Genomic DNA, 66,942 nt, shown 5'->3' on the forward strand with positions numbered 1-66,942 from the left:
CAGCAATGCACTGGACATGTGTTAGCAGCACAAGGTTGCTGCCAGCTCACGGAGAAAAGGACGCGCCTCACCTTCAGTGGATCCGTTGGAGGGGAGGGGAGTCATCAGCGAGTTTGCCAGGGCAGTACGGCCTTGGACATCGTAAGACTCGAGGCTCACAAGCGTCCCGTCTTCGTTCTGGATGTACGAGGCACCGGGCCAGACCTTTGGGCCGTTGATGACGGCCTTGCGCAGCTCCATCACATTGTGGTGGGTGACGGCCTCGGGGTACGTCAGTTTGGTGGCAAAGACCGGAGGGACCTACGACAACGGCATCGCAGACCAAGGCGAGTCGAGGGGGATGTTAGACCAAATGGAGAGCTGGCGACACGGTGTGCAGTCGATTGTGCACTGCACCTTGCAGAACGCCGTCTTACTTACACCAATCTCGCTGGTCTCGATATACGGGTCGGGACTAATGACAGAGCGGGCAGCATAGTTGACACGCTTGCCCATCATATGCTTTCGGAACAAACCCTCCTTCTTTTCGAGGACCTGGCGGATACCCGCGGGGGGCAGCTTGCCCTTGACGAGGGGCGCTTTGGAGTTGTCGATCAGGTTATTGACGGCCTGCTGGAGCTCGATCAGACCCGAGACCGTGCGCTGAAACAGGACCGTGTCGCGCTCGATGAAGATCGGGGACTTGTGGTCTGCAATCTCGTTCATGAGACTCTGGCGCTGGCGATGCAGCTGCAGAACGAGTTGGTTTGTCTTCAGGATGTTGGTGAGATGGGTGTTCTGCGGATTGTCATAGACCATGTCGCCCATCTTGGACACCGGCCGGAATCGGGTTGGGGTGACAGCCAGGGTCTCGATGAAGAAGATATCGGGACTTGAGATGCGCTTGCCGAGCTTGGGGTCGGTCACACCAAAGAGAAGGTCGAGGATTGCCGACTCCTTCCTCCAGAGCATGCGCAGATGTTCGCGGACGACCAGGGGAGACAGGTACTTGCTGTCGTTCTTCTTGTCATCGGCATCGACACTGGACTTGTCGATGACCTTGTTGCGGGTTTGCGCGCCGAGGATGCGGTTCTCCTGGCGCTTGGACAAGGCAACGTTGCCGGCTCCATTTTCGTCGCCGCCGCTGCTGCTGTTGTCGTCGGCGCTTGAGTCTTCGTCGACATCCATCTCGTCCGAGACTCTGGCGTTGTCGTCGTTTTCCATCAGATCAGTGATGGGCTCGTTGTCGGTAGCAGACGCGGCGCCGACGGTGAACAGGTGCTCGAACTTGAGGTTGCGAGAGTTCATGAGATTGCGCTGCTTCTTGCTGAGCTGCTTCTCGAAGATCTTGTGCATGCCCTCGGTACGAAACTTGGGGCTCTGGCCGCGACATTTGGCGCAACTGAGCGACGGAATCGAGGATAGGAAGAGCTTCTCGACTCCGCGGATGGCATCGGTCGAGAGGGTGGTTTTGGTTGGACCCTGGGACGAAGCCTTCTTCATGCAGGCGGCGACGTACTCGTCGATCTTGTCGATGACATCCTGCTCGCTCTTGGGAGCATCGGAGAACTCGTCGGCCAGGACGACCTGGTTGCGGTCTTCCTCGTCGTCGTCGCCCTCGCCGTCTTCACTCTCGTCCTCGCCGTCGGTTTCCTCGGCTTCGTCGTCGACGGCCTTGGACTTTTTCGCCTTGCTCTTGACACTCAGCTGTGACTTGAGGATGGCCGACGACGCCTTGGTGCCGATGAAAGAGTCGAGATCGGTAGCCTCGATGATCAGACCGGCATGTATCAGCTTGAGCTTGGCGCCGATGTGATGCAGGACGGAGCGCGACGTTCTGAAGTTGTGGCAGTAGTAGCACAGCGATCCCAGCAACTTGTACATCAGTTGGAAAGTGATGGGGTTGTAGACAGGCACGGCCAGGTCGATGTGGCCAAAGTGGCCGGGACAGACAAAGTATCCGAGGCCACAGGTGCCGCAGCTGGACGGGGAGATGCGCATGTGCGTATGTATGATTAGCATCTGCTGCGTGGCTGGGCATCTGCTGGTCGACGGGTGCGGGTTGCTGCAGTCGCAGAAATTACACATCTACAGCCGGGGTGGGCGCGACTCAATCGGGCCGGCAGCCGTCAGCATCATGAACTCAGCTCATGCGAGAGCCCAAGGCTCGCTGACCGTTCGCCCATTCGGCTGCCGCTCAGTGCGCCGAGACCAGCGAATCACTGCCAAAGCATGACGGCCATCCACGGAACATAGGCGTGCCGGACGTACCTCTGGCCTTTGTCGAGGGGACCCAGCGCAGAGTCATAGAGACCGCCACTGGTGGGATGCCCGAGATTGTCAAAGGCGAGTGGGTTGGTGACAGGCTTCACCGAGAGCTTGCGGATCTCATCCTTGTTGTAGAAGGAAAACGACACGCGGGTGATCTCTCTCGAGATGGGGTTGGAGATGTTCATGGCGCGACAGGGCGAGCAGTCCGGCGGCAGGGAGGCTTAATGCAGGGTTTGGTGCGAGGTGGCGGTCGGGGCCCTTGGCGATGCAGCGACGGGCGATGGTCCGCTGGAGGGCGGGCGAGCAGGCCGACAGTGGCTGGATGCTGGAGGATATCGCACTCGAGGCTCGCGTTCCCGATTGCCCAGCGCCGGCTCTGAAAAGCCGTCGGGCGTTCAAAAAAAGTGCACCACTTCATTTCGCGGCCCAAAAAAAGCGCAGCACACTAATTAAGTCACGTGGACTGGCTGTGTGTGTGTGTCGCTGTGCTCGGCATCACGGGACTCGCACGGCACGTGCCCATCGGCGGCGCCACAGCGGGCGGGTCCCACAGAACCAACAGCACGCGCGGGCTTGAACTGGAGCCGGAGCTTGAGCTGGAGCACAGAGCACAGAGGAGTGTCGAAGAGGACAGCGGGCTCGCAAGCGGGTCTGGTCGCCGCCGACATGTCGCAGCCGAGGGCTCGTCTCGGCCGCCGGCTTCTGCCGCTGCATGTCTCGGCACAGAAACCTGGGATCGAGGGCTCGCCTTGGCTGCGACATGCCGGGCCATGACCGCGGCCATGGAAGGGGCTCGGGCTGCAACAGCACGCCGTCGTCCGTGGAAGGAAACAAGCAAGGCAGGTGCGGGTGTGGCCAGGTCCGCCGACGCAGCCGCACATGCGCTTCAGAGCTTTGCCTTCGAGCCGATTTGGGTGCAGCCGATGCAGCGGCAGCTCCGAAGGTCCTGTCTGCCCCGGTCTGTCTCGGAGCCATGTCCCAGATTCTGATTTCGTACACTACTTTCCATGCCGGCTGGGTGATCAGCAGCCCAGAGCCCCCGAACCCGGTGCTGCCAGCGGCTATCCTCGACCGGCTCTCCGAGAACGAGATCCGCAACCGGATCGACGTTCTCAGCCGCTCGCTCGTCGTCAAGCGCAACGCCGTCTGCACCGTCTTTGTATATATCGGGCTCCTCCTGTTCGTGGCATCGATCGCTGCCTTCTTCTTCATTCCCCTCGCACTCGTCACCGGCATCGCAGGGGTCGTCGTTGCGATCGCTGCCAGTGTCTTCAGCCACTACGACCACCATCGCAAGCTCGGGCGATTTGAGGACTCTGTGGCCCATGTTCTCAAAAGCTTCAATCAAGCCGACAAACCAAAGGGCCTCGCCTGGGCTATGAACGGCGTCAACGAATCGTGGAAGCTCACCGCCAACAACGGCTTTATCCGCTCCGACCTCACTGCCAGGCAGTGGATCGTTGCCTTGACCCTGAGCGATTGATGCAAGCCAGGTCCATGCCAAGTCCATGCCAAGTCCATTCCAGGTCCAAACTGGCAAACATGCACCACCAGTAGTATAGGGGTATATCGGTGACTATACCGTTTTTGAGAGATAATGTAGATGGGGAAAAACGGTATAGGCGTTAGGGTAGGGGTAGACGTGGGGTGGGGGCTGTGGAGGACGGTAGGGTTAGCGTAACCTAACGGAAGACGGGGTAGTCGTAGGGTACGGCGGGGTAGGGGTAGATGATGTGGCTGGCGGGGTGGTGGTAGGGGTAGTTGGGGTGGATGTGGTAGTGGTGGTAGTGGTGGTAGTGGTGGTAGTTGTGATATTTGTGGTATATGGTGTTTTATTGTGAGGGTTTAGGTTAGGTTAGGTTAGGTTTAGGTTAAGTGTGGTTGTGGTTGTCGTGGTAGTCGTGGTAGTCGTGATAGTCGTGGTGGTTGTGGTAGTCGTGATAGTTGTGGTGTTGTGATAGTAGTGGTAGTCGTGATAGTCGTGATAGTAGTGGTAGTCGTGATAGTTGTGATCGTCGTGGTCGTCGTGATAGTTGGGTTTGGACGTCCATCGGGTTTGGGGGGGAATTCGTCCTCTTTTATATTTCTGTCGTCTGCTTGCGTGTGGCTTGGGTTTGTGTGGTCCGTGTGACTTGTGTTATCGGAGGGGGGACAGTGTGGTAGATACCGTATCTGGTGGGTTCGTTGGAATTCGGTGTGGGATGTCGTCGAATGTGGAGTATTGATGTATCGTTGTTATTGTGGTTTGTTGATGGTTCCGTGGTATCCGTGCGCAGTTGTGTTTCATGTCTGTTTGTGTGGTGTCCGCTGGGGTTGTGAGAATGGTGTTATCGGTGTGTATGTTCTGGGATGGTGGGTATTGTGGTTCGTGGTGTTGTTTGGTGCTGCGCTATCATCGTGGGCACTCGTCGATGGACAGATCTTTCTGCTTGGTCGAACATGGTGGTGCGTGAGGCTTTCAGGTCGCGTCTACATGGTCGTTGTGGGTTCATGTTGACGCTTGAGGAATAGCATAATGGTGGTACTGTAAAATGATGGTCCGGGGTATCGACGTCATGTGGGGGCTGGCCCTGGCCCCATGGCGGGAAGAGCACATCCTACAGGAGTGATTGGTGGCGGGTTTTGGCGGGTTGGCTTTGGCGCCCTGGGTTTTGGCGGGCTGGGTTTTGGCGGGATTCCTGGCCCATAAATTCGGCTGGTGTTGATGTTACTGATTGCCCCCCAGGCAGTTGGGCAGCAGCAACATTCAAGACCGTAACGTAAGTGCATTTCCTTCCGTGATGATACTCCATGCATGTCCGTGTGTCATGCTGTGCGATGGCTAACATGACTCGGCACCTCCAGTCTGCACGTTCCATTCGCAGAAACCAAAAATGACAATCGCAATCATGCTCATCCTGGCCTTCGTCCTCTGGCCCATTGCCCACTGCCTACTCCATACTGCCTCTTCTACGGCCTATACTATCATTACCTACATTGCCTATATTACCTATATTACCTGCTATCTTCCGGCACAAACCATCCTATCCATCGCATTCCGCGATTACTACGCGTCGCACGTCACCATCGACGCCTCAAGACACTCCTGCCCATCCATGGCACATCCGAGACCATTCCTGTCTCTATCGATCCACTCGAGCATCGCTCGCGACACCAAGACCACCAAGCCCGATACTCTCCCGACTCAAATGGGAACCACTCCTGGAACATGACTCTGTTGATTTGATTTGATTTGATAAGCCCTCTGCCGCCGCCCATCACCAACTGGTTCGCCAGTTGAGACCTCCAGCTCTGTCTGGAACCACCGTGGCTCTGTCCACACGCGAGACTGGTTCATTGGTCTTCGCTTCAACGACCATTGTGGTCGGGTTTGAACGCAAATTTGGCGGCGGCAGAGGCGGACCTATGCCCAAATTCACACGGCATACGGACACTGTATTCGATAATTCGCATGCAATACATTCCAATTGCACTTGCGTTCTTCCCACACTACTTGCGGAACCACTTGAACAGACCCTTCGGTTTGGCTTGTTCTTCGGTGACTCAAGCTTACTCATCGACTGCTGTTCTTGCCACTTCGAAAGTGGGAGTGATGGCTGGTCGAGCTTCGATGTATCTGGCAATCTCGGCTCGGATCTCTGGGGTGTTGAGGTAGATTGGCTGTGGTGGTAGGAGTGTTAGTTGAGGGACTGGAGCAGTGATGACAAGTGGCTGGACTTACCAGGATGATGACTGGACGGGATGGGAAGATATTGCTCATCACGAAATATACTCCAGATGGGGGAGTGAACCTCTGATTGCCAAAGAGTGCGTGTGGGACCTTGGTGATGTGGCTGCCATGACGGATCCACTGAGGTGCGTTGTCTTCATCGATTTCGGTCCACTGGGACGATGCATGTGGGTTGGATGCGGCGGTAAAGTTGGAGGGATCCTCGTCGGATTGAACCCACTCGTCACCGCGACGGACCCAGAGGATATGATTGTCGTTCAAGTCGCGAGACAGAATTGAGTTGCCATCAGATGAGATCGCCACGGAGTTCACATAGTTTGTGTGTCCCTCGATGGTGTGCTTCACCTGGCCAGTCGTGGCATCCCACACCCTGATGGTCTTGTCAAAAGAGCCAGAGACGATCCACTTGCCATCGGGTGAGATCGCCACGGATTTCACCCAGTATGTGTGTCCCTCGAGGGTGTGCTTCAGCTGGCCAGTGGTGGCATCCCACACCTTGATGGTATTGTCAGCCGAGCCAGAGGCAATCCACTTGCCATCGGGTGAGATCGCCACGGAGGTCACACTATATGTGTGTCCCTCGAGGGTGTGCTTCAACTGGCCTGTGGTGGCATCCCACACCTTGATGGTCCTGTCACTGGAGCCAGAGACAATCCACTTGCCATCGGGTGAGATCGCCACGGAGGTCACATTGCTTGTATGTCCCTCGAGGGTGTGCTTCAGCTGACCTGTGGTGGCATCCCACACCTTGATGGTGTTGTCCCAAGAGCCAGAGACAATCCACTTGCCATCGGGTGAGATAGCCACGGAGGTCACAGAGCTTGTGTGTCCCTCGAGGGTGTGCTTCAGCTGGCCTGTGGTGGCATCCCACACCTTGATGGTGTTGTCCCAAGAGCCAGAGACAATCCACTTGCCATCGGGTGAGATAGCCACGGATTTCACATAGTTTGTGTGTCCCTCGAGGGTGTGCTTCAACTGGCCTGTGGTGGCATCCCACACCTTGATGGTCCTGTCACTGGAGCCAGAGACAATCCACTTGCCATCGGGTGAGATAGCCACAGAGTTCACAGAGCTTGTGTGTCCCTCGAGGGTGTGCTTCAGCTGACCTGTGGTGGCATCCCACACCTTGATGGTGTTGTCCCAAGAGCCAGAGACAATCCACTTGCCATCGGGTGAGATAGCCACGGAGGTCACAGAGCTTGTGTGTCCCTCGAGGGTGTGCTTCAGCTGACCTGTGGTGGCATCCCACACCTTGATGGTGTTGTCTGTGGAACCAAATGATCCAGAGCCAGAGACAATCCACTTGCCATCGGGTGAGATCGCCACAGAGTTCACAGAGCTTGTGTGTCCCTCGAGGGTGTGCTTCAGCTGGCCTGTGGTGGCATCCCACACCTTGATGGTGTTGTCTGTGGAACCAAATGATCCAGAGCCAGAGACAATCCACTTGCCATCGGGTGAGATCGCCACAGAGTTCACAGAGCTTGTGTGTCCCTCGAGGGTGTGCTTCAGCTGGCCTGTGGTGGCATCCCACACCTTGATGGTGTTGTCTGTGGAACCAAATGATCTAGAGCCAGAGCCAGAGACAATCCACTTGCCATCGGGTGAGATAGCCACGGAGATCACACTGTCTGTGTGTCCCTCGAGGGTGTGCTTCAACTGGCCTGTGGTGGCATCCCACACCTTGATGGTCTTGTCATTCGAGCCAGATACAATCCACTTGCCATCGGGCGAGATCGCGACGGCATGCACACTGCCGTTGTGTCCGATGAGTGTCATCACACACGGATCCCAGGTGGGTGCTGGACCGGCCGTGACCAGAAACGGGATCTTGTCCTCGAGCTGGTCGGCATATGTCTTGTAGATCGCCGTTTCCTTTGGTGTGAATGCATACCCCGAGTTGTACACCTGTGGTGCACTCGCAATGATCGGATCGGCAAACTCGCGGATGAATCGATACGTGTCCTTGACCAGTTCCTTCGTGGTGTCGTCGACGATGGTGCTGGGTGCCTTGGCGACCACTCCTCGCAGCACAGCCAGTTGCTCGATGATCGGCTTGACCACATGTGTGAGCGACCCACACTCGAGCCAGTAGAACACATGGGTCGACATGAATTGTCTGAAGAACGGGGCCAGTTCTTCGAAGGATTGTGTCTCAAAGGGACCATCCAACTCAACACCATTGACCTTGGTACCCTCAATCAGATGGGTGACCCAGTGGGCGACGCTGTATCGCAGCGACGGTGTGATCTTGTCTGCGACCCTGTCCTCGAGGTCAGCGATCTTGTCGTGGAACTCGATGATCTCGCAGATGTTGATCACTGGCTCGTGCGAGAGGATCACACCGAGACATCCCTTGGCAAACACCATGTGGAACGAGCTCGACACATGCCATGGGTGGCCAATTGATGCGTCGCCGAGGAGATAGTCCGCCACCGACTTGTGGTTGAACTTGACCTCGCCATCGTCGGTGGATCCGTTGGCACCAGGAGCGAGAACCAAGTTGAGACTCCTCAGGCATTCGTGAACTATGCGGAGTGCATATCCCTCGGCCACGTTGCGGAAGAAGACCCCGGAAATCATATTGGGCGTGAGGATGGTCTGCGATGTGGCGATAGCCGAGATCACGGTGATCAGTTCGCCCTTACGACTCGACCCGGAGTGGATCTTGGTGAATGTGATCCCGTAGAGCTGCTTGACATCAGTGGCACTGTCATTGAGCTCCCTGATCTTGGTGAGTGTGATGGCTTCGCTCTTGGCCTGCTCCTTGAGCGTGTTAAGGATCAGGTTGATCCACACGAATGTCTTGGATTTGTCATCGTCAGCCGAATCCTTGGTATCAGCTGGCTTTCCATGTTCATTCGACTGAGCCGGGTTCTGGAGGATGATCTCGATGGCATGTTCTCTGTCGGCGTCTGTGAGGCCCTTGTGCTCGTTGGTGAGTCGGTGCCTGATGAATACCCTCAAGTCGGCGATATTCTCATCGCTCGAGGGCTCGATTGTTTTGGCATTCACTCCATGGAATGCTGCCTTGATGTCCTTCTCGGGTCGGGATGTCAGCAGCAGCTTGAGCCACGGACGGGTCTTGTTCAGCTCGACGAACCGCCAGGCAAGCAGACTGAGCAGCTGGTCGCGTGGAGAGCACTCGTCGAGTGCATCCACCAGGATCATCACCGATCCCTTGGGTCTGTATTTGCCGATGGCTTCGAGTGGATCGGCAATCACGGCCTTGAACAACTCGGGGATGGACATCTTGTCGAGACTGTCCTTGGAGTGGCCAGCATCGAGCAGCTTGCGGCCGATGGGGGCATACCACTGGCACAGGCCGTATGCGATCGTGCTCAGCACGGCCCGCGGATCGCTCTTGCGGGTGTCGTTGTACTTGAGGAACAGCGCCGACACCAGCTGGTTCTTGCCCCGGAGGAAGCTGGCCAGCTTGGCTGCGGCAACAGACTTGCCCACACCAGCAACGGCATTCACCCACAGGACAGTGTCTTTGGTGTCTTCGTTGACCCAGTGAGTGACTTGGTCGAACAGCCACTGGCGGGTACCCTCGACATACAGATCCTCAAGGTCGTGCTGGTCCTGGGTCGAGTCGACGGGATCGAGGAGGGATCGCAGGAGCGAGTCTTGTTCGGCGGTGAGGACGACACTGCCGCCTTGTGTGTACACGTCGCCCTCCTTGGCGGCAGTGGAAGTCTTTGTTATGAGCTCGTGAATATTGGGCACTAGTCTGTCGAATATCAAGAGTGTGAGATTGTATCGATAACATGATATACAACAGTGATACGCTTACCTCCGCAGTGCGTTTCCGTCCGAGGCATCAAGAGCCTGTAGCTTCATCAGCTCGGCAAAAGTTTCACGGATCGACATTGGCTTCCCATCGAACAACGGGCTCTTCTCGTGGATCGGAGGGTAGTCAGGGAGCTCTTTGATGGGCGGGAAGTACTTCTTCTGGAATGTCTCGCCATCGATCTCTTTTGAATACCACATGAAAATTGGCTGGATGGTAACGGGGTTGCCACTCTTCTCGCCATCCTTCATTCTCTTGAGAGCGTGCTGGATCTATAGACACAATGGATGTGAGACTGCGAGTTTGAGGGTAAAGAGGGAGAAGTGAAGATACGTACCTCGAGAAATTGATTGTCTTTCTCATTGTGCGCGTTGTAGGTTTGATCGAGTCCAGCCTCGGAGAGAACTAGGACAATCACGTCCGATTGGTAGAGACCATTGATGAAACCTTGTTCCCAGGGCATGCCGTCACAGAGACAGAGACTGTCGAGATAGGGATGAAGTGCCATTTGGCCTCGCGGAGTGATAGCGAGGGTTCCATGCAGGGCAGTCGCATTGCTGGCGTCACTACGGACTCGGTAACTGTGGGGGCACATGTTAGCTGGGTGAAATGACGTGGTTGCGAACGAATCGCCGCTTACCTGATGAAGACGTCGTGCTTCACATAGTGTGTTTTGCACTTCCAATTCTGGGTCGGTTCTGCCGGAGTGTACTCGCTTGGATCCAGGAGACGTTTGGGCGGAACAATAGTGTGTTTGGAAGGTTTTGGTGGCTCCTTTGGTTTATCGAGTCTGGGTGAACCATGCTTTTGTTGTGCAATTTTGAGTTTCATGATGGCACCATCATTCAGGCCGACCTTGGCAATCTGGATATCATCGAGAGCAAGGAGCTGTGGAGTGCAAGGGTCAGTAACGCACTTGGTTGATTCTATGGATGGTAAAGGATACCTACCACATCGACGGTGTCGTAATCGCGTTCCTCAAAACGGCCTTTGAATTTAGTGAGTCCGTTGTCCTCAAGGAATTTATGGAACGTATTCGAAGTATTGCGTAGTGGCTCCTCGTCTGAGGCGGTTGCTTCGATAGGCTCTGTCTGAATGATATCGTTGACACTGGTTTGGTAATCTGGTGGTGGAGATGTCAGAATGTTGTCCAAGGGCGTTTCATCACCCTCCACTTTGATATCCGATTTGGGTTGGGGAGTGGCTTCTTTGTCTTCAGTAACATTTGTTTGCTGGATAGTGGAAGTGGATGCTGGTGCCGGATTGGAACTGGAGGGGGAGGCAAGAGCTTGACGATGTCTTTCCTGCGCATTCTTGAGGGTTTTGATATGACCAATCTTCAAGCCAATATCCTTCATCTCTTTGCCATCTAAGGTGAGGAGCTATGGTGCACACGTTAGCAATGCGGGTCAAAGTACCGAGGATTGGAGCCGAGATCAAGCTTACTAATTCGATAGAATTCAATCCGTTTTCGATGAAGCAATCTCTTTGCTCATTGAGGCCATATTTCTTAAGGAATTCATCAAATTCTTTAGACTCCTCTGTCACTTCAGTTTCTTCGTCTTCATTAGAGGTCCTAACGGTTTTGGATTGAATGTCGCCGGGTTCCTTGGTGTTAACTTGGTGGTTGTCATCTTTGGATCGAATGAGCGAGAGTCAGATCACATGACAAACCAATTCAATTCGAACCACACTGGATCCGTGGCTCGATCCAAGATCACTCCGATGACGGGGGTTCGATTCCCGACATCGCCATTTTACCGAGAAGTCGTCCTGGTTTATCTCCAATCCACGACCATTATTGTTCAGAATCGATTCAGCAATCAACGACACTGACCTGGTGCTTGTTTCTTCTGGTGCAGCCACCAGAGGGACAGCAGTCCAACGAGGGCTGATATGACGATGATCCTTTGGAGCATCGTGGATGAGATCAGGGCGATGGGGGAAATGGAGCGCGGGGGTTGGGTGGATGCTTTATACTCCCCATCCCCGGGTGGATTGGGGACCCGAGCCCCCAAACTCGGCCAGAGTCGCGCGATGCGAAAGGGGAAGGACGGACGCCATCGACAAAGCAAAATGTAAAACACCTCGTCAAGTCGGATACAACGGTAAATGTCTGTGGATGGCGATAAGCTATCGAGCCGCACAGCACGAACCTGCTGCGCTGACAGGCGGTGCCACAGGCATGGCACAAGCTGCGCGCGAACCCGATTGGATAGAATGGCCGGGCATCAAAGGCCGACTTGGGCTCGGAGAGGGAGCGAGGAAGGCAAAGATGAGTTCAAGACTTGTCTCGAAATGAGGCGTGAGGAACACTCAGAGAATAACGTAGAAGGCACTGTATTTAGTCCTATTTTGAACGCTGAGGTTCGACTACACATCGCGGGGGTCAGGCTATTTACAGGCAAGCCCGGACTAGGCAGCGATGGGCAGCCAAGGGAGGGAAAAGTGGGCGATCGAGCAGGGCGGTGCTTCTCAAGCCAGAGCCGGAATCGGTTCACTTTGGTGTCCAAAATGAAGTTTGCCTGCTTGCACACCAGTCGCAGATTCCCGATATCGGTGGGTGGAAGGGAGAACTGGAAGCTGTCGTTGCAGCATATGATGGTGAAGATGTCGGGGACAAAGCCCCGATGAGCCGACTGGACTGGGTTGAGGTTCGCGGGGCTTGTACCCGCACCGGCTAAGGCGAGGGCTCGACGGGTCTGCGAGCGGGTCACTCGGCGCTCAGGAGGGCTCGCCATATTGGCTGGATGGGAGATGGGAGATTGTCGCTGGAGCTGGGGAGGTAGGGGGAATCCGCATCCAACCCGAGACGAAGATCACCGAGCCTGTCCGAACCGCGGATCGAATCGGATCCAGCCGGATCACGTGGTTGCCAGCAAGGATTCGACCTGTCACTCGTCCTACAAGGACCGCCAAACACAAAGACTCCATGTCCCATCACCCAGAGTACATGTACACGGATCAAAGCAGTGTCTTTATTCAATCAATTCATCCTCAGAGTCAGAAGTCAAGTCAAAGATCGCACCATTGAGCTCGGATGGAATGGAAACAGAATCATCCAGCACAAAAACATCACCATCATCGTCAATGTCCATCGATTCACTGCAGAAATCCGCCAATTCATCATCCGACATGGAGTATTCGTCTTTTTCAAATTCGGCCTCGTAAAAGTCGTTCGCCCGGTACCATTTGTACAAACGTCTGCTCTCCCTACCACTCAGAGGCTTGAAATCCGGGTGATCCCTGAAGCACTTGACGTTGTGGGCGATGAGGTCGACGATGGCTTGGGGAATGCTGATGACGGATGTGTGAGTGACGACCTCCCTTCTGTAGAACCTGCGGACGGACGCCCAGTGTTCAGCACTCTGTGTCCACTGGGCGTTGAATAGGAGCCTCCAGAACTTCATTTCCTTTCGATTGCCTCGATGGTAGAGCCACTTGCGTCGGTAGATCGTAGCGAGAAGGGCGGTGGCAAACGGATACCCGGCGGCACTCGCATTCTCGAGTCTGGGAATCGCCTTCTCCTCGACAACATTGTCCGAGTATATAACCGAGAGGCCGTATCGACTCAGATATCCGATGCCCAGTATATACACCGCGACAGTGTCCCCGAGTTTGGCGGCATTTTCGACGGCATCGTAATAAGTCTTCAATTTGTTGCGGGTAATTCGATATTTACCCTCCGATCCAATGCAGCGGTTCATCAAAATGCGGGCAAAGACGACAGAGGCAGTTGCTCGCTCGGCCTTGGTGTACATCGTGGTGTCCTCGGGTGCGTCCATAATCTTCAATAGCCAGCGGTCGCCGTAGAAGCTCGGGGACGGGGAAGGGTAGCTCCGGAAGAGGCGCTTGGCGTCTTGGTCCAGAATCGCTTTCTGGACGTCAAACTCACCATATCGATTGGTGAGGTAGTGTAACGTCCACTACTGGGACGTTGGGGCAAGACGGGGAGGGAGGGGGTACAAGACAAGACAGGACGGGGCAGAACAGGGCGGTGCTAGGCTACTCTAGCGGACGGGTGAGCTCGGGGAGCACTTACGTTTATTCACGATAAAACCGAACTCCAGACAAACGGGGGGAACGGGGGCAACCCGCAGGTATACCCTGCGGTGGCCTGCCTGCGGTGCGTGAAAACGCAAAGCGCAGCACAGGTCACGACCCACTGCGCCGCGCAGTACGCGCAGTACGCGCAGCACAGCGTCGGAGATACCATCTCCTACACTCCCACACTTAAGAAGGCTTCCTGCGAGGAGCCCTGCGTGTGCTCTTTATTTGGGGCTCCTCGAGGTGTTTACCGTATTTACTCAGCTCCTCGGGTGCATGGGACAAGTCCTCCAGTGTTTGCCATGTGTTGCCCGAGTGTGGGTAACCAACCCACTTGACATAAAACCGAAGTGACCCATCAGCCACTTTCTTGTGCCTCACGATCCTTTCGACTTCATATTCTTGAGTATAGTATTGTCCGTGTAACGTCCACTACTGGGACGTTGGGGCAAGACGGGGAGGGAGGGGGTACAAGACAAGACAGGACGGGGCAGAACAGGGCGGTGCTAGGCTACTCTAGCGGACGGGTGAGCTCGGGGAGCACTTACGTTTATTCACGATAAAACCGAACTCCAGACAAACGGGGGGAACGGGGGCAACCCGCAGGTATACCCTGCGGTGGCCTGCCTGCGGTGCGTGAAAACGCAAAGCGCAGCACAGGTCACGACCCACTGCGCCGCGCAGTACGCGCAGTACGCGCAGCACAGCGTCGGAGATACCATCTCCTACACTCCCACACTTAAGAAGGCTTCCTGCGAGGAGCCCTGCGTGTGCTCTTTATTTGGGGCTCCTCGAGGTGTTTACCGTATTTACTCAGCTCCTCGGGTGCATGGGACAAGTCCTCCAGTGTTTGCCATGTGTTGCCCGAGTGTGGGTAACCAACCCACTTGACATAAAACCGAAGTGACCCATCAGCCACTTTCTTGTGCCTCACGATCCTTTCGACTTCATATTCTTGAGTATAGTATTGTCCGAGGTCGTCTTCCAGTGGTGCGTCGTCCGGGACACCTTCGTCGGCGTCGGGGAACTGTGCTGGACTGCGGGTCGTGTGGCGACGCAGCTTGGACACATGGAAGACAGGATGGAGCTTGCTTCCAGGTGGCAAGTCCAACAGGTAGTTGAGGGGACTGGGTCGGGCCGCTATCTTGAACGGTCCTCGGTACTTGGGCAACAACTTCTTTGACTGGGCTTCGGGGACCTTGATGTTGTCGGCGTCCAGGTAGACAAGGTCTCCAACTTCAAAGGAGACATCCTGGTGTCGGCGGTCGTAGTACTTCGCCATCACTTGTTGCGCATCCGTGAGCGCGTCGGCGATCATCTTGTGTCGGACTTGATGATCTTTGACAAAGGCACTTGGTTTGGGAGGCAATCCAGCCGTGGACTCGGTCAGTGTCAAGGAGGTGGGAACATCAGGCTGGAATCCGTAGAGCGCCTCAAAGGGGCTCAAGCCAGTTGTGCTCGACTTGGCGGTGTTGTATGCAAACTCTGCATGACTCAGCTGTATGTCCCAGTCGTCTTGGCTGGTCGAGGCGTATGTCCTCAGGTATTGCTCGAGGGTGCGGATCGTCCGCTCGGACTGTCCATCCGTTTGTTGGTGGTGCGAGGTTGACATGTTCAGCTTGGTGCCGAGATGGTCGAACAGACTTGTCCAAAACAAGGAGGTGAATCGGGGGTCTCGATCACTGACGATGGACTTTGGGAGGCCGTGGTGCTTGAACACATGCTTGAAGAACAGCAGTGCAAGGTCAGGCGCGGAGCATGTCGTCTGGCACGGCACAAAGTGTGCCATCTTGCTGAACCTGTCGACAAAGACAGCGATTGCATCGTGGTCCAACTTGGTCGTCGGTAGATGCGTGATGAGATCCATGGACATGCTGGTCCAGGGGCGGTCGGGAACAGGCAGGGGTTGCAGCAATCCTTGCTCTCGGGTCGTGCGTGACTTGACCATCTTGCAGGTATGGCAGGACTCGATGTACTTCTCGACGGTGCGCTTCATTCCAGGCCAGTATGCGACTTTGGCCAGTCGGTCGTATGTCTTCTCGACTCCAAAGTGTCCAGCGAGGGGCGAGTCGTGGACCTCTTGGAGCAACTTGGTCTTCAACGACGGAATGTCCGGCACACAGACACGGCTGTCCTTCTTCAGGAGGAGCAGGCCATCACGCACTGTGTACTCGGATGATTCGTCGTCCTTGGGGAGCTTAGACACCTTTCGGAACAGTTCTCCGAACTGTTTGTCGTTGGCGATGTTGTCTCGGACAACATCCAGCATCGTGTTGTCGACACTGACAGTCGACTCGTACAGTGACGCCAATTGGTAGTCGGGGCGTCGGGACAGTGCGTCAGGCACCACATTGAGTTTGCCTTTCTGGTATACAACCTCGTAGTTGTACTCGGCGAGGAACTCCATCCATCGCGCTTGGCGTCGGCTCAGGTTCTTCTTGGTGTCGAGGTAACGCAGTGACTGGTGGTCCGTCACAATCTTGAAGGGCTTGGCGGTACCGTGGAGGTACACTCGGAACTTCTGCAGCGCGTAGATGATCGCAAGCTGCTCCTTCTCGTGCACGGGATAGTTGATCTCGTGTTGGGACAGTTTGCGCGACTCGAAGGCAACGGGCCTTCCCTCCTGCATCAAAACAGCTCCCACCGCAAAGTCGGAGGCGTCGGTGTGCACGGAGACATCCGTGTTCGGGTCGAACACAGCGAGGACAGGAGCGTTCGTCAAGGCGTGCTTGAGGGTCTCGAACGCTTGGCGTTGTGGGTGGTCCCACACGAAGGGGCACTCTTTGCGGAGTAGGTCTGTGAGTGGACCGGCAGTGCGCGCCAGATCGGGGATGAATCGGCGGTAGTAGTTGACGAGACCGAGAAACGACTGCACGTCAGAGACGCATGCGAGCGGCGGCCACTCGACCACAGACTTGACCTTGGCGGGGTCGACTTCGATTCCTCTTCCTGAGACAACGTGTCCCAGGAACGGGACTTGATTCTTGAAGAACTCACACTTGGACAGTTTGGCATACAACTTGTGCTCGCGTAGCTTGGCCAGCACGCGGGCGACATGACCTTCATGGGTCGCTTCATCCTTGCTGTACACAAGGATATCATCCAGGTACACGATGACAGAGTTGTCGAGCTCTTGGCGGAACACATCGTTCATCAGCTGCATGAACGTGGCAGGTGCGTTCGTCAATCCGAACGGCAGCACTAGGAACTCGTACAGTCCGTAGCGAGTCCTGAAGGCGGTCTTGTGGACATCATCCTCGTGGATGCGGATCTGATGGTAGCCTGAGCGGAGGTCTATCTTGCTAAAGACCTTTGCTCCACTCAGACGATCCATCAACTCGTCGATCCTGGGCAACGGGTAGGTGTTCTTGATGGTCTGTTTGTTTAGTGCGCGATAGTCGACGCACATCCTGAGATCACCTTCTTTCTTCTTGACAAAGAGCACTGGTGCACCATACGGTGACTGGCTCGGGCGGATGAACCCATGGGCGAGGAGGTCATCCAACTGGCGCTTGAGTTCGTCCATCTCCGTCAGCGACAGTTGGTACGTCGGTCTTGACGGAGGCGACGAGCCTGGTTCGATGTCGATGCGATGATCGACGGTGCGTTGGGGTGGCAGGCTGTTAGAGTCCGAAGGGGACTCAACGGCAAAAGAAGAAGTGAGCTCGAAGTGAGCTCAGGGAAGGCAAGGGTAAAGTCCGAAGTGGACTCGGAGAGGGAGCGAGGGAAGCAAAGATCCGTTCAAGATAAGACTTGTCTCGAAATGAGACGTGAGGAACACTCAGAGAATAAAGTAGAAGGCACTTTATTTAGTCCTATTTTGAACGCTGAGGTTCGACTACACATCGCGGGGGTCAGGCTATTTATAGACAAGTCCGGACTTGGCAGCGAAGGGCGGCCAAGGGAGGGAAAAGTGGGCGATCGAGCAGGGCGAAGGGGGCGATGCACGAACGAGGGCCGAGAAGGACCACCGAGACAGGCAGAGAACCAAAGCGAGGGAGGCGCAAGCAAAAGCGAAGCACCTGGCAGGAGAAACGTGCAAAGGCGAAGCAATGTGACTCAACGTCCAAGAAGCGGATTGGTCAAGTATAAGGTTGGGGCAAATGCATGCGAGATGAACAAGAGATCGGGGCGGTCAGGCAGGTCATGAGTCACCGGTGGTGGGACACATGACCGGCAGCCGAATTGCAACCAATCGCAGCAAGGCGCGTGCACAAACAAACCGGCGCGTGCGAAGAAGACAAAGGAAGCGGAGCAGCGCGGGGAAACGGAAGTGCGGAAGGAGCGGAAATGGCAGGCAAAAGGCGGAAAATTGGAGGGGAACTGCAAAGCTACACACAAACAAACAGAAAGGCAAAAGAACAGCCAAGTGTGCAGTCAAAGTGGAGAACAAGCAGAAGCTATCCCTAACATCATCCCCTTCCTTAGCGACGAACTCCGGGCGTCGCCTTCGGCTTTGAGGGATAGCGAAGGTGGAAGTCAGCAACAAGATCAGTGGCGTGGGAAACATTGGCAGCGGGCTCCCAAGACCGGTCAGTCTCGGAATAGCCCTTCCACTGAACCAAGTACTGTAAGCGACCACGGAAGAGCCGAGAATCGAGAACAGTCTCGACCTCAAACTCTTCCTGGGAGTCAACAAGAATGGGTGGAGGTTCGGGTTGGGTGAACTCGGGAACAATGTCCTTCGTTCGGGGTTCAAGGAGGGATACATGAAAGACGGGGTGGACTTTGAGTGTGGAAGGGAGTTTAAGTTCAAAGGCAACGGGGTTGATGCGGCGAAGAACTTTAAAGGGGCCAAGCTTTTTCTGATCAAGCTTGTTGGAGGGACGAAGGGTGCGGATGTGGCGACGATCAAGAAAAACGAGGTCGCCAACGGAGATGTCGGGAGTGGGGAGACGGGAATTGTTGGCCTGCAAAGTGTAGGACTCTTGGGCAACCCGGAGGTCGGCCTTGAGATCCTCGAGAACGGTCTGAAGTCGGTCGACACGTTCTTCGGCAGAGGGCACAACAGAAGGATCACGGATGATGGAGGGATCAAAAATGGGGTGATGGCCATGGACTGCAAAGAAGGGAGTCATGCCAGTGGAGGTGTTTTCCGAGTTGTTGTAAGTGAACTCGGCAAGGGGAAGGTGAAGGGTCCAGTCGTCTTGCAGGTAATTGCAATGGATACGCAAATACTGCTCGATGACCTGGTTGAGAACCTCGGTCGAACCGTCGGTCTCGGGGTGGAAGGCAGAAGAAAGGGAAATCTTCGTCTTCAGAAGCTCATTGAAGCGCCTCCAGAAGGCCGAAGTAAACTGAGTTCCTCGGTCCGAAACAATAGACCGGGGACAACCATGCAAGCGGAAGATGTGGGAGAGGAAGAGTTCGGCGGTTTGCTCGCCTGTAACCGTCTTCGTGGTGGGCACAAAGTGTGCTTGTTTGGACAGGCGGTCCTTAACCACGAAGATGGAGTCAAAGCCGTTCGAAGGTGGGAGATCCGTGATGAAGTCCATCGACAGGTCCCACCAACGTTCGGAAGGAACGGGGAGAGGGTGAAGTAAACCATAAGGGGAGTGACGGGACGGCTTGGCTCGCTGGCACGCTTCACAATTAGCAATGAAGCGACGCACAGACTTACGAAGCCGGGGCCAGTGAAAGTCCCGGGAGATGAGCTCAACGGTCTTGGCAAGACCAAAGTGACCAGCGGCAGCGGAGCAGTGACGTTGCTCAAACACTTTGAGCTGGAGCTCGGGGGAAGGGACAACGATCAGGTCTTTAAAGTAAAGGAGACCGTCACGGAAGGAGTAATCGCCATCAAGACGTTTGGCGTTGAAGTCAGAAAGAAGGGAACAAGAAAGGGTGGCAGCTCGAATCTCGGAAAGAAAATCGGGGTTCGAGCCGATAACGGTGATGCTGTCGAGAGAAATAGACTCGAACAGCTGAAGGAAGTTGGTGGAGTGGAGGGAGTCACCAGGCTTTATCTCAAAGTCAGAACGGCGACTGAGAGCATCGGCTTTGGTGTTGAGGCGACCAGGGCGGTGGTAAATGCGAAAAGCAAAATCAGAAAGGAATTGGGCCCACCGGAACTGGCGGCGAGAAAGTTGGGAAGCGGAAGTGAACCGGGTGAGGTTCTGGTGATCAGAGAAAACAAGAGTGGGATGATCGGGGTCGGCAGCCATCAAGTAATGACGCCAGGCAGTAAAGGAATCGACAATAGCAAGGAGCTCTTTGTCGTGGGTGTCATAATTCACCTCGGCGGGACGGAATTGCCGAGAGTGAAAAGCAACGGGGTGAAGAGCGCCGTCAGGGTCAAACTGGGAAAGGACGGCACCCAGAGCAAAGTCAGAAGCATCGGGCTCGATGACAGCGGGTTTGGAGAAATCAAAGTAACGAAGAATAGGTGCGGAAGTGAATGAACGTTTAAGAGAATCAAAAGCCTCTTGGGCCTCGGGAGACCAAGAGAAGGTGGAGGATTTGGTGGTGAGTGAAGTCAAAGGACGAGCAAGTGCGGAAAAGTCCTTGACGAAGCGGCGGTAAAAGTTTGCGAAACCAATAAAAACTTGGATGTCGCGAGCAGAAGAGGGAACAGGCCAAAGGGAAACGGCCTCGACCTTGGCAGGGTCCATTTTAATGCCATCGGCAGAAATGATCATGCCGAGAAAGTCAACTTCAGAAAGGTCAAAAGAACACTTGGCCGGATTGACCTTAAGAGAGTGTTCACGAAGGCGAGAAAGAACAAGCTTAACATGCTCCTCATGCTCCAGGGGATCTTTTGAGAAGATCAGGATGTCGTCAAGATAAATGACAACACAGACACCAAGGAGGTCCGAGAAGATGTCGTTCATAAAAAACTGAAAAGCAGCGGGGGCATTCGAAAGACCAAAGGGGATAACATTGTACTCGTAAGAGCCAGATTTGCAAACAAAAGCAGTCTTCCACTCATCGCCCTTCTTGACACGAACCAAGTGGTAAGCATCAGGAAGGTCAAGGTGTGAGAAGACGCGGGCAGAAGAAAGTTTATCCAGAAGATCCTGGAAGAGGGGAAGAGGGTAGCGGTTCTTCTTCGTGATGGCATTGAGGCCCCGGTAGTCGACGCAAAGGCGAAGACCACCATTGGGCTTCTTCACGAAGAAGCAGGGAGCACCAACGGGAGAAGAGGATTTGGAGATCCAACCACGTGCGAGGGCGTTGGTCAGATACTCCGAAAGAGCAGATTCCTCGGCCGGGGACAAAGGATAGACTTTCCCCGGCTTTGGCAAACGAGGTTCCTTTCCATCCTCGGTCCGTACAAACTCAATAGACAAGTCATACGGACGGTGAGGAGGCAAGGAAGAAGGAGGGTCAGACTTGAGGCTGAAAACGTCGCCAAACTCATTGTATTTGAGCGGGACACCTCGAGAGTCAACAGGGGTGCCAGACTCGGCATACACCTTCGTCGTGAGCACGGACCTTATCGACACCGTAGGATACGTCTCCGGCGAAGGAGGACGGATATCCATTTGGGCAGCGAAAATGTCGAGCTTGTCTTCCCGTGCAAGACGGAGAAGACTCGCCGCATTAACGAGCTCAATGTCGGGCGAAGATAAAGCCGTTGGCTCTTCAGAAAGCGAAGCAGAGTCAAGGCGGGAAGAAAGGGAAGGCGAAGTGCCAAAGGAGGGAACCGGTGTAAGGGAAGGACCGGAGGGAGGAGTCAAAGGCGAAGTGCCCGAAGGGGGAGGCGAATAGCCGGAAGGGGACGAAGTGTCCAAGGAGGAAGCAGAGACATCCGCGAGGATGTGTCCATCAGCAAGGCAAGAGGGATCGGAGAACGAAAGGGAGAGGGACTTCCAATTGACAACTGGATTATGCAAGCGCATCCAGGGAAGACCAAGAGTGATGGGAGTGGTGGAGAGTCGAGTCACAAGAAAAGAAATCGACTCGGTGTGGGAACCAATGGTCAACGTCACAGGAACGGTTTGGAAACGAATGAAACCGGCCGAAGAACCATCAGCAAGGGAAACGGAGTAGGGAGTAGAAAGAGGGATAAGAGAGAGTTTATGGAGATCCGCAAAGGCAGGATCAATGAGGGCAAGAGCGGTGCATCCATCATCAATAAAGACAGAAAGGGAGATGGAGACCGGGCCAGAAAGACTCATGACGACAAGGGTGGCCGGAAGAAGAAGCTTATCGTCCGATAATGACGAGTCAGAGGGGGAAGATGTTCGTATCGCCGAACAGACCACCTCGCTTACTTGCGAGGTGCTGCTCGGCTGTGGGCATTTCCCGAGTTCCGTTTGACCAGAACCGGGCACTGCTGAACATCGCGACTGCCGGGACAAGACTTTTCCCCGCAGTACAGGCAGAGACCCTGCTCACGACGTCGCTTTTTCTCGACGTCGGAGAGCTTAGCAGGGCGGACCGAGACAGAGTCAAGGTCCATGGGAGTGGGTGCAGAAGAGGAGGAAGAAGAAACATGCGCGGGAGAATGGTGGTGATGGGGAGCAGAGCGAGAAGAAGGAGGAGGAGGTTGGGAACGGGAGGAGATCTTGAGACGATGGAGGGCATCGTCGTACTCGACCGCTGCCTTGATCAACTCAGGCAGGGAAGCGGGAGCGGGGCGGAGACCGATGAGGTGGAACTTGACCTCAGACTTCAAACCCTCCTTGAAGAAGTGCATCTTGGTGGGTTCATCAGTCTGGACGCGGGCGGCGAGCTGGACGAAGCGGGTGGCGAAGGCTTGGCAGGACTTGAGCTGGACCAAGCGCTTGAGGTCGTTCAAGGCCTTATCTTGCGAGGAGGCCGTGTCCTCACCGAAGGTCGACTTGAGGGCAACTTCAAAATCCGCGAAGGAAGCCGGGAAGCGGTTGGCCATGTAGAAGGCGGCCTCGTACCACTTGAAGGCTTCACCGCGGAGGAAGGAGGTGGCGTACAGGACCTTCTGGCGCTCGGGCGCGAAGAAGGCAGGATCGGCGAGGAAAACCAGGTGGCACTGGGCGAGGAAGGCCGTCGTTTCATCGCGGGAACCTAGGAACTCCTTGGGCTTGTTGACCTGGTAGACCTGGCGGGGAGCGGCGGCGGGAGCTTGCAGATCTTGGATCTGACGATGGAGAGCAGCGTTCTGGGTCATGAGGGCGTTCATACGCTCCTCCATGCGCGCCAGATACGCGTTGAGGTCTGCAGGGGGTGCAGCAGGCTCAGCCATCGGATCGACGAGGGAAAGAGAGGCGAAAGAAGAAGAAAGGCCGGGAAGCCAAGAGGGAGCGTTCAAAATGATGTTAGAGTCCGAAGGGGACTCAACGGCAAAAGAAGAAGTGAGCTCGAAGTGAGCTCAGGGAAGGCAAGGGTAAAGTCCGAAGTGGACTCGGAGAGGGAGCGAGGGAAGCAAAGATCCGTTCAAGATAAGACTTGTCTCGAAATGAGACGTGAGGAACACTCAGAGAATAAAGTAGAAGGCACTTTATTTAGTCCTATTTTGAACGCTGAGGTTCGACTACACATCGCGGGGGTCAGGCTATTTATAGACAAGTCCGGACTTGGCAGCGAAGGGCGGCCAAGGGAGGGAAAAGTGGGCGATCGAGCAGGGCGAAGGGGGCGATGCACGAACGAGGGCCGAGAAGGACCACCGAGACAGGCAGAGAACCAAAGCGAGGGAGGCGCAAGCAAAAGCGAAGCACCTGGCAGGAGAAACGTGCAAAGGCGAAGCAATGTGACTCAACGTCCAAGAAGCGGATTGGTCAAGTATAAGGTTGGGGCAAATGCATGCGAGATGAACAAGAGATCGGGGCGGTCAGGCAGGTCATGAGTCACCGGTGGTGGGACACATGACCGGCAGCCGAATTGCAACCAATCGCAGCAAGGCGCGTGCACAAACAAACCGGCGCGTGCGAAGAAGACAAAGGAAGCGGAGCAGCGCGGGGAAACGGAAGTGCGGAAGGAGCGGAAATGGCAGGCAAAAGGCGGAAAATTGGAGGGGAACTGCAAAGCTACACACAAACAAACAGAAAGGCAAAAGAACAGCCAAGTGTGCAGTCAAAGTGGAGAACAAGCAGAAGCTATCCCTAACACAGGCATTGTGGCAACTGGTCGGGGAATACGTCCTTGTACTCGTCGAGCAGCTTGGTCACCACAGGCGGGGGACCGGGACCGGCTTGGTCGGTGTCGTCGACCTCACGCACGACACAGAGGAACGACGTGTCCTTCTTGATCAGCCTCTTGAATTGCATGGCTGAGAGGAGAGGTGGCATGTTGGGTGAGGCCATGCCCTGCAGGACAATGTCAGGGCCAACACGGACAGTGCGGCCTTTCCAGTCGACGACTGGAGTCGGCTCGGCACGAGCAAGCCAGCTCATGCCGAGGATGGCATCGAACTTGGTGTCGATCACTTGGAACAACAGGACAGGATGGTACTTGGGATGGAGGGCCACTCGCAGGACCACTTGGTGTGTGCACTGCTGCACACGATCGTCTGCAAGCGCCACACTCATCGGCGACTTCTTCTTGGTTGCATGTATGTTGAGCTCCTGGAGCAAGCGTCTGCTGACAAAGTTGCAGCTTGCTCCAGAGTCCACCATCATTCGGACGGTGTGACCTTGGACGGTGGCAGGGAGGTACAGCAGGGACTCTTCATGGTCCTCCTGCACAGCCTCCTGCACCATGACTTGACTTGGGGGAACGGGCGACACTTGGTCTTGGTTGGCTTCATCACGGCCACTCGGACATTTTGGATAGGGTTCGGCCATTGCGGGGGCCTGCGGCGTCAGCACGCCATTGCACACGACGTCCACGGCTTGCGGACACATGTCGGAAGCATCCGACACACACGACTTGACAGGGGTGAGGGCACAGGCGGTCCTGTCCCTCAAGGGTTCTTGATTTTCTTTTTTGTTTTGGTTTTCAATTTTGGTTTTCTCTTCACGTTCGTGGAGAGGCAGGCGGCTTGCGCCACCATGCACCTCTCGCACGACGCACAACACTTGGTTTGTTTCTCCTTCGGGGGAGGGGGCGAGGTGAACTTCCTCTGGAGACGCGTGGACTGCATTGAGCAATCCACGGCGTTGGTCTCCTACTAGGGCTCCAGAGCCACCTAGTAGGGTCGGCCGTTTCCCGACTTCATGGGGCACTCCTTGGCCTGGTGTCCCGGTCGGTGACAGAAGAAGCAGGAACCATGGCGGAGGTCCTCCTGCTTCTGTCTGTCCTTGGGGGAGACAGTGGCAGCTTGCTGGAACCGGGAGCGGGGAGGGCCACGAGCCTCCATGGCGTTGACGTCAACGTCCATGGGCTCAGGCATGGGTCTTGCGGGCGGGGCCGGGCGAGGCGGACGGGCTGGGACGTGATGAGACCGATGGCCGCCTGCCAGCTGCGGGTAGAACTGGCGGCCATGGTACTGGACGTTGTCGAGGTTCTCGGCAACGTCCATCATCACGTCCAGGGACTTGCGGGCATCAGGGTTGCTGGCGATGTACTCTCTGATCTTGGGCTTGAGGCCCTTCTGGAAGAGGTACATCGCATCAGCAGAGCCCAGCTCCTCAATCTGGGAGGAGAGGTCTTCAAACTCCTCGATGTAGCGGGTCACAGAACCACGCTGCACGAGAGAGTATAGCTTGTCACGGGCAATGAGTTCAGCATTGGGGCTGCCGAAGCGGCGACGGAGGCGGTCCTTGAAGTCGTCAAACACACCTTCGCTCTGCTCGTCGAACCCTTGGCGGCGGTACCAACGGTACGCCTGGTCCTTTAAGCAGAGCTTGGCGGCGACGATGTGGTGGGTGGGGGCGACTTGGGCAGCATCGAGGTAGTCCTCGAGTTGCTGCAGCCAGTCCTCCACCGAGGAGGAGCGGCTCTTCCCAGTAAACACTGGGGCACGGAAGGTCTTGAGGAAGGCTTCCGGAAGTGGGCGGGGGTTGCTCATGGCAGGGGCAGGCTCCAGGGACAGAGAGGAGAGTCGGTCGGCAAGAGAGGCGGGATCCAGCTTGAGGATCTAGAAAGAGGACAAACAGGACGAAAACAAGACGAGGATTTCCGATGCTACCATGTAACGTCCACTACTGGGACGTTGGGGCAAGACGGGGAGGGAGGGGGTACAAGACAAGACAGGACGGGGCAGAACAGGGCGGTGCTAGGCTACTCTAGCGGACGGGTGAGCTCGGGGAGCACTTACGTTTATTCACGATAAAACCGAACTCCAGACAAACGGGGGGAACGGGGGCAACCCGCAGGTATACCCTGCGGTGGCCTGCCTGCGGTGCGTGAAAACGCAAAGCGCAGCACAGGTCACGACCCACTGCGCCGCGCAGTACGCGCAGTACGCGCAGCACAGCGTCGGAGATACCATCTCCTACAGTCCGAGGTCGTCTTCCAGTGGTGCGTCGTCCGGGACACCTTCGTCGGCGTCGGGGAACTGTGCTGGACTGCGGGTCGTGTGGCGACGCAGCTTGGACACATGGAAGACAGGATGGAGCTTGCTTCCAGGTGGCAAGTCCAACAGGTAGTTGAGGGGACTGGGTCGGGCCGCTATCTTGAACGGTCCTCGGTACTTGGGCAACAACTTCTTTGACTGGGCTTCGGGGACCTTGATGTTGTCGGCGTCCAGGTAGACAAGGTCTCCAACTTCAAAGGAGACATCCTGGTGTCGGCGGTCGTAGTACTTCGCCATCACTTGTTGCGCATCCGTGAGCGCGTCGGCGATCATCTTGTGTCGGACTTGATGATCTTTGACAAAGGCACTTGGTTTGGGAGGCAATCCAGCCGTGGACTCGGTCAGTGTCAAGGAGGTGGGAACATCAGGCTGGAATCCGTAGAGCGCCTCAAAGGGGCTCAAGCCAGTTGTGCTCGACTTGGCGGTGTTGTATGCAAACTCTGCATGACTCAGCTGTATGTCCCAGTCGTCTTGGCTGGTCGAGGCGTATGTCCTCAGGTATTGCTCGAGGGTGCGGATCGTCCGCTCGGACTGTCCATCCGTTTGTTGGTGGTGCGAGGTTGACATGTTCAGCTTGGTGCCGAGATGGTCGAACAGACTTGTCCAAAACAAGGAGGTGAATCGGGGGTCTCGATCACTGACGATGGACTTTGGGAGGCCGTGGTGCTTGAACACATGCTTGAAGAACAGCAGTGCAAGGTCAGGCGCGGAGCATGTCGTCTGGCACGGCACAAAGTGTGCCATCTTGCTGAACCTGTCGACAAAGACAGCGATTGCATCGTGGTCCAACTTGGTCGTCGGTAGATGCGTGATGAGATCCATGGACATGCTGGTCCAGGGGCGGTCGGGAACAGGCAGGGGTTGCAGCAATCCTTGCTCTCGGGTCGTGCGTGACTTGACCATCTTGCAGGTATGGCAGGACTCGATGTACTTCTCGACGGTGCGCTTCATTCCAGGCCAGTATGCGACTTTGGCCAGTCGGTCGTATGTCTTCTCGACTCCAAAGTGTCCAGCGAGGGGCGAGTCGTGGACCTCTTGGAGCAACTTGGTCTTCAACGACGGAATGTCCGGCACACAGACACGGCTGTCCTTCTTCAGGAGGAGCAGGCCATCACGCACTGTGTACTCGGATGATTCGTCGTCCTTGGGGAGCTTAGACACCTTTCGGAACAGTTCTCCGAACTGTTTGTCGTTGGCGATGTTGTCTCGGACAACATCCAGCATCGTGTTGTCGACACTGACAGTCGACTCGTACAGTGACGCCAATTGGTAGTCGGGGCGTCGGGACAGTGCGTCAGGCACCACATTGAGTTTGCCTTTCTGGTATACAACCTCGTAGTTGTACTCGGCGAGGAACTCCATCCATCGCGCTTGGCGTCGGCTCAGGTTCTTCTTGGTGTCGAGGTAACGCAGTGACTGGTGGTCCGTCACAATCTTGAAGGGCTTGGCGGTACCGTGGAGGTACACTCGGAACTTCTGCAGCGCGTAGATGATCGCAAGCTGCTCCTTCTCGTGCACGGGATAGTTGATCTCGTGTTGGGACAGTTTGCGCGACTCGAAGGCAACGGGCCTTCCCTCCTGCATCAAAACAGCTCCCACCGCAAAGTCGGAGGCGTCGGTGTGCACGGAGACATCCGTGTTCGGGTCGAACACAGCGAGGACAGGAGCGTTCGTCAAGGCGTGCTTGAGGGTCTCGAACGCTTGGCGTTGTGGGTGGTCCCACACGAAGGGGCACTCTTTGCGGAGTAGGTCTGTGAGTGGACCGGCAGTGCGCGCCAGATCGGGGATGAATCGGCGGTAGTAGTTGACGAGACCGAGAAACGACTGCACGTCAGAGACGCATGCGAGCGGCGGCCACTCGACCACAGACTTGACCTTGGCGGGGTCGACTTCGATTCCTCTTCCTGAGACAACGTGTCCCAGGAACGGGACTTGATTCTTGAAGAACTCACACTTGGACAGTTTGGCATACAACTTGTGCTCGCGTAGCTTGGCCAGCACGCGGGCGACATGACCTTCATGGGTCGCTTCATCCTTGCTGTACACAAGGATATCATCCAGGTACACGATGACAGAGTTGTCGAGCTCTTGGCGGAACACATCGTTCATCAGCTGCATGAACGTGGCAGGTGCGTTCGTCAATCCGAACGGCAGCACTAGGAACTCGTACAGTCCGTAGCGAGTCCTGAAGGCGGTCTTGTGGACATCATCCTCGTGGATGCGGATCTGATGGTAGCCTGAGCGGAGGTCTATCTTGCTAAAGACCTTTGCTCCACTCAGACGATCCATCAACTCGTCGATCCTGGGCAACGGGTAGGTGTTCTTGATGGTCTGTTTGTTTAGTGCGCGATAGTCGACGCACATCCTGAGATCACCTTCTTTCTTCTTGACAAAGAGCACTGGTGCACCATACGGTGACTGGCTCGGGCGGATGAACCCATGGGCGAGGAGGTCATCCAACTGGCGCTTGAGTTCGTCCATCTCCGTCAGCGACAGTTGGTACGTCGGTCTTGACGGAGGCGACGAGCCTGGTTCGATGTCGATGCGATGATCGACGGTGCGTTGGGGTGGCAGGCATTGTGGCAACTGGTCGGGGAATACGTCCTTGTACTCGTCGAGCAGCTTGGTCACCACAGGCGGGGGACCGGGACCGGCTTGGTCGGTGTCGTCGACCTCACGCACGACACAGAGGAACGACGTGTCCTTCTTGATCAGCCTCTTGAATTGCATGGCTGAGAGGAGAGGTGGCATGTTGGGTGAGGCCATGCCCTGCAGGACAATGTCAGGGCCAACACGGACAGTGCGGCCTTTCCAGTCGACGACTGGAGTCGGCTCGGCACGAGCAAGCCAGCTCATGCCGAGGATGGCATCGAACTTGGTGTCGATCACTTGGAACAACAGGACAGGATGGTACTTGGGATGGAGGGCCACTCGCAGGACCACTTGGTGTGTGCACTGCTGCACACGATCGTCTGCAAGCGCCACACTCATCGGCGACTTCTTCTTGGTTGCATGTATGTTGAGCTCCTGGAGCAAGCGTCTGCTGACAAAGTTGCAGCTTGCTCCAGAGTCCACCATCATTCGGACGGTGTGACCTTGGACGGTGGCAGGGAGGTACAGCAGGGACTCTTCATGGTCCTCCTGCACAGCCTCCTGCACCATGACTTGACTTGGGGGAACGGGCGACACTTGGTCTTGGTTGGCTTCATCACGGCCACTCGGACATTTTGGATAGGGTTCGGCCATTGCGGGGGCCTGCGGCGTCAGCACGCCATTGCACACGACGTCCACGGCTTGCGGACACATGTCGGAAGCATCCGACACACACGACTTGACAGGGGTGAGGGCACAGGCGGTCCTGTCCCTCAAGGGTTCTTGATTTTCTTTTTTGTTTTGGTTTTCAATTTTGGTTTTCTCTTCACGTTCGTGGAGAGGCAGGCGGCTTGCGCCACCATGCACCTCTCGCACGACGCACAACACTTGGTTTGTTTCTCCTTCGGGGGAGGGGGCGAGGTGAACTTCCTCTGGAGACGCGTGGACTGCATTGAGCAATCCACGGCGTTGGTCTCCTACTAGGGCTCCAGAGCCACCTAGTAGGGTCGGCCGTTTCCCGACTTCATGGGGCACTCCTTGGCCTGGTGTCCCGGTCGGTGACAGAAGAAGCAGGAACCATGGCGGAGGTCCTCCTGCTTCTGTCTGTCCTTGGGGGAGACAGTGGCAGCTTGCTGGAACCGGGAGCGGGGAGGGCCACGAGCCTCCATGGCGTTGACGTCAACGTCCATGGGCTCAGGCATGGGTCTTGCGGGCGGGGCCGGGCGAGGCGGACGGGCTGGGACGTGATGAGACCGATGGCCGCCTGCCAGCTGCGGGTAGAACTGGCGGCCATGGTACTGGACGTTGTCGAGGTTCTCGGCAACGTCCATCATCACGTCCAGGGACTTGCGGGCATCAGGGTTGCTGGCGATGTACTCTCTGATCTTGGGCTTGAGGCCCTTCTGGAAGAGGTACATCGCATCAGCAGAGCCCAGCTCCTCAATCTGGGAGGAGAGGTCTTCAAACTCCTCGATGTAGCGGGTCACAGAACCACGCTGCACGAGAGAGTATAGCTTGTCACGGGCAATGAGTTCAGCATTGGGGCTGCCGAAGCGGCGACGGAGGCGGTCCTTGAAGTCGTCAAACACACCTTCGCTCTGCTCGTCGAACCCTTGGCGGCGGTACCAACGGTACGCCTGGTCCTTTAAGCAGAGCTTGGCGGCGACGATGTGGTGGGTGGGGGCGACTTGGGCAGCATCGAGGTAGTCCTCGAGTTGCTGCAGCCAGTCCTCCACCGAGGAGGAGCGGCTCTTCCCAGTAAACACTGGGGCACGGAAGGTCTTGAGGAAGGCTTCCGGAAGTGGGCGGGGGTTGCTCATGGCAGGGGCAGGCTCCAGGGACAGAGAGGAGAGTCGGTCGGCAAGAGAGGCGGGATCCAGCTTGAGGATCTAGAAAGAGGACAAACAGGACGAAAACAAGACGAGGATTTCCGATGCTACCATGTAACGTCCACTACTGGGACGTTGGGGCAAGACGGGGAGGGAGGGGGTACAAGACAAGACAGGACGGGGCAGAACAGGGCGGTGCTAGGCTACTCTAGCGGACGGGTGAGCTCGGGGAGCACTTACGTTTATTCACGATAAAACCGAACTCCAGACAAACGGGGGGAACGGGGGCAACCCGCAGGTATACCCTGCGGTGGCCTGCCTGCGGTGCGTGAAAACGCAAAGCGCAGCACAGGTCACGACCCACTGCGCCGCGCAGTACGCGCAGTACGCGCAGCACAGCGTCGGAGATACCATCTCCTACAGGTAGTCTCCGTGGCTATGGTAGATATCCATCCCATTCATGTCGAGCCAAAGTCGGAATTGGACCAACTTGGAGCCTCGAATGAATGAGTCGATCGTCTTGCAGGTCTGCTTGAGTCGGAGCAGGGTAGAGACATCCAGACGCCAGAGGAAGGAATCGTTGGACACCACGATGGAGGCTTGGACCAGAGGCGAGACTTGGTGGCCTTGGTGGTCTTGGGGGAGACAGAGACGCTTGCCGGAAATCTCGGGAGTGTCGACCATGGAGGCGAGAGCGGTGGAAGAGAGAGTGTGCTTCATAGTGAATATATAGTGTAGTAATAGTAGGGAGTAGTGTGTAAATCGTGGGATAGGGCGGTGATGCGAGGTGCGGTCGCGTCGGAGACGGAGGGAACGGCCTCCCTTTTATCATCGGGGGGTGCATCCGCTGCCTGCGTGCACATGGGACATGTCGATTAGCTGGGGTTTGTTTCAAAATCGATAGCAAGGCATTCTCCTTGATGGCGTCCCATATAGGATCATATGGTGCGAAAAAAGATAGGCCTTGACATCCTGAATGCCAATCAACTTCATCGGATCCGTTTGGGGGTGGTCAGCTTGATGCATGCGGCTCCTTCGAGTGTCCCGGGCTTGTCGCCTATCGCACCAATCGAGCAGATGCGGCGCAGTATGATTTTCTGCGGATCTTGTTCTCTGGCGACGACAAGCATATCCCATGCCGTTTGGGGCAGCCCGCATGATGCATACGGTTCCTTCGAGTGTCCCGGTCTTGTCGTCCGCCGCACCAATCGAGCAGATGCGGCGCACCATGCATGTCTACAGCTCTTGTTCTCTGGAGACGACAAACACATCCCATGTCTTTTGGGGTAGTCCGCATGATGCATGCGGCTCCTTCGAGTGTCCCGGGCTTGTCGTCCAATGCACCACTCGAGAGGGTACTTGCTTTTTTTCCTTGACGTTGGGTTTTTCTCCTTGATGTGATTTGATTTGGGTGGAGACCACATGCTCCGAGGCGCATGGGGGTATCTGGCTGGCCGATGATAAATAGCCCATCGTCTCCCGCCTCCAAGTTCTCATCCCCACCAGTCTCTACTCGACTACGACCTACTTCACTACAAGCGACTACTCTCTACGATTTACACCAGGTTCGTGCTCTCCCACGCACACTGCGGGATGCTGACATACTCTCGGTTACTGATACATTCGTTTTCTCTTCAGATACAGACATGTCTACTCCTTCCGCCTCTTCCGCTGCCCCTCTGCGCTCCCTCCGTTGCGCTGAAGTTCTCGAGGATGGCACTCGTTGCCCCGGCCGCGCCGTCCAGACCGGGCTCAAATGCAATGTCCACTGCACCAAACCAGGCTACAACCATCGATGCCCCTATGCCACCGGCATGTCGGGTTACACTCTGCAGTGCTCCAAGTCCTGCATGGAGGGCTTTGACGGGTGCTTCCATCACCGCCGCTTCCCCGAAGCGGACTATGTGGGTCGCTGCACCCACATGACCAAGAAGTCCGACTTGAAGATCCGCTGTTCCTGCAAGTCTTTGCATGGCCGCGATGTCTGCGAGTGGCATGATCGCTACCCCACTCGCTCGTACTTGGAGGTCATGCAGGTGGATCGTAAGCCTGCGTATTACGACTCGGACTCGGACAACGAACCCGGACCATCGACTCCTCGTCGCGCTCCCGTGAAGCGCACTACCCGCACCCCCGAGGCCTTTTGGGATGCCGAGGATCACGACGAACCTGCTTTTGTCTCCCCCGAGCAGAAGGCCGCCGATGCCAAGAAGGCCGAGGAACTCGCCAGGATCGTGAGTGCCCTCATGTCTGTCTCGGACAGAGGCGAGGCCATCGATACGGATGCCGTCAGCAAGGTGAGCCTCGGACCCGCAGCACCCAGTCCTGTCTTTCTCGCTCTCAATCGCGTCAATGTTCTCAACTGGCTTCTCTCCACCCCAAAGATCATCGTTGGCGTCATGGGTGAACGCTCCCCCAGAGAGCGTCACACTTTCACTCCCGCATCCAAGGCCTCCAAGGGCACCAAGGTCAAGGCTGAGCGTGGTTGAATGGGTGGATGTATTGTTTTGTTTGCACAGCCATGAATACATTTGACTGAATCCAACCACGAGCACCACAGAGATGAAATTCACTGCATACTTCATTCAGAAAATGGGCTCTGGTGTGTAGCCTCGTATACCACCAACTTTTCTGAGTTCAGCCATGGCTTCCGTATTCCCCTGCTTGGCGGCAGCATGAAGCAGTTCATTGGCAGTGCTTCGGTTTCGAGCGACGCCCAGACCTTTGAGGAAGCAGATTCCGAGTTCGTACTGAGCGAGGCTACAATTCTGAGTTGCCGACAGTTGATACCATTCGACAGCCATGTTGATATCCCGGGGTACACCCAACCCACTGTGATGACCAGCATCACAACGGACCAATGAGATTGTCCCGCATGCTCTCGCCCTCCGCACCAATCATGAGTCCCCACGTGTTTGTTTGCCCCCATGCATGAGCACGCGCCGTTGCCACCCGCGTCTACTGGTTTCCTGCCTCCCCCACCGCTCGGCACATGTCCCCGGGCTGTGCCAAGCCTCTCTCGCTTGCACACCAGCCACTCTCGCACCCCCTTCTCGCTTCTCTGTGATGCTCCACCCTTCTCGCCCACTTTTGCCCCTCGACCTTCTCCCGGTCTATAAATAGCCCTGCATGTCTGAGCCTATGTTGAACACCAGTTCGAACAAAACTTGTTCTTTGGTGTTCGGGGCTAAAAGCTAATAAAGCTCATACCAAGCACTTGGTCTTCGTCCTTGCGCTTGTTCACTCCTTACACTTTGTTCGAACTCTCTTCTACTGATACCACCTGCTTGGTATCTTCCGCTCCTAGCCCCGCCCCTTTCCTAGTCCTGTCCGAACCTCAAGCACACTTGTGTCTGAGCCCTCTTCGCTCTCCTGTTCTTGAACCTCCTCGCTTTTTTTTTTTTTTTCCCAGTCCCAGTCCCAGTCCCGCCATGGATCCTGCCCTCGTGGACCGCCTCCGTGCCTTGGAGGCCGAGCTCGCCGAGCTCCGGACAGCTCGCGATGCTCCTGCCGCTGGGTACAGCGTGCAGATGCCGGACCGTTACGACGGTAACCGGCAAGGGTTCCGGGCATTCGTAAATCAGTGCAAACTGTATATACGAATGCAGCCCCACCGGTTCCCTGCTGACCCGATTAAGGTCGGATTCGTCATTAGTCTGCTCACTGGACCGGCTCTCCAGTGGGCGACTCCGATGCTTGAGATGGGTGATCCCCGACTCAACTCTTTTGGCGATTTCCTAGAACGCTTTTCCAAAGTGTTTGACGACCCTGATCGGGCCAGGACTGCCGAGTCAGTGATCACCACACTGTCTCAGGGCAACCGCCCGTGCGCAGTCTATGCATCCGAGTTCCTTCGTATTGCCGCCGATACGACTTGGAACGACGGTGCAAAGATCTCGTTCTTCCGACTTGGCTTGTCGGATGATGTCAGAGACGAACTTTCGCGAGTTCGCCCTCTGCCACGAGATCTGGAGGAGTACATCGAGCTTTGTAACGAGCTCGATGCACGAATCCGCGAGCGCCGTCAAGAGCGCCGAAGCACGCCTGCCCGCTACCGGTCTTCCCAGTTCGCCTTTGGTTCCGCCTCCGCTGCCGTTCCCGCCATCGCTCCCGCGTCCGTCCTCGCTCCGCCGCACCCCTCCTACATTGTTTCCGAGCCCATGCAAGTGGACTCTGCCGTCTCTGGACCCCTGACCGCCGAGGAGAAACAACGCCGCCGCCGCTTTGGACTCTGCCTGTACTGTGGCAAGAAGGGCCACTTGGTACGAAACTGCCCCGTCAAGTTTGGATCTACCAGAGCTACCGGACCGCCCCCTGGACCTCCCGGCCCGAGGATCATCCGCACCATCGTTTACGAAGATGGAGAAGTGCAAGACTTCAGTTCGGGAAACGACCAGGCCCGGTTCTAAGTGAAGGCCTTGAACCGGAGCCGTGCCCACCGCCTTCCGAAAGTGAAGACATTGGTAAGGTGCCTTTGGTAAGTACTGGGGAAGCAGTGATGTGCGGACAGCTTCGCCTTGCCTCTGGACCGGCGGACACTCTCAGCTCTGGCATAGTACCCGTGGCACCTCTGGTGTCACTGGGAACTGCACCTCATCCACAGGTGCAAATACCTGAGCTGTCCTGCCAACCCTCGGCAAAGTTAACTGTCTGTGCTAGCCGCAACCCTGGTGCCGAAGCTGGTACCGAACCAAAGTCTTGTGTTTCGTCTGTTCGTCGTTGCTCGTTGGTTGTTCCCGTCGCTGTTCGTCTTCCTTCTGGTGATTCTCTGTCGTGCGAAGGACTTGTCGATTCTGGTGCCTCTGGCAACTTTATCGACGAGGACTTTGTTGCTCGACACTCTGTCCCCACCTGCTCCAAGGCTTCGCCCTTGGCAGTGGAAGGCGTGGATGGTAAGCCGCTGTCGTCTGGCCCCATCCTCCGCGAGACTGCTCCACTCGAGGTGATTCTCGGGGACGTCTCGCAACGCCTTCGGTTCGATGTGATCAGGTCTCCACATCAACCACTTATCCTTGGCTTTCCTTGGTTGCGCACCGCCGAGCCCAAGATTGTCTGGTCTCGCGGTCTTCTTTGTCTCCCTCCTTCTGTTGATTCCGACCCCTCTCCATGCACTACTTCTCTTTCGTCTTGCTCCACTTCCTCCAATGTCACTCCCCTTCTTGATGATTCCACTCCTTTGATTGATCTAAGCTCCTCTCCTACGCTCCCACCTTCGTCTTCCCCTTCTTGTCTTGTTCCTCCCGAACCCCTTCGCTCTTCCCAAACCCCTTCTTCTGTTGTCAGTTCTCTTTCCCTCCTTGATGTACCTCCTCCTGTTGTTTGTTCTTCGGACATTGTTCAGAATAAAGTAACCGTCGAACATTATTCTGACCTTGTCCACGCCCCTCCTCTCAGCTCGGACGCTCCTCTCCGCGTCTGCAGCATTGATTACCGCTCGATGCGCGAGTCTTTGGATGCATGCAGGCATGGAACGCAACCCCTGACCATCTTTCAGGTCCATGTCCTGCCCACTGACGAGCCGAGCACTGCGACTGTCGAAGTGCCTGCGGAGTACAAGGACTTCCTGTCTGTTTTCTCTAAACAGGAAGCTGACTCCTTGCCTCCGCATCGCCCTTATGACTGCCCCATTGACTTGGAGCCGGGCAAGTCGCCAAAGTTCGGGCCTCTGTACTCACTGTCCGAGCCCGAACTTCACGCTCTGCGTGACTATCTCGACGAGAATCTTGCCAAGGGATTCGTTCGTCCTTCGTCGTCCCCAGCAGGCTCACCAATCCTCTTCGTCAAGAAGAAGGACGGCTCACTTCGTCTTTGCGTTGACTACCGCGCACTGAACGGTATCACGGTAAAGAACCGTTACCCTTTACCGCTGATCGGCGAGCTGCTGGACCGACTTCGAGGCGCGAAGGTGTTCACTAAGCTGGACCTTCGTGGAGCCTACAATCTGCTGCGCATCCGCTCCGGGGACGAGTGGAAGACAGCTTTCCGTACTCGATATGGGCACTTCGAGTACTTGGTGATGCCCTTTGGGCTCACCAACGCGCCAGCGACGTTCCAGCACTTCATCAACGACGTCCTGCGCACCGAGTTGGACCAGTTCGCAATTGCGTATCTTGACGATATCTTGATCTACAGTGCTGATCCGTCGCAGCATGTAGAGCACGTCAAGCAGGTCCTCTCGAAGCTCCGAGCTGCAAAGCTGTATTGCAAGCTGGAGAAGTGCGAGTTCTCCAAAACCTCGGTCTCGTTCCTTGGTTTCATGGTCTCGCCCGAGGGCATCGGTATGGAGCGATCCAAGCTCTCTGCGATCTTGGATTGGCCCATACCGCGCAACATCTCGGATCTTCGATCCTTTGTCGGGTTTGCGAACTTCTATCGACGCTTCATCGATGGATACGCAAAGATCGCGGGGCCCATGACTCGGCTCTTCCGGAAGACGCATGGCTTCCAGTGGTCCCGCGAAGCCGATAAAGCATTCAGATCCTTGAAGGATGCCTTCGTTTCGGAGCCCGTTCTGGTGCATCCGGACCCATCCAAGCCGTTCGTCGTAGAGTCAGATGCGTCGGACTTTGCGCTTGGATGCGTGCTCTCCCAGCGGGGTGCTGATGATCGCCTTCATCCTTGCTCGTTCCATTCGCGGACACTCTCGAATGCTGAACGTAACTACAGCATATACGAGAAAGAGCTGTTGGCGATCAAGGAGGCTTTCGAGGCGTGGCGACACTACCTCGAAGGCGCCCAGCATCCCGTTGCCGTTCTGACCGATCACAAGAACTTGGAGTACCTGGCAACGGCTCGCATCCTAAACCAGCGTCATGCACGGTGGTCCCAGTTCTTGTCTCGGTTCGACATCCGCATCCAGTACCGTCCTGGTGCGAGGAACGGCAAGGCCGATGCCCTGTCTCGTCGCTCGGACTACATCCCTTCGTCGGCCTCCGTGTCGAGGGATCCGCCTCTGCTTCTCGATCCTGCCGCGGTGATACGCGTGCTCCGAAGCAGAGACGCCCGCTCTTCGGTTGCAAGTCGCAGTGACCCTGTGGATTTGCTGCAGCTCATAGCCGAAGAGCAGGCTCGGGATCCCGGTCTAGACAAATACCGTCGTGACCCGAAGTTCGTCTGGAATGGCCAGTACCTCACCTTCCAGAACAGGATTGTGGTCCCAGAGTCGTGCCGAGTTCCGGCGCTCAAGTCGTGCCATGACCCAGTCGCTGTGGGTCATCCAGGCATCCGACGGACTCTGGCTCTGGTATCGCGACAGTTTTGGTGGCAAACCTATCGGAAAGATGTCAAAGAGTACGTCTCGACGTGCGACACCTGTGCACGCTCGAAAGCTCCGCGACACAAGCCGTTTGGGTTCCTGTTGCCACTCCAGACAGCCGATCGACCCTGGGGGACACTGACCATGGACTTTATCACTGATCTGCCAAAGTCCAAGGGTCACACCTGCATCTTTGTGGTGGTATGCAGCCTCACAAAGATGGCACACTTTATGTCCTGGCGTTCACTGCCGTCGGCGGAGGAGACTGCGTCACTGTTCCTCGACAATGTCTTTCGTCTCCATGGCCTCCCCGACACAGTGGTTTCAGACCGAGGAAGTCAGTTCACCTCTCGGTTCTGGAAGGCACTCTGCACGCAGCTCGGGATCCAAACCAGTCTGTCCACGGCCTTCCATCCCCAGACCGATGGACAGACTGAGAGGGTCAACCAGGTCATCAACCAATACCTGCGCTGTTACACGTCGTATCAGCAAGATGACTGGGCCGAGCTGCTGCCGTTGGCCGAGTTCTCTTACAATAACCTCGAGAACTCGTCAACACATGCCTCGCCATTCTTGGCAACCTATGGGTTCCACCCAAGGTTCGAAGTCCCCGTTGTCGCTGGCGGCCCTGATGTTCCCTCTGCCACGGAGAGGGTTGAACATCTCCAGCGGAACCTGGCACTGTTGAAGGAGAATCTTGAGAAGGCAAAGTCTGACTACAAGCACTTCTCAGATCTCCGGAGGTCCCAGGCTCCCGACTTGCGTCCGGGCGATCAAGTCTGGGTGCTGACTCGTAACATCAGCACCACTCGCCCAAGCAAGAAGCTGGATTACCAGAGGATTGGACCATTCACCATCCTCGAGGCCGTCGGGACATTGGCTTTCCGCCTGGACTTGCCAAAGGACATAAAGGTGCACCCGGTGTTCCATGTGTCTCTTCTTGAGCCCTACAAGAAGAACTCGCTTCCGGGTCGGGTGCAAGCGCCGCCCCCTGCGGTGGTCATCGATGGGAACTTGGAGTGGGAGGTCGAAGAGATCTTAGACTCCAAGTTCGTGCGCGGAAAGCTGCACTATCTCATCGATTGGAAAGGCTACCCGGTCACCGATCGAAGTTGGGAGCCCGCCGACATTGTCTTTGCCCCAACGGTGGCCGCGGAGTACCACCGACGCTACCCAGACAAGCCTGGCCCCAGGAGAACTCAAGATGGAACACGCCGTAGTTTAAGGAGGAGATAGTGTGATGACCAGCATCACAACGGACCAATGAGATTGTCCCGCATGCTCTCGCCCTCCGCACCAATCATGAGTCCCCACGTGTTTGTTTGCCCCCATGCATGAGCACGCGCCGTTGCCACCCGCGTCTACTGGTTTCCTGCCTCCCCCACCGCTCGGCACATGTCCCCGGGCTGTGCCAAGCCTCTCTCGCTTGCACACCAGCCACTCTCGCACCCCCTTCTCGCTTCTCTGTGATGCTCCACCCTTCTCGCCCACTTTTGCCCCTCGACCTTCTCCCGGTCTATAAATAGCCCTGCATGTCTGAGCCTATGTTGAACACCAGTTCGAACAAAACTTGTTCTTTGGTGTTCGGGGCTAAAAGCTAATAAAGCTCATACCAAGCACTTGGTCTTCGTCCTTGCGCTTGTTCACTCCTTACACCCACCCTGGTACATGCGACCAAGATGGTACTGAGCACGTCGATTTCCCTGCAGAGCTGATGCAGTGAACCAACCAAAGGCAGCACCACGATCATTCGAAGACTGATATTCACCCAGGAGCAGCTGGGCAAACTGATTTCCTTGGGCTGCAGAGGCTTGCAGATGATGGAGGTGGAGGTTGATGTTTGAGTAGAAACCCTTGGTAGACCAGAACCAGACCTGGCTGTCAGAGTGGCCATCTCGAGCCAGTGTGCCAAAGATGTACCTTGCAGTATTCATCGAGCGTGGAGTCCCAAAAGCTTGATACAGACACACAGCCATGAGGTGTCGACAGAGCCAGTCAGACCTGGATCCGAGTCGACACAATCCAAAGAACCGTACAGAGGCTGCTGTTGCGGATCTATTGGCCTGTCTGGCACATAGGCAAACATCTTCTCCCAGTCGGAAGCGGTTGCGGGTTTCGTTGTCTCGAATAATTTGAATGCCCTTTCGTTGGTCCATTAGGGTGCCCCGGCCGAGGTAATGCATCCACCCGACCATATGGGTGGCGATGGGCTTGATTACTGGGTTGGTGGACTGGGTGCTGACTTCCTGCCAGTGATTGAAGGCGGCTTGGTCGCTCTTCTCGACTCCATGGCCGATGAACGAGAAGCATCCACGGAGGAAGACGATCCGGAGTCGTGCATCTTCACTTCCTTGGCTCCAGGCGGCCGTGTACCATTCGATGGCTGTGCTGAAACTTTGCTTGACGCCTTCACCGTCTTCGTACATTCGACCGAGGGCGAGCTGGGCCTGGACAAGTCCACGGTTCGCAAGGCGGCGATAGAGGCCGAGGGCCTTGGTAGCATCGCGATGGACGAGCTTGTGGCCCATGTAGCATCTGGCCAAGTGAAACTGGGCCATCGTATGGTTGTCGAGGGCTGCTTGTTCCAAGAGGGAGAGGACTTCTTCCATCCTGGTGTCTTGAACCTTCCAGGGCAGGTATCCGCTTGCGAGCATGAGTTGCTGCTCCTTGTTCCGAGCAAGGAAATACGCCGCGGCGGCATTTCCAGAGTTGGACTGTGCTTCGAGCCAGGACCAACCGCCACCCAGACGCGGGCAGTAGAAGGACAGAAGATATCTGTCGCTGGGCGTAATCCGGATCTGGAGGGACCCATCGTCGTTCTTCAAGCATCGTCGGGAGCACCACAAATTGAAGCGCCTCTCCTTGGAGTTCAGAAGGTGCCTCGCTCGCTTGCAAACGAGGAGGAGAGTCTTGACATCAGCAAAGGAGAGGGCGAACTGGAAGGATTCGTTGCAGCATATGATGGTGAAGATGGCGGGGTCGTGGTGATAGGGGGCTTCCGTGGGGTCCAAGACGGGCAAGCTTGTGCCCGCTCCGAGGGGCTGGTGCTGGCTGGCGGAACCGGAGGCCATTTTCTTGTAGAGGCGGACGACAAAGGGTCGATTGAGCTGACGGACAGGCAGGCAGGCAGAAGAACAAAGAGCCGAGATTGCGGGTGGAAGGAGGGCGGGCTTGTTGGGCGGGCGGGAGGTGGGCTTGTGACCGGGCGGAGTTGAGCCACCAGCACGGGGCGCGCTGACCATGAGGATGGGGTTGACACGTGCACATCAGGTGTACATTGGCTGCGCATGGACACGCTGTGAGCGGGTCTGGGCGATCTCTGATGCTGGCACAACAAACACATCATCCCAGGACAACAATGGAACACCTGGGCATTGGAGAGCAATTTGATATATTGAATCCATGCAATCGCATCTACACTCGATGATAGATGCTGTCTGGAATATTCGCTCAATTTCCGAGCGACTTGCGGCTCTTGCGTAGATTGGCTTTGAGGGTCTCTTCGTGGATGGTGACCGCAAAGGCCGTTTGAAAGCGCTCGGCATCGAATGGTGCCTTGGTCTTGGCCAATTTCATGCTATCCCTGAAAATAGAGATGAGTTCGTCCATGACCGAATCATCGGCAGCATCGTCATCATCGGCAGCATCGGCATCGAGACTGGTTTCCTCCTTTTTAACATTGCCTTGGGCGGCAATACTGCTGTATGAATTTTGACTTTGGAACCGGTCGGCGCCGTTTCGCTGAGAAGGCGTGTTGTGTGCACTGGTTGACACTCTAGGATAGGTTGAGGGTGTAGGTCTCATCAACGGTCGAGCGGGAGTGATAGGTCCACCGAAGGGGCGAAACTTGTCGGCGGGCTTGCGCACAGGACCATCGGGTCCAGGAATCGTAGGGGGTGCATCTGGGTGGAGTTTGTAGCTGAGTGCATCGTGATGATGCTGGCAGAAATAACTGCCTTCGATCCGAGGAATGACTTGGCAGCGCTCCTTGTACTGGGTGTTTTTCTTCATGGCCCAGCAGCGTGGATCGCGAGGGTCGAGCGGATAGACTCTGTGGAACACACAGCCGTCATATCCAGGAACACAGGGCTTACTGCAGGTCGCAGTTCCTCCGGATTTGGTGGTTGGATAGGGACAATCAGAGTTCCCGGCTTTGGAGTGGACGTTGCAATATTGCGAGTCGACGAGTCGACGACCTGGGCAAGTTTGGCCGCTGTCAAGCACAAAAAGGCAAGGAGCGATAGGATTGATTCGTTGGTTCTGAGACATGGCGATTCTAAGGTGGCTACGGATGCCAAGTCGAATCACAAGTTGAGGGAGCTAAGGCAAACTGAGTCGATAGACGTCGCCTCCGAAGCGAATACCATCCAGAAATGATCTGGAACACCGAGAGGCAAGATGGAGTGTCCTTGGCCCTCTGGCCGAACCGTCAATTAATTCATTAATTTAACTGCCATGTGGCGCATTTTTTCTCTCTCGCTCTCTGATTGGGTGAGACCATGGAGGGGTGAAACTGAAGACACAGGCTCTGCGTATAATTTATTCAGACGAAACAACCTCTACAGTGGAAGTGCATTGACAAGAAAACACAAGCCTGAAAGAAATCAACCTAAATTTATCACCCCTGTTCAAAAATGAAGAGGTTTCAGCCCATATTATGGCCTCCAGTGTCTTTCTTGAGAGGACCATGGGGGAGGCATATTTCTTGGGCGACAAGTTGATGGGAGCTAAAGGAGAGGCTCCAAGATATCGTCCCCTTCTTCGTCGGGCTCTGGGACGGCCGGCTCAGGGACGGCTGGCTCGGGGGCTCTGGCTCCAACCTCCGGGTCCTCGGCTTGGCGGGGCGGAGTTGCCGGAAGGGTTGGCGGGGCCTCGATGGGAGCGGGAACCGGGGGCTCGGGAACGGCATCTGGACGTTCGAGGGCTCTGGTGACATCCTGGTCCTCATCTTGGCTGGGCGGAGTGGCCGGGGGGGTAGGCGGGGCCTCGACGGGAGCGGGAACCGGGGGCTCGGGAATGGGGTTTTCCAAGACTGGGAGACGGGCCTGGAAAACGGAGGGGTGGAGAATGAACTCCTCAGGATGTTCAATGCTAAATAAAAAATGAATAAAACAGAAAAGTCTGTGCCCGTGAAACTTGTAGTTGCGGCACCTGACGATAAAATCAGATGCCTTGGTCGCAGCAAAACATCGGCGCTGGTTAAAACCAAAACCAAGGCCAAAAATAAAAAGATTGTTCATGATAAAAGTCGCCTACGAGTTGGCTATGCTAAGTCAAATGAGTCAAATCAGAGGAATACAGGATGGGGGGTTCCTGGGGAGGTTTGCTTGCGAGCGAGGGTGAAGCAAAAGAGGAGGAATCCCCAGGCGGCCGCCTTTTATCCTGGGGGGAAAGGCGACATCGCCCCCGACTCGGGCTCCGAAACACGTCACCGGTTGCACGAGGTAGTGCGCAGCATTGAGCCACCAGTCGTGGCACGTTCCACATGTTCCATGTTCCAATGGCGTGTAACCATTGTAAGCATATTTTTCTAGTGTATATTCACAGCACGACGTGGTGTTGCATGCAGCAAGCATGGTCAGACCCAAGTTCACCCCCTCCCCTGCTGCTGCACCCGACCCGAAGCGAGCCCAGAGACGCAAGCGTGCCGTCGCCAAGCGTGGCCGCCCAACACAAATCTCAAACTCATCACCCGATTCTGGTGCTGGGGATTCCATTCTCGACGATCTGTGGTGCAGCTTGCCTTTGGAGCTGCAGTTCGAAATCGCCAAGCATTGGTGGGGTGATCCTGTTGCCGTCAAGAAGCTCCTTGCCGCCGGCTTCCTGCAACACAAATGCGGCGACATCATCATCAAGGATTTCTTCAACCACGAGTTCGAGCGCCTCTACAAGGGTGTCTACCCTGGCGATTACATCTACAACGACCTCCAAAACCAGATTCCCCATCTCAAGAGCATCTATGGTCTGGAGGGCCAGATCCTGGACCGCTTCGAGAGAGACTACTTCCCGTCATGCACCTACGCTGTGCTCTTGACCGAGAGACGCACCCAGGAACTACTCACCCTCTTCAAGAACCGCCCCGCGGCACACCGTCTCATCAAGCTCGCCCGGAATCAAGACTCTGAGGATGATGACTTTTGGGGCGGATATTTGGAGACCTATCCGATCACCATCCCAGAGGACACACCAGGCGGCCATTATTACTTTGTCGGCCGCCGTTACAAGTACGGTGAAGGTGTCCCGCGCGGCATGGACGAAGCCTTGTGTCTCTTTGCCTTCGGTGCGGCCCAGCAGCATCCATTGTGCATGTACGAAATCGCCATCCACAAGTTTGAGCGCGAGCCGGAAGAGTACTACGACGAATTGGTCGAGCTCCTCGATACGATCCCGGATATCATCGAGAGCCAGCAGACCATCGACGACATATCCTTTCGCCAAGAACAGCAGTTCAACGACTGCATCGCACCCGCGCTGATGCTCCGGCTCGCCCAGTACCATCTCAGCCAGCGCAATGACATCAGCGATGTGATCGAGTACGTCGTCCCCCTCGTATACAACTACCTCTTTCTGCCCGCACCAGACGACGAGCCCGAACACATCACCACCGCCCGAGAGGAAGAAACCGCCGCCTGGTTCGTCTCGATGGGCGAGCTCTATTACTTTTTTCTCGTCCTCTTCCGGATCGTGGAAGACTCGTCCTTCTTCTGGTTCTTCAACACGCACCGCTTCTGCGAGGCATACAAGGACTTTCCCGGCATCTCCACCGAGATGTCCCGGTTCATCGTCAAGGACATGATCACCCAGACCATCGAAGATCGCGACAACCACCTCTTCCACTGCGCCTATCTGGGCAACTGGCGAGACAGCGAGTTCCAGTACTGCCGCCAATACTGGGAAATGTTCCAAGACAACGACGATGTCCTCTGGTTCGGCGGGGAGCTGTTCGTCTTTCAGAATCGCCACGACCCAGCCCTGCAAATCATCGAGCAGGACTACAAATCCAATCCTGCCGGCGGCGGTGCATTCCTCAAGGCCCTGTGCGAGCTGTACAAGGAATACGAATACGTAGATGATACCGACGACGAATACCACCCGTGGTTCTCCTTTGCCCGCCTCGAGAGGGTCTATGAGCTGCTCCACGAGTGCATCGCTCTGAACCCCCAGCGCCCCAGCCTGCTCTCCGAGGGTGCCCTGCTGGTCATGGGGTTGTGCATGGGTCACCAGGACAGGGCCCGCGAGGCGGTCGAGTCCTTCCAGAGCGCCATGCTGGCATCTCCGCACCCCGAGAGGTCCATGGCGTCGATCTGTTTCGCCTTTTGCCTGCTCGGGGGCTTTGGCATCACCAGGGACCCGCCGCGGGCAGCCGCCCTCATTGCTTCGCTCGACAGGGACTTTTTGGCGGCAATGACCAATCTGGACCTCAAGCTGTGGTGTCATTGGCTCGGAAAGGAGGAAGACCCTGACTTTGCTCTGCAGCTCCAATGGCTGAAGGAGCACCGCGATATGCTGGTCGATGTCAACGAGATCCTTGAGGACGATGTCGATTTCGTTGTCGACAATGGCGGAGATAGCGACAGCGTTGGCGGAGATAGCGATTCGACCTTTTCCCTGTCCCTGACCGATCCCTTGCTGCAGTCGGAGGATGACTGGGAGACGGACTCGGATAGCAACCTGTCCGAGTAGGTGCGCTGGCAGCGACCCAATAAATCTCCTATATAAAGACCAGTCACCGTCCCGGTCCTTCTCGACCATCATCCCCTGCATGCCCAACATGTCTTCCATTCTCGTCACTGCCCCCATCTCCGGCTCCGTCTGGTCTACCTGCTCCGTCCTTCCGGTCTCGTGGATCGCTTTCCCTGGCGTCAATCTCGGCACCGATCAAGCCGCGACCAACCGCCTCTTGCTTGTGTCGTCGCAGGTGACTCCCGTCGTTGCTACCGATGTCCAATGGTCCTCGGACGGCTGGGACTTTGTCATTCCCTCGGTTCCCGCCGGCCAGTTCAATGTCCAGCTCTGGAACAGCACTGGCTTCATGGCCCAGAGCGACATCTTCAGCATCCAGGCCAATCCCAGCGTCTCTCAGGGTGCTCCCTGCCCCGCTGCAACCCCGACTTTGACCAGCAGCAGCACCAGCTACACCAGCACCAGCGTCGGTACTCCTACCTACACGCCGACCCCCAGCGTCACCAGCAGCTCCATCAGCTCCAGCAGCACCGATTGCGAGTCCGAGGCTACCACGACCACCACGGTGACCTGCACTCCCGAGGGCCGCGGTCGTCATCGCCATCATCGCTGCCCTGCCAGGACCCACACCCACGGACCCTGGTCGGCTTCCACCACCAGCGATGTCCAGGGTGTCACTGCTCCCACGACCAGCGCTGCCACCACCACGAGCAGCAGCACTTCCCCTGTTCCCCCTAAACGTACCAGCGAGATCTGCTTTGTCATCGATTTGCACTGAATGGCTTGAATGAATGAAATGTATCGGGTGTGTGGTGTTTTTGTGTCAATAAAAAATGTGTTCGAAAGGCATCTGCTTCGTCGCCAGCATCCACAATGGAGAGCATGTCACTCGTACTCGAGATCATCTCCAATGAGAACACATTCATCGCCCACTGCTCGCTCGACACTGTGGCCAAGCTATTGCGACTCTCCAAGCGCACACGAGCCCTTGTGAATCGACGATTCACCAGGTTCAAGTTGTGGTGTGGACATCACAGAATCTCGCTGATCCACTTCTGTGCACGATGTTCTGAACTCATCAACGCAACCAATGCACTCTTCCCATTCTTTCGCGATCAACGACTCGATGATATGAGCTGGGTGATCGATATGGCCAATACCACCAACCACCCCGATGTCCACTACATCCTGGGTCGATACTTTTCAAAGTCATTTGGCGGCCCTGGTGTCGACGACAGGGCTCTCTGCAAACACCACTTCAAGAAGGCTGCTGCCCAGGGACATGCAGAATCGCTCTATGAGCTTGGCCTCATGCAGCAATCCAAGTTCTACGTTCGAGGACAGCAGCAACGACACTGGGTCAAGATGGAACAATATTTTGCTCTGGCCAGCCAACATGGCCATCTCAGAGCAACATACCATATCGCCAGAAATGAATGGAAAAGGACAGATGCAACCCAAGAAGAGAGACAGAATGCCATCGAGATCATCAAGGATCTTCGAGACAAGGGTGATGTCATGGCCTGGAAACTGCTGGGTGAACTGGGTCTCTGATCCACTCAGATCAGATCTGTCCATGAGCCCTGTCCATTCAGCTTGTACCAGAGCTTGTTGGTCGAGCTGCTTGTGACATACACTGCATTACCGCTGTCGTCGCTATCACACATGATCGCCGTCGTGGCAGTGTTGGTCGCCGTGTCCGCACTCCATGAAACGCTGCTAGTCATGTTGGCACTCGAATAATATATCTTGCCATCTGTACCCACTGCCATCACAGCACCCGCTCCGTACGCACACGCAAACGTCAGTGCTTTGGCATTCCACTGCGTCCAGCTCGTTGTTGAAGTGGATCCGCCATCCCAGGCATATGCTTGCGTCCACAAATACCCACTCGTGTCCAGAGTCGCCCACATTGCCGTGCTGCTGGAATATGTCATCGTGACCTGCGTGGGCGAAAACCCACTGGTCGTTATCTGTGTGGCATTATACGTCGTGGTGATATTGGAGTTTTTCCAGAGCACGTTGCTGCTGTTGACATATCCAAATGCAACGGGTGTGTTTGCAGTGTATCGCATCGCCAGACTCTTACAGTCATTCGATACAGTGATGCGGATCCACGAGCAGGCCGTCGTCACATTGGCGCAATAGTAGACATTGCCACCCGACTCGGTCGCCCATGCACTGTATGGGTATGTGCTCGAGTTCCTCACAAAACCGACCCGGTTGGCATACGGCGCACTCGGGCACGGATTCCATGCCGTCGAGCCACTGCTGGTGCTGCCATACCAGATCTTACCACTCGTATCCACCAAGAGAATCACAGAGCCGCTGATCGCTGCCCACACGGCTCCGGAGACTGTGCCCGTGGCATCGAGCCCACTCACAGTGTTGGTGGGAGCCAGCAGGAGTCGGTCGGTGGTCGAGAGAGCAGTCTTGAAGAACAGCGCATAGCCTATTTCGCCATTGAGTGCCGAGTTTGCCCGCGGGCCTCTGAACAGGTACTGCTGCCCCGACGTTACGTTCAGTCCACTCACGGCCTTGGAGGATCCCGAGTTGCCGTTGATCCATATGGTCTGGGTGGTGCCGTCATAGGTGCCCACGATCTTGGTGTCGTTCGGGTAGCATGCCACCTGGCTCACTGATGCAGTTGTGTTGTTGGTGCTGGAGCTGCCCATGTAGCTGTAGTAGTTGCTACTGGGTCCGTTCGTGCCGCACTCTAGCACAGTGTTGGTGCCATCCACACCGGCACCAAAGAGACTCCCATACGACCAGAAGGACTGGTTGGCTGTCGAGCCGGAATACTTGTTGACCACACCATGCTTGATCACAAAGGTGTAGGAGATGGTATCTCCGACGCTGTGCTGCGCGTACTGCGCGTACTGCGCGGCGCAGTGGGTCGTGACCTGTGCTGCGCTTTGCGTTTTCACGCACCGCAGGCAGGCCACCGCAGGGTATACCTGCGGGTTGCCCCCGTTCCCCCCGTTTGTCTGGAGTTCGGTTTTATCGTGAATAAACGTAAGTGCTCCCCGAGCTCACCCGTCCGCTAGAGTAGCCTAGCACCGCCCTGTTCTGCCCCGTCCTGTCTTGTCTTGTACCCCCTCCCTCCCCGTCTTGCCCCAACGTCCCAGTAGTGGACGTTACATGGTAGCATCGGAAATCCTCGTCTTGTTTTCGTCCTGTTTGTCCTCTTTCTAGATCCTCAAGCTGGATCCCGCCTCTCTTGCCGACCGACTCTCCTCTCTGTCCCTGGAGCCTGCCCCTGCCATGAGCAACCCCCGCCCACTTCCGGAAGCCTTCCTCAAGACCTTCCGTGCCCCAGTGTTTACTGGGAAGAGCCGCTCCTCCTCGGTGGAGGACTGGCTGCAGCAACTCGAGGACTACCTCGATGCTGCCCAAGTCGCCCCCACCCACCACATCGTCGCCGCCAAGCTCTGCTTAAAGGACCAGGCGTACCGTTGGTACCGCCGCCAAGGGTTCGACGAGCAGAGCGAAGGTGTGTTTGACGACTTCAAGGACCGCCTCCGTCGCCGCTTCGGCAGCCCCAATGCTGAACTCATTGCCCGTGACAAGCTATACTCTCTCGTGCAGCGTGGTTCTGTGACCCGCTACATCGAGGAGTTTGAAGACCTCTCCTCCCAGATTGAGGAGCTGGGCTCTGCTGATGCGATGTACCTCTTCCAGAAGGGCCTCAAGCCCAAGATCAGAGAGTACATCGCCAGCAACCCTGATGCCCGCAAGTCCCTGGACGTGATGATGGACGTTGCCGAGAACCTCGACAACGTCCAGTACCATGGCCGCCAGTTCTACCCGCAGCTGGCAGGCGGCCATCGGTCTCATCACGTCCCAGCCCGTCCGCCTCGCCCGGCCCCGCCCGCAAGACCCATGCCTGAGCCCATGGACGTTGACGTCAACGCCATGGAGGCTCGTGGCCCTCCCCGCTCCCGGTTCCAGCAAGCTGCCACTGTCTCCCCCAAGGACAGACAGAAGCAGGAGGACCTCCGCCATGGTTCCTGCTTCTTCTGTCACCGACCGGGACACCAGGCCAAGGAGTGCCCCATGAAGTCGGGAAACGGCCGACCCTACTAGGTGGCTCTGGAGCCCTAGTAGGAGACCAACGCCGTGGATTGCTCAATGCAGTCCACGCGTCTCCAGAGGAAGTTCACCTCGCCCCCTCCCCCGAAGGAGAAACAAACCAAGTGTTGTGCGTCGTGCGAGAGGTGCATGGTGGCGCAAGCCGCCTGCCTCTCCACGAACGTGAAGAGAAAACCAAAATTGAAAACCAAAACAAAAAAGAAAATCAAGAACCCTTGAGGGACAGGACCGCCTGTGCCCTCACCCCTGTCAAGTCGTGTGTGTCGGATGCTTCCGACATGTGTCCGCAAGCCGTGGACGTCGTGTGCAATGGCGTGCTGACGCCGCAGGCCCCCGCAATGGCCGAACCCTATCCAAAATGTCCGAGTGGCCGTGATGAAGCCAACCAAGACCAAGTGTCGCCCGTTCCCCCAAGTCAAGTCATGGTGCAGGAGGCTGTGCAGGAGGACCATGAAGAGTCCCTGCTGTACCTCCCTGCCACCGTCCAAGGTCACACCGTCCGAATGATGGTGGACTCTGGAGCAAGCTGCAACTTTGTCAGCAGACGCTTGCTCCAGGAGCTCAACATACATGCAACCAAGAAGAAGTCGCCGATGAGTGTGGCGCTTGCAGACGATCGTGTGCAGCAGTGCACACACCAAGTGGTCCTGCGAGTGGCCCTCCATCCCAAGTACCATCCTGTCCTGTTGTTCCAAGTGATCGACACCAAGTTCGATGCCATCCTCGGCATGAGCTGGCTTGCTCGTGCCGAGCCGACTCCAGTCGTCGACTGGAAAGGCCGCACTGTCCGTGTTGGCCCTGACATTGTCCTGCAGGGCATGGCCTCACCCAACATGCCACCTCTCCTCTCAGCCATGCAATTCAAGAGGCTGATCAAGAAGGACACGTCGTTCCTCTGTGTCGTGCGTGAGGTCGACGACACCGACCAAGCCGGTCCCGGTCCCCCGCCTGTGGTGACCAAGCTGCTCGACGAGTACAAGGACGTATTCCCCGACCAGTTGCCACAATGCCTGCCACCCCAACGCACCGTCGATCATCGCATCGACATCGAACCAGGCTCGTCGCCTCCGTCAAGACCGACGTACCAACTGTCGCTGACGGAGATGGACGAACTCAAGCGCCAGTTGGATGACCTCCTCGCCCATGGGTTCATCCGCCCGATGTTAGGGATAGCTTCTGCTTGTTCTCCACTTTGACTGCACACTTGGCTGTTCTTTTGCCTTTCTGTTTGTTTGTGTGTAGCTTTGCAGTTCCCCTCCAATTTTCCGCCTTTTGCCTGCCATTTCCGCTCCTTCCGCACTTCCGTTTCCCCGCGCTGCTCCGCTTCCTTTGTCTTCTTCGCACGCGCCGGTTTGTTTGTGCACGCGCCTTGCTGCGATTGGTTGCAATTCGGCTGCCGGTCATGTGTCCCACCACCGGTGACTCATGACCTGCCTGACCGCCCCGATCTCTTGTTCATCTCGCATGCATTTGCCCCAACCTTATACTTGACCAATCCGCTTCTTGGACGTTGAGTCACATTGCTTCGCCTTTGCACGTTTCTCCTGCCAGGTGCTTCGCTTTTGCTTGCGCCTCCCTCGCTTTGGTTCTCTGCCTGTCTCGGTGGTCCTTCTCGGCCCTCGTTCGTGCATCGCCCCCTTCGCCCTGCTCGATCGCCCACTTTTCCCTCCCTTGGCCGCCCTTCGCTGCCAAGTCCGGACTTGTCTATAAATAGCCTGACCCCCGCGATGTGTAGTCGAACCTCAGCGTTCAAAATAGGACTAAATAAAGTGCCTTCTACTTTATTCTCTGAGTGTTCCTCACGTCTCATTTCGAGACTAGTCTTATCTTGAACGGATCTTTGCTTCCCTCGCTCCCTCTCCGAGTCCACTTCGGACTTTACCCTTGCCTTCCCTGAGCTCACTTCGAGCTCACTTCTTCTTTTGCCGTTGAGTCCCCTTCGGACTCTAACATCATTTTGAACGCTCCCTCTTGGCTTCCCGGCCTTTCTTCTTCTTTCGCCTCTCTTTCCCTCGTCGATCCGATGGCTGAGCCTGCTGCACCCCCTGCAGACCTCAACGCGTATCTGGCGCGCATGGAGGAGCGTATGAACGCCCTCATGACCCAGAACGCTGCTCTCCATCGTCAGATCCAAGATCTGCAAGCTCCCGCCGCCGCTCCCCGCCAGGTCTACCAGGTCAACAAGCCCAAGGAGTTCCTAGGTTCCCGCGATGAAACGACGGCCTTCCTCGCCCAGTGCCACCTGGTTTTCCTCGCCGATCCTGCCTTCTTCGCGCCCGAGCGCCAGAAGGTCCTGTACGCCACCTCCTTCCTCCGCGGTGAAGCCTTCAAGTGGTACGAGGCCGCCTTCTACATGGCCAACCGCTTCCCGGCTTCCTTCGCGGATTTTGAAGTTGCCCTCAAGTCGACCTTCGGTGAGGACACGGCCTCCTCGCAAGATAAGGCCTTGAACGACCTCAAGCGCTTGGTCCAGCTCAAGTCCTGCCAAGCCTTCGCCACCCGCTTCGTCCAGCTCGCCGCCCGCGTCCAGACTGATGAACCCACCAAGATGCACTTCTTCAAGGAGGGTTTGAAGTCTGAGGTCAAGTTCCACCTCATCGGTCTCCGCCCCGCTCCCGCTTCCCTGCCTGAGTTGATCAAGGCAGCGGTCGAGTACGACGATGCCCTCCATCGTCTCAAGATCTCCTCCCGTTCCCAACCTCCTCCTCCTTCTTCTCGCTCTGCTCCCCATCACCACCATTCTCCCGCGCATGTTTCTTCTTCCTCCTCTTCTGCACCCACTCCCATGGACCTTGACTCTGTCTCGGTCCGCCCTGCTAAGCTCTCCGACGTCGAGAAAAAGCGACGTCGTGAGCAGGGTCTCTGCCTGTACTGCGGGGAAAAGTCTTGTCCCGGCAGTCGCGATGTTCAGCAGTGCCCGGTTCTGGTCAAACGGAACTCGGGAAATGCCCACAGCCGAGCAGCACCTCGCAAGTAAGCGAGGTGGTCTGTTCGGCGATACGAACATCTTCCCCCTCTGACTCGTCATTATCGGACGATAAGCTTCTTCTTCCGGCCACCCTTGTCGTCATGAGTCTTTCTGGCCCGGTCTCCATCTCCCTTTCTGTCTTTATTGATGATGGATGCACCGCTCTTGCCCTCATTGATCCTGCCTTTGCGGATCTCCATAAACTCTCTCTTATCCCTCTTTCTACTCCCTACTCCGTTTCCCTTGCTGATGGTTCTTCGGCCGGTTTCATTCGTTTCCAAACCGTTCCTGTGACGTTGACCATTGGTTCCCACACCGAGTCGATTTCTTTTCTTGTGACTCGACTCTCCACCACTCCCATCACTCTTGGTCTTCCCTGGATGCGCTTGCATAATCCAGTTGTCAATTGGAAGTCCCTCTCCCTTTCGTTCTCCGATCCCTCTTGCCTTGCTGATGGACACATCCTCGCGGATGTCTCTGCTTCCTCCTTGGACACTTCGTCCCCTTCCGGCTATTCGCCTCCCCCTTCGGGCACTTCGCCTTTGACTCCTCCCTCCGGTCCTTCCCTTACACCGGTTCCCTCCTTTGGCACTTCGCCTTCCCTTTCTTCCCGCCTTGACTCTGCTTCGCTTTCTGAAGAGCCAACGGCTTTATCTTCGCCCGACATTGAGCTCGTTAATGCGGCGAGTCTTCTCCGTCTTGCACGGGAAGACAAGCTCGACATTTTCGCTGCCCAAATGGATATCCGTCCTCCTTCGCCGGAGACGTATCCTACGGTGTCGATAAGGTCCGTGCTCACGACGAAGGTGTATGCCGAGTCTGGCACCCCTGTTGACTCTCGAGGTGTCCCGCTCAAATACAATGAGTTTGGCGACGTTTTCAGCCTCAAGTCTGACCCTCCTTCTTCCTTGCCTCCTCACCGTCCGTATGACTTGTCTATTGAGTTTGTACGGACCGAGGATGGAAAGGAACCTCGTTTGCCAAAGCCGGGGAAAGTCTATCCTTTGTCCCCGGCCGAGGAATCTGCTCTTTCGGAGTATCTGACCAACGCCCTCGCACGTGGTTGGATCTCCAAATCCTCTTCTCCCGTTGGTGCTCCCTGCTTCTTCGTGAAGAAGCCCAATGGTGGTCTTCGCCTTTGCGTCGACTACCGGGGCCTCAATGCCATCACGAAGAAGAACCGCTACCCTCTTCCCCTCTTCCAGGATCTTCTGGATAAACTTTCTTCTGCCCGCGTCTTCTCACACCTTGACCTTCCTGATGCTTACCACTTGGTTCGTGTCAAGAAGGGCGATGAGTGGAAGACTGCTTTTGTTTGCAAATCTGGCTCTTACGAGTACAATGTTATCCCCTTTGGTCTTTCGAATGCCCCCGCTGCTTTTCAGTTTTTTATGAACGACATCTTCTCGGACCTCCTTGGTGTCTGTGTTGTCATTTATCTTGACGACATCCTGATCTTCTCAAAAGATCCCCTGGAGCATGAGGAGCATGTTAAGCTTGTTCTTTCTCGCCTTCGTGAACACTCTCTTAAGGTCAATCCGGCCAAGTGTTCTTTTGACCTTTCTGAAGTTGACTTTCTCGGCATGATCATTTCTGCCGATGGCATTAAAATGGACCCTGCCAAGGTCGAGGCCGTTTCCCTTTGGCCTGTTCCCTCTTCTGCTCGCGACATCCAAGTTTTTATTGGTTTCGCAAACTTTTACCGCCGCTTCGTCAAGGACTTTTCCGCACTTGCTCGTCCTTTGACTTCACTCACCACCAAATCCTCCACCTTCTCTTGGTCTCCCGAGGCCCAAGAGGCTTTTGATTCTCTTAAACGTTCATTCACTTCCGCACCTATTCTTCGTTACTTTGATTTCTCCAAACCCGCTGTCATCGAGCCCGATGCTTCTGACTTTGCTCTGGGTGCCGTCCTTTCCCAGTTTGACCCTGACGGCGCTCTTCACCCCGTTGCTTTTCACTCTCGGCAATTCCGTCCCGCCGAGGTGAATTATGACACCCACGACAAAGAGCTCCTTGCTATTGTCGATTCCTTTACTGCCTGGCGTCATTACTTGATGGCTGCCGACCCCGATCATCCCACTCTTGTTTTCTCTGATCACCAGAACCTCACCCGGTTCACTTCCGCTTCCCAACTTTCTCGCCGCCAGTTCCGGTGGGCCCAATTCCTTTCTGATTTTGCTTTTCGCATTTACCACCGCCCTGGTCGCCTCAACACCAAAGCCGATGCTCTCAGTCGCCGTTCTGACTTTGAGATAAAGCCTGGTGACTCCCTCCACTCCACCAACTTCCTTCAGCTGTTCGAGTCTATTTCTCTCGACAGCATCACCGTTATCGGCTCGAACCCCGATTTTCTTTCCGAGATTCGAGCTGCCACCCTTTCTTGTTCCCTTCTTTCTGACTTCAACGCCAAACGTCTTGATGGCGATTACTCCTTCCGTGACGGTCTCCTTTACTTTAAAGACCTGATCGTTGTCCCTTCCCCCGAGCTCCAGCTCAAAGTGTTTGAGCAACGTCACTGCTCCGCTGCCGCTGGTCACTTTGGTCTTGCCAAGACCGTTGAGCTCATCTCCCGGGACTTTCACTGGCCCCGGCTTCGTAAGTCTGTGCGTCGCTTCATTGCTAATTGTGAAGCGTGCCAGCGAGCCAAGCCGTCCCGTCACTCCCCTTATGGTTTACTTCACCCTCTCCCCGTTCCTTCCGAACGTTGGTGGGACCTGTCGATGGACTTCATCACGGATCTCCCACCTTCGAACGGCTTTGACTCCATCTTCGTGGTTAAGGACCGCCTGTCCAAACAAGCACACTTTGTGCCCACCACGAAGACGGTTACAGGCGAGCAAACCGCCGAACTCTTCCTCTCCCACATCTTCCGCTTGCATGGTTGTCCCCGGTCTATTGTTTCGGACCGAGGAACTCAGTTTACTTCGGCCTTCTGGAGGCGCTTCAATGAGCTTCTGAAGACGAAGATTTCCCTTTCTTCTGCCTTCCACCCCGAGACCGACGGTTCGACCGAGGTTCTCAACCAGGTCATCGAGCAGTATTTGCGTATCCATTGCAATTACCTGCAAGACGACTGGACCCTTCACCTTCCCCTTGCCGAGTTCACTTACAACAACTCGGAAAACACCTCCACTGGCATGACTCCCTTCTTTGCAGTCCATGGCCATCACCCCATTTTTGATCCCTCCATCATCCGTGATCCTTCTGTTGTGCCCTCTGCCGAAGAACGTGTCGACCGACTTCAGACCGTTCTCGAGGATCTCAAGGCCAACCTCCGGGTTGCCCAAGAGTCCTACACTTTGCAGGCCAACAAATCCCGTCTCCCCACTCCCGACATCTCCGTTGGCGACCTCGTTTTTCTTGATCGTCGCCACATCCGCACCCTTCGTCCCTCCAACAAGCTTGATCAGAAAAAGCTTGGCCCCTTTAAAGTTCTTCGCCGCATCAACCCCGTTGCCTTTGAACTTAAACTCCCTTCCACACTCAAAGTCCACCCCGTCTTTCATGTATCCCTCCTTGAACCCCGAACGAAGGACATTGTTCCCGAGTTCACCCAACCCGAACCTCCACCCATTCTTGTTGACTCCCAGGAAGAGTTTGAGGTCGAGACTGTTCTCGATTCTCGGCTCTTCCGTGGTCGCTTACAGTACTTGGTTCAGTGGAAGGACTATTCCGAGACTGACCGGTCTTGGGAGCCCGCTGCCAATGTTTCCCACGCCACTGATCTTGTTGCTGACTTCCACCTTCGCTATCCCTCAAAGCCGAAGGCGACGCCCGGAGTTCGTCGCTAAGGAAGGGGATGATGTTAGGGATAGCTTCTGCTTGTTCTCCACTTTGACTGCACACTTGGCTGTTCTTTTGCCTTTCTGTTTGTTTGTGTGTAGCTTTGCAGTTCCCCTCCAATTTTCCGCCTTTTGCCTGCCATTTCCGCTCCTTCCGCACTTCCGTTTCCCCGCGCTGCTCCGCTTCCTTTGTCTTCTTCGCACGCGCCGGTTTGTTTGTGCACGCGCCTTGCTGCGATTGGTTGCAATTCGGCTGCCGGTCATGTGTCCCACCACCGGTGACTCATGACCTGCCTGACCGCCCCGATCTCTTGTTCATCTCGCATGCATTTGCCCCAACCTTATACTTGACCAATCCGCTTCTTGGACGTTGAGTCACATTGCTTCGCCTTTGCACGTTTCTCCTGCCAGGTGCTTCGCTTTTGCTTGCGCCTCCCTCGCTTTGGTTCTCTGCCTGTCTCGGTGGTCCTTCTCGGCCCTCGTTCGTGCATCGCCCCCTTCGCCCTGCTCGATCGCCCACTTTTCCCTCCCTTGGCCGCCCTTCGCTGCCAAGTCCGGACTTGTCTATAAATAGCCTGACCCCCGCGATGTGTAGTCGAACCTCAGCGTTCAAAATAGGACTAAATAAAGTGCCTTCTACTTTATTCTCTGAGTGTTCCTCACGTCTCATTTCGAGACTAGTCTTATCTTGAACGGATCTTTGCTTCCCTCGCTCCCTCTCCGAGTCCACTTCGGACTTTACCCTTGCCTTCCCTGAGCTCACTTCGAGCTCACTTCTTCTTTTGCCGTTGAGTCCCCTTCGGACTCTAACACCAGCCCACACGGCGAGCCATGCGGGTGAACACTTCCTCCAATAGGTCCCACAGGGACTCGCATGTCTCCAGGTCCCGCTCGGGGACCCTTTCTCTCTGGCCATGGGAGCTCCTCTCCGGGATCTCCTCAAAGCCCATCCACGGCTTTGTTCGTTGGGGTCGCTGTCGTGGCCTCATGCCTCTCAGCACTCCAGTCACTCTGTCATTGCTCCGTGTGGGGGGAGGGCTGCCTCTCCTGCTGGTCGTTGGGAACGGTGTGTCTCCGAGTCCGAGGTCGTCGTCCGAGACCAGGTCCGGGCTCAGATCGGCATCGTCGATCAGATCGATGCTTGGTGTTGTGTTCGAGAGCAAGTCGACACTCTGGTCGCTCTGCCAATCCCATCCGTGGCTGGGCAGGTCGTCGTCGATGTTGGTGAGGAAGGAAAAGTCCAGATCTCTCTCCAGATTCAATTCCCAGTCTGGCACCGAGCTCATTTCGGAGCTCAGGTCTGTTGAGTCGTCGTCGGTCAGCCGGAGTCGCTCCAGTCGTGCCAGCACCTCTCGATGTGGGTACCAGAGCGACTCCCCGTCGTCATCCGAGACTGCTTCGTCAATGCTGGTCTCCCCCTCCGACGTGGTGTCGGACACGATTGGTGGTGGCCTGCAATCCGCTCCACCGTCAGTGTCCTCGTGGTTCTTCTGTCTTGCTTTCTGTTGCTCAAAGGTGATCAGGTCCAGCAGCTTGTCGACTGGTCCCACTCCGATGGTCTGAGGCTCCACCCATGCTGGGTGTGATCGTTGAAGTTGGCGCACCTTCCTCGGGAGGATCCCTCTTGGGTCGATGCACCGCTGTGCGTGGGTGCGGTTGAACTCCACGGTGGCTCCGTTTGTCGAACATTGTCGGCATATTTGAAGCCGGCCTGTGTGATGGCCCGGGAAGGCTCCGAGTCTCCACCGAACCATGAGCTCGAGGATGGGTTTGGATCCTTGGTACCCTTCCGCCATCCAGAGACCTGACATCTGGGTTGACGGTGTGCATGCCGCCGTCAGCTGTTGATTCCCTCGAAACGCTGTTCTCATATGCTCAGTGAGGATGAGCTCCTTGATGGGTGTGGTGACAGCGTCCTCATTCATCGTGGTGGTACTCTGTCGGTTTGTTCGGTTGTGGGATCCTTCCTCACTACTCGTGATCCCGGAGAGCCCGTTCCCGAGCAGCCGTCTGCGTCGTTGCGAGGTGGATAGTGGGACCATGATGAGTCCCGTGACGATCTCGATCTGTTCTGGTGTTGATCGTGGGACTGGGCTGGTCGGTTTCCGTTGCGCTCCTTCCTTCCCCAGGAAGGCCTCGGTTGCGGTTAGGCTTTGGTCCGAGTCTAGTCTGCGCATTAGTTTGACCCAATACGGGTCTTCCATCACTTGGTAGCCAAGGAATTGGTTGGGGTGGTGGGGGTGTCTGATTGTGTTTCTCATGATCAGTGCTATGAGCTTGATGTGATCGGAGGACGCGTCTTCCCATCTCGTCCAGGTTTGGAAGGTCAGGATCTTGATTCTCATGGACAGTTTTGGCAGTCCACAGCTCAGATGCATGGCTCCGGCCGATGTCCCAGGGCCGACTCTGAACATTGCCCTCAGTGCATTTGTCTGGACCTTGTCGATTCGTTCTTGCTGTGCCTCGGGTAGGAGGTCCAGTGCCAGGCCGTATTCGAGCCTTGGCCTGATGAAGGCTCGGTAAGTTCTCACGATGGTCCTTGCAGACGCTCCTCCGAGCCTGATTCCAAGCTTGACGATGCTCTTCACGGCCATGTTGGCTTTCTCGACCAGGTGGTCGACTTGTCGATCGACTCGGAACCCGTTGGCGTCGATGATCGTTCCAAGGTATTTGAACTCTTTCGCCGTCGGCAGCTCTTCTCCGTAGAGAGTGGCCTTGGTGGTCGCGGCGGGGTAGTTGGTCGAGAGGATGATCTCGCATTTGCTTGGTGCGAACTTGTACCTGTTTTCGGTGCTGTGTCGTTCGCATATATCCAGGAGCTTCTGTGTCGAAGCTGGACTTGCGACAAGTACTCCATCGTCGGCGAACCATAACGAGTTGACCTTGATTGTCGACACCGTGCTGGTTGAGAGCTCTAGGTCTTCGTCGGCGCTGGTTGTGCCCTGTCTCAGGAGCTCTGGTAAGTCATCGATGAAAGCGCTGAACAGCAAGGGACTCAGTACAGATCCCTGTATGAGCCCTTTTTGGAGCCACACAGGTTCTGACCGACGTCCCTTGCTGGCGACTCTCACCATTGTCCTATCAAACAGCGCCTTGAGGATCCCGAGTGCGGTCGAGCTTGCTCCTCTATCTTTGATTTTTTCCCACAGGCGTTCCCTCCAGACGGTGTCGTACGCCGCCTTGATGTCCAGGAACACCAAGGAGTACTCCAAGCCTTGGAGCCTCTTCATCCGAATCAGGCTGTCCAGGGAGTAGACCTGGTCGAGCGTGCCTCGTCCTGGTCGGAATCCTCCCTGGACAATGTCCATCGTCCCAATTTCCTTTGTGAGGTACGGGAGGAGGATGCGCTCCGCTATCTTGCTGTGATGACCAGCATCACAACGGACCAATGAGATTGTCCCGCATGCTCTCGCCCTCCGCACCAATCATGAGTCCCCACGTGTTTGTTTGCCCCCATGCATGAGCACGCGCCGTTGCCACCCGCGTCTACTGGTTTCCTGCCTCCCCCACCGCTCGGCACATGTCCCCGGGCTGTGCCAAGCCTCTCTCGCTTGCACACCAGCCACTCTCGCACCCCCTTCTCGCTTCTCTGTGATGCTCCACCCTTCTCGCCCACTTTTGCCCCTCGACCTTCTCCCGGTCTATAAATAGCCCTGCATGTCTGAGCCTATGTTGAACACCAGTTCGAACAAAACTTGTTCTTTGGTGTTCGGGGCTAAAAGCTAATAAAGCTCATACCAAGCACTTGGTCTTCGTCCTTGCGCTTGTTCACTCCTTACACTTTGTTCGAACTCTCTTCTACTGATACCACCTGCTTGGTATCTTCCGCTCCTAGCCCCGCCCCTTTCCTAGTCCTGTCCGAACCTCAAGCACACTTGTGTCTGAGCCCTCTTCGCTCTCCTGTTCTTGAACCTCCTCGCTTTTTTTTTTTTTTCCCAGTCCCAGTCCCAGTCCCGCCATGGATCCTGCCCTCGTGGACCGCCTCCGTGCCTTGGAGGCCGAGCTCGCCGAGCTCCGGACAGCTCGCGATGCTCCTGCCGCTGGGTACAGCGTGCAGATGCCGGACCGTTACGACGGTAACCGGCAAGGGTTCCGGGCATTCGTAAATCAGTGCAAACTGTATATACGAATGCAGCCCCACCGGTTCCCTGCTGACCCGATTAAGGTCGGATTCGTCATTAGTCTGCTCACTGGACCGGCTCTCCAGTGGGCGACTCCGATGCTTGAGATGGGTGATCCCCGACTCAACTCTTTTGGCGATTTCCTAGAACGCTTTTCCAAAGTGTTTGACGACCCTGATCGGGCCAGGACTGCCGAGTCAGTGATCACCACACTGTCTCAGGGCAACCGCCCGTGCGCAGTCTATGCATCCGAGTTCCTTCGTATTGCCGCCGATACGACTTGGAACGACGGTGCAAAGATCTCGTTCTTCCGACTTGGCTTGTCGGATGATGTCAGAGACGAACTTTCGCGAGTTCGCCCTCTGCCACGAGATCTGGAGGAGTACATCGAGCTTTGTAACGAGCTCGATGCACGAATCCGCGAGCGCCGTCAAGAGCGCCGAAGCACGCCTGCCCGCTACCGGTCTTCCCAGTTCGCCTTTGGTTCCGCCTCCGCTGCCGTTCCCGCCATCGCTCCCGCGCCCGTCCTCGCTCCGCCGCACCCCTCCTACATTGTTTCCGAGCCCATGCAAGTGGACTCTGCCGTCTCTGGACCCCTGACCGCCGAGGAGAAACAACGCCGCCGCCGCTTTGGACTCTGCCTGTACTGTGGCAAGAAGGGCCACTTGGTACGAAACTGCCCCGTCAAGTTTGGATCTACCAGAGCTACCGGACCGCCCCCTGGACCTCCCGGCCCGAGGATCATCCGCACCATCGTTTACGAAGATGGAGAAGTGCAAGACTTCAGTTCGGGAAACGACCAGGCCCGGTTCTAAGTGAAGGCCTTGAACCGGAGCCGTGCCCACCGCCTTCCGAAAGTGAAGACATTGGTAAGGTGCCTTTGGTAAGTACTGGGGAAGCAGTGATGTGCGGACAGCTTCGCCTTGCCTCTGGACCGGCGGACACTCTCAGCTCTGGCATAGTACCCGTGGCACCTCTGGTGTCACTGGGAACTGCACCTCATCCACAGGTGCAAATACCTGAGCTGTCCTGCCAACCCTCGGCAAAGTTAACTGTCTGTGCTAGCCGCAACCCTGGTGCCGAAGCTGGTACCGAACCAAAGTCTTGTGTTTCGTCTGTTCGTCGTTGCTCGTTGGTTGTTCCCGTCGCTGTTCGTCTTCCTTCTGGTGATTCTCTGTCGTGCGAAGGACTTGTCGATTCTGGTGCCTCTGGCAACTTTATCGACGAGGACTTTGTTGCTCGACACTCTGTCCCCACCTGCTCCAAGGCTTCGCCCTTGGCAGTGGAAGGCGTGGATGGTAAGCCGCTGTCGTCTGGCCCCATCCTCCGCGAGACTGCTCCACTCGAGGTGATTCTCGGGGACGTCTCGCAACACCTTCGGTTCGATGTGATCAGGTCTCCACATCAACCACTTATCCTTGGCTTTCCTTGGTTGCGCACCGCCGAGCCCAAGATTGTCTGGTCTCGCGGTCTTCTTTGTCTCCCTCCTTCTGTTGATTCCGACCCCTCTCCATGCACTACTTCTCTTTCGTCTTGCTCCACTTCCTCCAATGTCACTCCCCTTCTTGATGATTCCACTCCTTTGATTGATCTAAGCTCCTCTCCTACGCTCCCACCTTCGTCTTCCCCTTCTTGTCTTGTTCCTCCCGAACCCCTTCGCTCTTCCCAAACCCCTTCTTCTGTTGTCAGTTCTCTTTCCCTCCTTGATGTACCTCCTCCTGTTGTTTGTTCTTCGGACATTGTTCAGAATAAAGTAACCGTCGAACATTATTCTGACCTTGTCCACGCCCCTCCTCTCAGCTCGGACGCTCCTCTCCGCGTCTGCAGCATTGATTACCGCTCGATGCGCGAGTCTTTGGATGCATGCAGGCATGGAACGCAACCCCTGACCATCTTTCAGGTCCATGTCCTGCCCACTGACGAGCCGAGCACTGCGACTGTCGAAGTGCCTGCGGAGTACAAGGACTTCCTGTCTGTTTTCTCTAAACAGGAAGCTGACTCCTTGCCTCCGCATCGCCCTTATGACTGCCCCATTGACTTGGAGCCGGGCAAGTCGCCAAAGTTCGGGCCTCTGTACTCACTGTCCGAGCCCGAACTTCACGCTCTGCGTGACTATCTCGACGAGAATCTTGCCAAGGGATTCGTTCGTCCTTCGTCGTCCCCAGCAGGCTCACCAATCCTCTTCGTCAAGAAGAAGGACGGCTCACTTCGTCTTTGCGTTGACTACCGCGCACTGAACGGTATCACGGTAAAGAACCGTTACCCTTTACCGCTGATCGGCGAGCTGCTGGACCGACTTCGAGGCGCGAAGGTGTTCACTAAGCTGGACCTTCGTGGAGCCTACAATCTGCTGCGCATCCGCTCCGGGGACGAGTGGAAGACAGCTTTCCGTACTCGATATGGGCACTTCGAGTACTTGGTGATGCCCTTTGGGCTCACCAACGCGCCAGCGACGTTCCAGCACTTCATCAACGACGTCCTGCGCACCGAGTTGGACCAGTTCGCAATTGCGTATCTTGACGATATCTTGATCTACAGTGCTGATCCGTCGCAGCATGTAGAGCACGTCAAGCAGGTCCTCTCGAAGCTCCGAGCTGCAAAGCTGTATTGCAAGCTGGAGAAGTGCGAGTTCTCCAAAACCTCGGTCTCGTTCCTTGGTTTCATGGTCTCGCCCGAGGGCATCGGTATGGAGCGATCCAAGCTCTCTGCGATCTTGGATTGGCCCATACCGCGCAACATCTCGGATCTTCGATCCTTTGTCGGGTTTGCGAACTTCTATCGACGCTTCATCGATGGATACGCAAAGATCGCGGGGCCCATGACTCGGCTCTTCCGGAAGACGCATGGCTTCCAGTGGTCCCGCGAAGCCGATAAAGCATTCAGATCCTTGAAGGATGCCTTCGTTTCGGAGCCCGTTCTGGTGCATCCGGACCCATCCAAGCCGTTCGTCGTAGAGTCAGATGCGTCGGACTTTGCGCTTGGATGCGTGCTCTCCCAGCGGGGTGCTGATGATCGCCTTCATCCTTGCTCGTTCCATTCGCGGACACTCTCGAATGCTGAACGTAACTACAGCATATACGAGAAAGAGCTGTTGGCGATCAAGGAGGCTTTCGAGGCGTGGCGACACTACCTCGAAGGCGCCCAGCATCCCGTTGCCGTTCTGACCGATCACAAGAACTTGGAGTACCTGGCAACGGCTCGCATCCTAAACCAGCGTCATGCACGGTGGTCCCAGTTCTTGTCTCGGTTCGACATCCGCATCCAGTACCGTCCTGGTGCGAGGAACGGCAAGGCCGATGCCCTGTCTCGTCGCTCGGACTACATCCCTTCGTCGGCCTCCGTGTCGAGGGATCCGCCTCTGCTTCTCGATCCTGCCGCGGTGATACGCGTGCTCCGAAGCAGAGACGCCCGCTCTTCGGTTGCAAGTCGCAGTGACCCTGTGGATTTGCTGCAGCTCATAGCCGAAGAGCAGGCTCGGGATCCCGGTCTAGACAAATACCGTCGTGACCCGAAGTTCGTCTGGAATGGCCAGTACCTCACCTTCCAGAACAGGATTGTGGTCCCAGAGTCGTGCCGAGTTCCGGCGCTCAAGTCGTGCCATGACCCAGTCGCTGTGGGTCATCCAGGCATCCGACGGACTCTGGCTCTGGTATCGCGACAGTTTTGGTGGCAAACCTATCGGAAAGATGTCAAAGAGTACGTCTCGACGTGCGACACCTGTGCACGCTCGAAAGCTCCGCGACACAAGCCGTTTGGGTTCCTGTTGCCACTCCAGACAGCCGATCGACCCTGGGGGACACTGACCATGGACTTTATCACTGATCTGCCAAAGTCCAAGGGTCACACCTGCATCTTTGTGGTGGTATGCAGCCTCACAAAGATGGCACACTTTATGTCCTGGCGTTCACTGCCGTCGGCGGAGGAGACTGCGTCACTGTTCCTCGACAATGTCTTTCGTCTCCATGGCCTCCCCGACACAGTGGTTTCAGACCGAGGAAGTCAGTTCACCTCTCGGTTCTGGAAGGCACTCTGCACGCAGCTCGGGATCCAAACCAGTCTGTCCACGGCCTTCCATCCCCAGACCGATGGACAGACTGAGAGGGTCAACCAGGTCATCAACCAATACCTGCGCTGTTACACGTCGTATCAGCAAGATGACTGGGCCGAGCTGCTGCCGTTGGCCGAGTTCTCTTACAATAACCTCGAGAACTCGTCAACACATGCCTCGCCATTCTTGGCAACCTATGGGTTCCACCCAAGGTTCGAAGTCCCCGTTGTCGCTGGCGGCCCTGATGTTCCCTCTGCCACGGAGAGGGTTGAACATCTCCAGCGGAACCTGGCACTGTTGAAGGAGAATCTTGAGAAGGCAAAGTCTGACTACAAGCACTTCTCAGATCTCCGGAGGTCCCAGGCTCCCGACTTGCGTCCGGGCGATCAAGTCTGGGTGCTGACTCGTAACATCAGCACCACTCGCCCAAGCAAGAAGCTGGATTACCAGAGGATTGGACCATTCACCATCCTCGAGGCCGTCGGGACATTGGCTTTCCGCCTGGACTTGCCAAAGGACATAAAGGTGCACCCGGTGTTCCATGTGTCTCTTCTTGAGCCCTACAAGAAGAACTCGCTTCCGGGTCGGGTGCAAGCGCCGCCCCCTGCGGTGGTCATCGATGGGAACTTGGAGTGGGAGGTCGAAGAGATCTTAGACTCCAAGTTCGTGCGCGGAAAGCTGCACTATCTCATCGATTGGAAAGGCTACCCGGTCACCGATCGAAGTTGGGAGCCCGCCGACATTGTCTTTGCCCCAACGGTGGCCGCGGAGTACCACCGACGCTACCCAGACAAGCCTGGCCCCAGGAGAACTCAAGATGGAACACGCCGTAGTTTAAGGAGGAGATAGTGTGATGACCAGCATCACAACGGACCAATGAGATTGTCCCGCATGCTCTCGCCCTCCGCACCAATCATGAGTCCCCACGTGTTTGTTTGCCCCCATGCATGAGCACGCGCCGTTGCCACCCGCGTCTACTGGTTTCCTGCCTCCCCCACCGCTCGGCACATGTCCCCGGGCTGTGCCAAGCCTCTCTCGCTTGCACACCAGCCACTCTCGCACCCCCTTCTCGCTTCTCTGTGATGCTCCACCCTTCTCGCCCACTTTTGCCCCTCGACCTTCTCCCGGTCTATAAATAGCCCTGCATGTCTGAGCCTATGTTGAACACCAGTTCGAACAAAACTTGTTCTTTGGTGTTCGGGGCTAAAAGCTAATAAAGCTCATACCAAGCACTTGGTCTTCGTCCTTGCGCTTGTTCACTCCTTACACTTGCGGAGCACTTGTGTCAATCCGATTGGCCTGTACATTGCCGGGTCAAGTATTGATCCTTTGTTTTTGTACACGGGGTGGATCAACACTTCGTTCCACGACACGGGGACAACCGAAGCTTTGACCGCCGCCTTCATGATGATCTGGAGCCACTCGGCAAGCACCGGTGCCACTGGGTGCAGCAACTCGCTTTTGATTCTGTCTGACCCACAGGCCTTCATCTTGGGGGACGCCCGGATGGCCGCGATGATGTCCTGGATGTCGAATTGTGGAAGGTACTGGTCCTCAGTGAGAGGCCGGGGGGTTCCCTCTGGCCCTGCCGGTCTGGTTGTCCGGTCGTACTGCTCTCCTGTATCTCGGCTATGGGCCGAGACCGAGCCGTAGTGGGCCACTAGTCGTTCCAGTGCCTCGTCCGAACTATCCAACTGGTACGCATCCGCGAGCTCTCTTTTTTTTTTTTTGTTTACAATAGTTGTATATTCAGGAATATTCAACAAGCCATCAGTACCATGCGGTACCCGGCAGTGGGCGTACAAGCAGGCTCACACGCCCCTGTTGCGGCTCTCGCCGACTCTCCAGCCCACACGGCGAGCCATGCGGGTGAACACTTCCTCCAATAGGTCCCACAGGGACTCGCATGTCTCCAGGTCCCGCTCGGGGACCCTTTCTCTCTGGCCATGGGAGCTCCTCTCCGGGATCTCCTCAAAGCCCATCCACGGCTTTGTTCGTTGGGGTCGCTGTCGTGGCCTCATGCCTCTCAGCACTCCAGTCACTCTGTCATTGCTCCGTGTGGGGGGAGGGCTGCCTCTCCTGCTGGTCGTTGGGAACGGTGTGTCTCCGAGTCCGAGGTCGTCGTCCGAGACCAGGTCCGGGCTCAGATCGGCATCGTCGATCAGATCGATGCTTGGTGTTGTGTTCGAGAGCAAGTCGACACTCTGGTCGCTCTGCCAATCCCATCCGTGGCTGGGCAGGTCGTCGTCGATGTTGGTGAGGAAGGAAAAGTCCAGATCTCTCTCCAGATTCAATTCCCAGTCTGGCACCGAGCTCATTTCGGAGCTCAGGTCTGTTGAGTCGTCGTCGGTCAGCCGGAGTCGCTCCAGTCGTGCCAGC

General features: G+C 56.2%; 12 protein-coding genes across 12 annotated transcripts in view; 4 read left to right on the forward strand and 8 right to left on the reverse strand.

The window, feature by feature from the left end:
- BJ171DRAFT_199397 (uncharacterized protein) overlaps window positions 1–2,637 on the reverse strand; it is a 7,007-nt gene extending 4,370 nt beyond the window's left edge. Inside the window, exons 1-3 of the mRNA XM_053106261.1 lie at window positions 2,251–2,637; window positions 421–1,960; window positions 72–300 (exon numbers count right to left, since the gene is read on the reverse strand). Of these exons, the coding sequence (XP_052963857.1) occupies window positions 72–300; window positions 421–1,960; window positions 2,251–2,435 (1,954 nt within the window). The 5' untranslated portion in view covers window positions 2,436–2,637. The remainder of the gene's footprint in view (window positions 1–71; window positions 301–420; window positions 1,961–2,250) is intronic.
- Window positions 2,638–3,130: 493 nt separating this feature from the next.
- BJ171DRAFT_517238 (uncharacterized protein) lies at window positions 3,131–3,951 on the reverse strand. Its single transcript, XM_053112121.1, has one exon. It carries the CDS (start codon window positions 3,758–3,760, stop codon window positions 3,137–3,139), a length of 624 nt encoding a protein of 207 aa, XP_052963858.1. The 5' UTR covers window positions 3,761–3,951; the 3' UTR covers window positions 3,131–3,136.
- Window positions 3,952–4,022: 71 nt separating this feature from the next.
- On the forward strand, window positions 4,023–5,009 carry BJ171DRAFT_517239 (uncharacterized protein). The gene is made up of 2 exons (XM_053112122.1): window positions 4,023–4,204; window positions 4,232–5,009. The coding sequence occupies exon 2, from the start codon at window positions 4,475–4,477 to the stop codon at window positions 4,745–4,747; it is 273 nt and encodes a 90-aa protein (XP_052963859.1). The 5' UTR covers window positions 4,023–4,204; window positions 4,232–4,474; the 3' UTR covers window positions 4,748–5,009.
- A 7,697-nt stretch (window positions 5,010–12,706) lies between these two features.
- BJ171DRAFT_199566 (uncharacterized protein) lies at window positions 12,707–13,830 on the reverse strand. Its single transcript, XM_053106262.1, has one exon. The coding sequence runs from the start codon at window positions 13,553–13,555 to the stop codon at window positions 12,749–12,751; it is 807 nt and encodes a 268-aa protein (XP_052963860.1). The 5' UTR covers window positions 13,556–13,830; the 3' UTR covers window positions 12,707–12,748.
- Window positions 13,831–32,209: 18,379 nt separating this feature from the next.
- Window positions 32,210–33,590, reverse strand: BJ171DRAFT_199610 (uncharacterized protein). Its single transcript, XM_053106263.1, has 2 exons — window positions 32,781–33,590; window positions 32,210–32,631 (listed from the first exon to the last, which is right to left on the reverse strand). Exons 1-2 carry the CDS (start codon window positions 33,194–33,196, stop codon window positions 32,364–32,366), a joined length of 684 nt encoding a protein of 227 aa, XP_052963861.1. The 5' UTR covers window positions 33,197–33,590; the 3' UTR covers window positions 32,210–32,363.
- Window positions 33,591–39,382: 5,792 nt separating this feature from the next.
- Window positions 39,383–41,027, reverse strand: BJ171DRAFT_601571 (uncharacterized protein; the record flags this gene model as incomplete). The annotated part of the gene is made up of 3 exons (XM_053115096.1): window positions 39,951–41,027; window positions 39,596–39,740; window positions 39,383–39,456 (listed from the first exon to the last, which is right to left on the reverse strand). Exons 1-3 carry the CDS (start codon window positions 40,935–40,937, stop codon window positions 39,383–39,385), a joined length of 1,206 nt encoding a protein of 401 aa, XP_052963862.1. The 5' UTR covers window positions 40,938–41,027.
- Window positions 41,028–41,216: 189 nt separating this feature from the next.
- Window positions 41,217–42,350, reverse strand: BJ171DRAFT_517318 (uncharacterized protein). Its single transcript, XM_053112123.1, has one exon. The coding sequence runs from the start codon at window positions 42,133–42,135 to the stop codon at window positions 41,317–41,319; it is 819 nt and encodes a 272-aa protein (XP_052963863.1). The 5' UTR covers window positions 42,136–42,350; the 3' UTR covers window positions 41,217–41,316.
- Window positions 42,351–42,548: 198 nt separating this feature from the next.
- On the reverse strand, window positions 42,549–43,210 carry BJ171DRAFT_199624 (uncharacterized protein). The gene has a single exon (XM_053106264.1). It carries the CDS (start codon window positions 43,104–43,106, stop codon window positions 42,594–42,596), a length of 513 nt encoding a protein of 170 aa, XP_052963864.1. The 5' UTR covers window positions 43,107–43,210; the 3' UTR covers window positions 42,549–42,593.
- Window positions 43,211–43,226: 16 nt separating this feature from the next.
- BJ171DRAFT_517321 (uncharacterized protein) lies at window positions 43,227–45,609 on the forward strand. Its single transcript, XM_053112124.1, has one exon. The coding sequence runs from the start codon at window positions 43,441–43,443 to the stop codon at window positions 45,547–45,549; it is 2,109 nt and encodes a 702-aa protein (XP_052963865.1). The 5' UTR covers window positions 43,227–43,440; the 3' UTR covers window positions 45,550–45,609.
- Window positions 45,610–46,398, forward strand: BJ171DRAFT_517324 (uncharacterized protein). The gene has a single exon (XM_053112125.1). It carries the CDS (start codon window positions 45,629–45,631, stop codon window positions 46,325–46,327), a length of 699 nt encoding a protein of 232 aa, XP_052963866.1. The 5' UTR covers window positions 45,610–45,628; the 3' UTR covers window positions 46,328–46,398.
- Window positions 46,399–46,404: 6 nt separating this feature from the next.
- BJ171DRAFT_517325 (uncharacterized protein) lies at window positions 46,405–47,315 on the forward strand. The gene has a single exon (XM_053112126.1). The coding sequence runs from the start codon at window positions 46,423–46,425 to the stop codon at window positions 47,101–47,103; it is 681 nt and encodes a 226-aa protein (XP_052963867.1). The 5' UTR covers window positions 46,405–46,422; the 3' UTR covers window positions 47,104–47,315.
- On the reverse strand, window positions 47,191–48,700 carry BJ171DRAFT_630039 (uncharacterized protein; the record flags this gene model as incomplete). The annotated part of the gene is made up of 4 exons (XM_053115613.1): window positions 47,191–47,205; window positions 47,437–47,522; window positions 47,639–48,428; window positions 48,671–48,700. 4 exons carry the CDS (start codon window positions 48,698–48,700, stop codon window positions 47,191–47,193), a joined length of 921 nt encoding a protein of 306 aa, XP_052963868.1.
- Between the last annotated feature and the right edge of the window lie 18,242 nt (window positions 48,701–66,942).

This window comes from Polychytrium aggregatum (assembly GCF_025602895.1).
Source record: "Polychytrium aggregatum strain JEL109 chromosome Unknown BJ171scaffold_37, whole genome shotgun sequence".
NCBI lineage: Eukaryota > Fungi > Chytridiomycota > Chytridiomycetes > Polychytriales > Polychytrium > Polychytrium aggregatum.

Coding starts and splice junctions, on each gene's coding strand:
- BJ171DRAFT_517318 (XM_053112123.1), bottom strand. CDS start 42,135: ATGTCTCAGAACCAACGAATCAATCCTATCGCTCCTTGCCTTTTTGTG.
- BJ171DRAFT_517321 (XM_053112124.1), top strand. CDS start 43,441: ATGGTCAGACCCAAGTTCACCCCCTCCCCTGCTGCTGCACCCGACCCG.
- BJ171DRAFT_517325 (XM_053112126.1), top strand. CDS start 46,423: ATGGAGAGCATGTCACTCGTACTCGAGATCATCTCCAATGAGAACACA.
- BJ171DRAFT_199610 (XM_053106263.1), bottom strand. CDS start 33,196: ATGAAGTATGCAGTGAATTTCATCTCTGTGGTGCTCGTGGTTGGATTC. Junction 32,632..32,780: donor CTCGGGGGAGACAAAAGCAG/GTTCGTCGTGAT, acceptor ATGACCTCCAAG/TACGAGCGAGTGGGGTAGCG.
- BJ171DRAFT_517239 (XM_053112122.1), top strand. CDS start 4,475: ATGTATCGTTGTTATTGTGGTTTGTTGATGGTTCCGTGGTATCCGTGC.
- BJ171DRAFT_199624 (XM_053106264.1), bottom strand. CDS start 43,106: ATGAACAATCTTTTTATTTTTGGCCTTGGTTTTGGTTTTAACCAGCGC.
- BJ171DRAFT_199566 (XM_053106262.1), bottom strand. CDS start 13,555: ATGGACGCACCCGAGGACACCACGATGTACACCAAGGCCGAGCGAGCA.
- BJ171DRAFT_517324 (XM_053112125.1), top strand. CDS start 45,629: ATGCCCAACATGTCTTCCATTCTCGTCACTGCCCCCATCTCCGGCTCC.
- BJ171DRAFT_517238 (XM_053112121.1), bottom strand. CDS start 3,760: ATGGACTTGGCATGGACCTGGCTTGCATCAATCGCTCAGGGTCAAGGC.